The sequence below is a fragment of the Uloborus diversus genome, chromosome 3 (assembly GCF_026930045.1).
Source record: "Uloborus diversus isolate 005 chromosome 3, Udiv.v.3.1, whole genome shotgun sequence".
NCBI classification, from domain to species: Eukaryota; Metazoa; Arthropoda; class Arachnida; order Araneae; family Uloboridae; genus Uloborus; species Uloborus diversus.
In genome coordinates, this window is record NC_072733.1 from 80498960 (window position 1) to 80571048 (window position 72089).

A 72089-nucleotide genomic window follows, 5' to 3' on the forward strand; every position below is an offset into this window, starting at 1 on the left:
GATAAGAGAGGAAAGCATTCGCTCATGTGAACTTCGGCTATTTACTTTGGTCCCTGCTTAAGGTGGCAAAAAAAATAAAAAAAACTGTTTCCAAACGCTTTTTCCATGTAGAGTAAACAAATTACATGATTTTTTATATTTTTTATGACACTTTAAAGAATGTTAGGTACAAAATTAAATGTGTTAAGTTCAATAAAAAAGTTGTGTGAAGAAGCCCACTCAGTGGTTGGCCCAGTCGGGGATCCCCGACTAGCCGACCTGGCCAGTCCGCCCCTGATCACCCTACTATATTGTGATACCTTGCAGTATAAGTTCAGTTTGCTTCATGATTGAATGTTTTTATTACTTACCGATTTTATTAATGAATTTTTCTGTTTGAGCTAATCTCTATAAGAAAACTCATTAGTTAAACATGTAGACAGAGTGAACAAACAGCGCATGAGTTGGTAAAGTATTTTACAAGCTCAGCACTGGCTATTGGTCCCTTATGTGTGATTTGCTAATGTTGATTTTTTCATTTATATTTCAAAATGGAAAAAAAAAAAAAATCATTCAAACCTTAGTATCTATAAAAATGAATTAATTCACTCATACTGTAAGATTCCTCTGTAACTTTTATTTTTAATGTATCTAAAATCTTTGTGACTTTATTATATGTGTATAATCTGTTCCAGGAAGAAGCATATCTTTTCTGAAACAGTTTCTTCATTAAAGTTTCATGTTCTGTGAAAGAAAAATGTAGGTTTTGAATCCTCAAAACATAAAAGAAGAAATTTTAGGAGAAATAAATATTCATAAGTACTCAAAAAAAGAAATTCAAAGCATAAGCATAAAGTGAGTAAAGCATGGCAAGTAATACTTCCAAACTTGAATCTTCAAATTCTTCTGGAAGTTCAACATCTTCAGCTACCTCATCACCTTTAAAACCTTCCGGGGAGATTGAAAGATCTCAGAAGATACTATCTCCTAAAAGAGTTTCACAACTATCTCCGTTATTAAAGCGGAGACATGAGCCAATGGGTAGTGAACAGCAAATTTTAAAAAGCTCAATGGTAAAAAAATCATCCAATAATTCTTTTAACAAAGAAAACATAGACAGTTCATGTGACACTGCCTCAGAAGAAGTTGATGAGTTGTATCTGAGAGCGAAAGCTTTGTTGGAGTCTGAGGACATTCCTCCCCTTTCTGTGTCTAAATCTCGTCTATTAGCAAGTTTAAAATGTGATATTAATGTTGAAGCTATCATTACGCCACAAAATGTGGAAGCCAATATCACTGTTGATTCAAGCATTTCACAAAATATTTCAAAGGATAATGTTGCTGACAGGAGTCCTAAAATTATTTCACCTCCTGAATACTCAGATATGACAGTGTGTTCACCTTCTACTTCTAAGGCACATGATGATTCTATGTATCAGGTGTATGCAGGACCTACTGCTACTGAGTCTTCTTCAAATATTGATGAAACAGCTGGGTCTAAATTACCCACATTTTTAAATATTAAAAGTAAAACTTACAGTGAGAGTGAATGCATCCAAACATTGACAGAAGAAACAAAAGAAGCAATTAAAGAGCTTTGTGGTACTTATTCAATTGATACTAAAGAAAAAGATAAAAAAGTTGCTGAAATACAAATATCTGTTACAGACCATGAATTTAATATAAACTCGTTTTCTAGTCTAAGTGATTTTGATCAAGCTGATCGAGAAACTCCTCCGTTATCAGCATCGAGCATAGCTTCAAGTAAACGTTTGGAGTGGGATAATGGAGCTGATATAGGGTACGGTGCTGCTCAAAAAAATGTACATATCACAAAAGATGTATCTGAAATAATTAGAAGAGAGCCTGAAGGAATATCTTTAATTAGTGGAAGAGTTAATAAACCTATGTATTCTTTAGGAACTGGTACAATTTCTTCTCAAAGTAGTGTATCATCTGGAATGTCACGTATTACAAGCGTTGAACAAAGTACTATGTTGTCTGGACAAAGTTCATTCATTAGTGAAATAGAAGCTACAAATATCAGTACTCGTTTTGCAATTGCAAACGATAATGAATTGATGAATGTTAATACTCAAACAAATGTTGATTTCAGCAGCAACTTATTACAGAGATCTAGTTCAAATGACTGTGATGTGAACAATTTTATAACTGTAGAAAATGTAATTTCAAGTCCTGGTAATGAAGATGTGTCTGTAGAGCAGTGTGTTCATCTTTATGACTCATATGGGAGAATTGATTTTGATGATAATCAAAATACAGATAGTGATGTTATTCCAACAAACAGTTCAAGGCAAAATTTGGAGAATTATGATATCCCATTATCTGGATATTCCTTTCAATACCAGCATCAGGATTTATCCTCAAGACCCTTGTTTATCATTGATAAAAATATTTCTGGATTTCCGGAATATGTCGGTAACGTGTATTGTAACAAAAATGTTACAGAATTTTCATGTTCAGAAGATAATCCTCATATTCGATGGTATCCAGTTGTTTCAAATTCTGATGCTCAAGATATTAGAAATGTTTCAACTCAAACTGCCGAATCTTTTATGGCTGAGCAGGTTGAAAACTTCTCTTGTGATTCTTCAGAAGAAATCTTACAAACTTTTTCCTCCTCATCTGATTTTATTGAAGTTTTAGATGAAGAAAATAAAAGTGTTTCTTTTCAAGAGTGTAGTAAATCATGGACTAATTCTGAAACCTCTAGCATAATAACTCAGAAGGAAGATATTTCTGAAAGGAAGGCTAGTCATTTTTTTGTTTTTAGACATTACTCAGAATATTCTTCTGATTCAGATGATAATGAAAGTGATAGCAGACCAGTGAGGGCTGTTCCTCCTTTAATCAAGTCGTTTCGCAAAGAGAAAGTTGATGAAAAGTTTGCACAAGGTGCTAAACTAACTAAGTATGAAATAATTCTTGAAGAAAATCCCAATCCTTCCCTTGAATACACAAGAAAAGAAAGGGAATGGGACATTTTACAAGATGGCAAGAATATTTCTGTCATTGATCAACCTAATACCATCCCAGGACATATCACAGATAAAGGCAAAATGAAATATTTTAAAAATGCAAATGCACCAGAGGGTAGTAAATTGAGAGAAAGAGACATCACTTACAGTTCTGGGTTAGTAATTTTGATCCTCAATCATATATATACTTTTTTAATTCTATATTTTCCCTACAAATTGTATGTGTCATTCATTGTTATTTTATATTTTAGAAGACCTGTTGGCTTATCTTCTGTGAACAAGAAAATGGATAAGCAATCTGATTTTTCCAGCATGGAGCTTGAATGTGCTTCGACAACTCCAGTAAATGTTCAAACACACCTTAAAACTCACAGGAATGCAGAAACTAACAGATTACATTCATTTTCTCTGTATGAAGATAAAGCTGTTAAAGATTTTATAGCACCAGAGTTAAGTACAGTTGTGGCTGGTACAAAGAAACAAGATTTAAAGAAAGACTTTTCTTCTTCAAAGAATAAAACAAGAAAAAAGACCATGAAACACAAGACTAGGTTAGTAAGACTTCATTTTCATTCACTAGATTTTTTTTTTCTGTGATATTGAGTTTTGTTAAAAGTTTTTGCTTTTCATAAAATCAGGGCCGTTGCCAGGTACATTCGTTTGGGGGGGGGGGGTGTTGAAACTGATTTTGCCGACTGACTCCTAACATTTTGCCGACCCGACAGATACATACATACACACATTATATATACGTACACACACACACACACACACACACACACATATATATATATATATATATATATATATATATATATATATATATATATATATATATATATATATATATATATATATATATATAAATTCAGGGTCTCTGACCAGAATTCGTTACATGTTGCAGTCTGGAACATGCAATTGTAGACGTGCTTCAGTGCTACTAAGGGGATGCATTAATTTCGATTAAAGGCAAGATAGACTGCTGTCCCCCGAAAAATTTCTGAAATTGGCATACTAAAAACATGATTTTAGGCTTTGGTTTATATAAGAAGCAAGAGGACCGTGGATTCATTCTCATCTTTTTTTCGCTGGAGTCAATATGCTTTTTTCTAGAAAAGGTAGTTTTCGGGAGTTCTTCCTTAGAAATTTCTAAAAACAAAGATTTTATGCCATCTTTATTGACGCGAAGGAAAGAATAGAGGGTTCGGGGGCCCTCCCCGAAGGTTTTTCGAAATTAAAGTTTTAAAAACACAGTTTTAGGCTATTTAAGGATACTTTTGGGGAAAGGGTAGGCAGTGACGGATCTACATTTTTTTTCCGAGGCGGGGCAAATATCGAAACTGCCGCCTTTATCCATCTTTCAAGTTTTAAAATTGAGTTTCAACGAAAAAAACATAAAAATAGTGTGATTTTGCCGCCTCCTAAAAGTCGCCGCCCTTGGCAACCCCCGTCTACTTCTCCCCTTAAATCCGGCACTGAGGGTAGGTATTTACAGATGTCCAGTGGACAGTGGCAGATTAGCTAGAGAAAACGGAGTGAGGAATTACAAGGAATTTTGGAGGAGACATTCTGGGGAAATTCGAAAAAAAGAAAAAGAAAACGTACTTTATCCATATAAAATTTAACACATAAGAACATTTTCTACTCAAAAAGTTTTGTAGTATAATGGTGAATTAATTATGTTGTACATAATTTTTTTTTTGGGGGGGGGGGAGGGGGGACCCTCATGGTAATCATTCGTTTTGGTATCTCTGAGTACATTGATTCTGATTGAACATTTCCATGGCGCACAAATAGGGATTTTAAGTATACAAATCAGAGAAATTGCTTTGTGCGGGAGAAATAGTTTGCAAAATGAGTTATATCATGCTAGTAATGTTAAGCTAGAAAAAGTGGTGTTCGGAGATTTCTGCTCCTGAAGATTCTGACAAATGAAACTTTAGACAGTCTTTGACGATGTTTGGGGGAGTTTAGGCTCAGGAAATTTTTCGAAACTGAAGACTTAAACAGGTGATGGTAAGTCATGTTTGGTTCCGCTGGGGCTCAGGGTCACTCCCTAGGCGATTTCGTGAAATTAAAGTTCCAGAAAGACAATCATAGACCACTATTGGTGATATTAAGGAAAGGAGAGGGGAATGACATTTTTTGGTGTTGTGGGAAAAGAGTGGATTTCATAGACTCTCCCCGGAAATTTTCTGCGAATGATGTTCGAAAAATGTATTTTTACACGATCTGCAATGATGTTTGGTGGCTGCCCCCCCGGAAAAATTTTAAGGACTTAAGTCTTGAAAAAAAAAAATTCTCTAGACAACTTTGATGGATTTGGGTAGCTGCGTAGCCAGGGGAGGGGCCCAGGGAGAAGGACCGAGAGCATAACGCTTCTAAGAGAGCCTATAACCTTGTTTTTCGACTTTTAATTTCGGAAGATTTTCGGGGGCGAGCCCCCGATTCCCAAGCAGTTCCATAATGTTTTCAAAAATGGTTTTCGGGTCTCTAGTTTTAAACATTTTTAGGTAAGACCTTCCACTCCTGCCCCTCATCCAACTTAGCAAACCATAGCGTTTACAATGTTCTTAGCAGGTCAGCTCCCAAACACCATATTGAGAAATACTGAAGGAGAAAACATGTCAGCATTTCTATCCTCTAGTTAAGAATATAACTCATGCATAAGTTTTGAGGTTATTTATCACTTTTTAAAATACCCAGACTTCACAAATAGGAGTGTATTGGTGTTTTAAACAACTATTAATTAATAATTAGCAGATATAAATAATTAGCATTATCTATAATGAGATCAATTTAGCAATTTAATGAAAAATAATTAATGTGATAATCTCCTTGAGGTAAGAACCTAAGAACCTGGGCCTCTTCCGAAATAGAATCTTTGCTACACCACACGATTTAAGAAAGGAGTATCGGCTAGTGTAAGCGTTATTTGAATTGTAGTTCTAAACATATAGTTTTAAACGTTAAACGACTATTGGTGATGTTAGGAGAAGGTGATACAAAGTGATTTCGATCGAAATTTTTTTGAAAATTGAGATCTTTAAAGTGCCATTGTAGGCCATTTGTGGTAAACGAGGTTCAGAGGCTCTCTCTTTCTACAACTTTCTGAAATTGAATGGCAAAAAACGAAGTTTCAGACGATCTTCGTTGATTTCATAGGACCCTCCTGCAGTAAGTTTCTAAAAACGCAACTTAGATTACATTTCATTACCATAAGATAAAAGGAAATGGTTAGGTTCTGCGATTCCTCCGTCCTCCCTCCTAAGCTATTTCCCTAAATCATTTTATTTATTAAAAGAAAAAAGGTAGGAGATCCTAATCCAGATTTTCTCTTTAAAAAACATTTTAGCTGTTTTAGTTTTTCACGACGAAATTTTCAATTTTCACTCTAATGTTTTTAATTGTTTAAAGTACAAAATTATGCAACCTTAAAACAATCTGTTAACATTTTGAACTTACAGACTAAGATAATTTAAAGCTTTTATATTTTAACTTGAGGAAGGGTTAAACGTTTAACATTTTGAATACAGGTGGTATTGTTTAGAGATACCTAATAAGATACCTTTTTTTACTTTTTTTAAATATCAGAAATCCTGAATCTCTTGATAACGTTCATTTTACTTTAATTTTTTATAACTCATTTTTTAAACACTCATTAGAGTTACTGGTGTGACTTTTCTAGACAAGATTTTGAATTTTTTCCTCTATTTGAAACATATTTACCTTATTTTTGCACGGGTGTGCCTTAGGAAGCTATCATGTTTACTTACCTATCGTTTTTTTTTAAATTGAAACTTGTTATGCAATTCTATAACGCTCTGGCTATTCTTTTTCTCTATTGGTTGAAAAAATGTTTGAAACGTATTTCAGCTGTCTTTGGTTTGGTAAATGGTAATTTTAATGATGTTGTACATGTTTGAATGTTCCTAAATAATATTTTTAAATTGCATTTTCTTCTGAAATTTTAGAGCTAAAAAAAAAAAACATTCATTTGCCCTCCCCCCCCCTCTTCTTTTTCTTTTCTTTTTTGAAACTTTTCACAAAAAATTTTTCATCCCAGCAACTTACTTAGAACTCTTATTTTTCAATATTTAACGGAAGATATATATATATATTTATGAAAATGTGGAAAGATTAAAATAATGCTTTGAAAATATTAGTTAAAATAATCATACCTTTTCTGCTGCATTTCAATAAGCTTTTTTTTTTTTTTTCTCTCAAATTCAAGTAAAATGCTTTTTCAGATTTTTCCTTACTTGCCACAATGAGAATTATTGTTCATTCATCATGAGAATAAAGTTCAAAAACTTTAACTAGTCTTTTTTTTTTCTTTTGAAATTCATAATGAATAAAATAGCTATGCAGGATAGTCACTCAAATCTTCTGCCAAACTCGGGAGCCGGACAAACTCAATGCACTTGTATCTCTTCAAGGCTCCAACGCCAATAACCTTCTTTTTCCTTCTTCAGGCAGAAAGTTCACACAGCAGGGTGGGCCGGACAGACCGTCCTAAGCACACAACAACAGTTGATCCAACTCTTCTCTAATTTTCCCTCGAGCTCCTAGTTCCAGATTCCGGAGAAAGGTTTTTAACAGAAAAGACCCCTGAAGGTCTGATGTTTCTAATGTCACCCCTACACGCGATTACGCCACGCCGGCTCCACGACGGCATTTCTGAGTGTTACAATTGGCGGACAAATGTCTTGCTTTAGTTACACAATAAACTTGTGTGGTCGACAAATAGGCATAGGGCATAACCCCTGCGAGTAGCAGAGCCATAGAAGAACAAGGGCTGGGTCTTAGCGCCGCGAAAGTAGGAACGAGGGGAAAAGTGCCAGTGACGTCACCGGGTACACTCGCTCTGGGACATTTGTATAGTGCTTGCTTGCATAATTCTTCACTCTCTTTTCCTATTTTTATGTTTAAAAATTTCTTGAGGGTTAAGCTTCAAAAGAAAAAAAAAATGAAATACAAGGGTAAATGTTTTGAGTCCCATCGACAAGTTAATAAGCGATACTAAAAACAAAAACATAATTAAAATCTACAATAAACATAATTAAAATCTACAATACAAATTTTTAGTTTCTCTTGTGTAGTTTTGGATATTCTTTATCCAATATGCGTGTTTTAAAGGGGTAGAAAGCAGAAATTTCGCACAATAAAATTGAGCTTATAAAGAAATGAAAATAATTTACTGTGCTTGTCAAGTTTCCTCTTGTGTGTACATAATTTTGTCAGTTTAGACTTTAAAAAATAATTATAATATTGTTTTTTCCAACTTGTCTCAAAGAAAATGAAAGAGATACGATAGATATAAGGAATAACTAAAACATATTGGAATTTCGTGATACCCTATTTGAATCTAAATACTGCCGATGTTTTTTAGAGGAAGTTTTTTTTACGAAGTAACTATAACTCTGACCAAGAATCTTAACAAATGTTGTTTTTGAAAACTGAAGTAGAACCTCATTAACCTGGACTAATAGAGGATCCATGTCATCTAGATTGTTTAAAACGAATTAAGCAAAATAACCTATAAATTGAACCAATGTTCATAAGTAAAATATTTGAACACAGTAAAAATTGTATTTTGAATTCAAGAGAATGAAATATAAAGTTGCATTAGAAAAAGTTAAAAAAAATAAAAATACAGCCTTACAAAAATACGTTATTACGCTAACGCGTTCTTTATTTATAAAGCGAAGTTTAGATTAATAGGTGTTTACTGAAATTGTTAATCAGCATTTTAATCATTTCAATTTAAAAATAACATATTGAAATTTAGCAACGTAAACCAAATTTAAATCTTCAATGATTATCACCAAATTTATAAAGCTAACTTATTTGTAGACTGAAAAATTTCTTCACGTCTGAATTCTACAAATCATTACGTTACAGTAATAAATGAAATCTTTCCGAATATTCTACAAAGTTTTTTTCTGTGATAAAGTCCATTAAAAAAAATATTTTTGCCGGCTTACCTTTTGTCCTCAGAAAGTTTTTCATTCAAATATCGAATTCTTCCAAATGTTCTTACTCGAAAAAAAAAAGTTCAATAGCATTTTTATATGGGTCAGGAAATTGGTCTTTCAATACAGAAGAACAATTAAATGGCCTAGCTTTTGTACAATCATAAAAACTCTAATGTATCTGATTTGAAAGCTTTAAATGATCACAAAAAAAAAAAAGCTCCTATACAAAAATAGATACACGATTGAGATAATCAAGATATAGTGCTCATTTTCCATCTCCCCTCTCCCATCTTTAAGTCATTGTCGCATCAATGCGAATTATTATTTTAAGCATGGGGATACAGTGTTCAAGAAATTAAGTTAAATCTATTGAATAATATTTACAAAGAAATTTCATGCATTGCATCTAAATGCATTGTAATTTTACGGTTAAAGGAAATTTATTACGGTCTCACAGTGCCATTACTAAGCTAATTAAATATCATTATATATAATATTAAGTTGCATTGTGACAGGGTTGAACCAAATCCTACATTAAAAAACAACTTCGTACACCACATTTTATGAAATTTGTCTTGCTCTTTACCTTAACTTTTTAAAATTCTTCCCCCAATTATTTATTGAAGCAGCTTCAAAGTTAGTATTCCATAAAAAAAAGCATTAAAAAACAGAAAGGAAGGTTGCATTCCTAATTTTTTGGATGTGTTTTGAGCTCTTTGAAAATCTTGAAGGAAAGCTTAAGTTTCCAGAACTTTTTCAGTAACTAGGCCATCAGCACGTGAAGGCGTTTTCAATACTTTCAAATATAATTACACACAAATATTTTCGATTCTAAAAAATGTGACTTTCATGTCTACTTTAGCATAACATGAAGGAAAAATAACCTGCCAACAGATTTAGCGCAGGAGCAGGCGCTTATTTCTGAAGAAACCCTAGTCAAATGTTATGGGACATTTCCAAATTAAAATTAAACCTTGAAAACAATATTCATATCCTTATTCATAATGAGTGATTTTTAGCCTTGTCTGGGAGTGACCTCGGCCCCTTCAACTGCCTCTTAAACAACCCTTGTACAGAGTAAAAATTCTTAAATTGTATTTTAGCTAAGGCATACTACAGTTCTTTCGGCATACGCTGTGGATATTGTCCCACGGAGTGTACCCGATGACGTCAAAAACGAGTTTTCTCCTCTCGCTGTCCACTTCGGGGCGGATGAAAAGATCAAAGGAACGAGCTAGCCCTTGTATTCGGAAGCCCTGTGCGAGTAGAATACTATTTCGGTTTTTACCCGTAAGCCTAGAGAAAGGGGAAACGGTGCTGAATGTGTATTCAGAAGTTCGTTTCAAAATCAAACACTTAAAAATACATACCAATGGGACTTTGTGTTGTAATAAAATCCTTCTCTCTATTTTAATTTTTTTTTATTATTTCGGCACCCTATGCATATCTCCACTTTGCTGTGAATTTTTTATTGATGATTCAATTTTATAAATGTGTCCACTGTGCACTATCCAAAGCTATCATGTTTCTTAATGTAGTTGTGTTTTTAAACTGAGACTTTCCGTGGGTTTCTATACAGTTTATTGAATAACTATTTTTGAAAAAAATATTTGAATCTTACATCTCGGCTGCTCACAGGTAATCTTAATGTGTGATACAGCTTCACAGATATTTCTAAATAATATTTTAAGATTGAATTATCTTTTTAAAATTTACAATATAAACACTCATTAGAACTCATGATTTGCATTGTAAATTTGTTAAAATGAGAAAATGTAAAAGTGCACTTCCATTTATCCAAATGCACTTCCATTTAACTTTTATCAAAGATATAGTGAACTTTGAATTCACTCTAAAATAAAAATTGCTGATTGTAGCTGAAATTGCCGACTGAGTACAGGAAGGCGGCGCCCATTGGGAGGTCCCAGTGGCCTCCATAAAAGTCCTTATTCGGCCAAATTTGTCTGATTATTCGGCAAGTTTTAAGGCATTATTGCATTTTTTAAAATTCCTGAATGTCCCTTCTCATGTGTGCATTGCATATCCGTATTTTATCATTCGGAAAATTGAGGATTTTCCCCAAGAATTTAAGTTTGGGGTGTCCCTGGATATAGTGTCGGCAAAATAATACTTTGTTCAAGTAAATGTCGGTAAATTGAGAATACTGTGCAATTAGCAGTCGGCGAATTGATTATGTCTTTCAGGTGGGCTTTGAGATGAATACTCGTCAGTACGCAAAATATACATGTTTTATGGTTTTTCCTTTTTCAATAAAAGGTGAAAACGTGCACATGGTCAAACCACATACTACTTTACTCAAAGATTTAGAATACAGAATCAGCTGAAAAAGAAAAAATGCCGACTCTAGCTGAACTTTCTGAGTGGACGCTTATTGTGATGATAAAATGAGCAGTCGCAAACTAAGCAATCGGCATAGTGTGAGCAATGTAAAACTAAATGTAAACGGAGACACCATTCATTATTTTCTCTTGCGCAAAGTATGAAAAGGTAGATGTATAACTTTGTATGAATATGATAACTTTTTTTTTTTTAATTTCTGTCAATTAAAACTTTGAAATTCCGAAACATTGAAAATGCCGACTTATGAACTGATTTTGCCGACAGGATGAAATCACTGGGAGGGTGAGACACCCCCCTCACCCTCCCTATGGCGACGGTCCTGCATAAAATAATTCAAGCAATAATTTTATGTCTTCAAGAGCAGTCAAGGTAAACCTATGAGATGCATGATGCTTGCGACATATAAGAGGCCTGTGCTAAACCCTTACATTGTGGCTGTAGTAGAAACGTGATCATTGGTAGGCCATATTGGGTCAAAACACCAGCTGTCTGTATGTCTGCTATAAAGAAATACCAAGTTCTGCCCTTTTCTTGCAACTTCTTTTGTACCTCTTATGAATAAATATTTCTTGATCTTCAAAGATAACTTATTTATCTAGTATGTAGTACATATTTTTTTAAAAACCTTTAATAGAAATTAGTTTTTTTATTTAAACATTTTATTTAACTGAAGTGTTTCCAAAGTGATTCTCCATCTTTTTAAGATTTTTTAAAAATTCTATTAACTTCTTAATTGCATTATTTTAAATATGAGATTTATGTTTGGGAGATATGGATGTTATAGTTGTGGGTTGGTTAGCAAAGTTATATCAATTATCAACTGATATCGCATATTGCACTACCATCGACTAGCCGTTGGTTATTGTTGATGTACATAGTAACCAAAAAATTGATAAATAAATTTGGTATGAAAAATTAATGTTAATTTAATTTATGTATTACAAAAATTTATAACGTTATTTTTGTATTTTATCTAAATCCAACCATAACATTTTATGAAATTTCCAAAATGTTCACTTTGTCCATAATACCTATATAAATTTTTTTAAATTTAATTTTATTTTTCCATTATTAAAACAAAATGATAAATTTCTAATTAAAAACAAGTTTAGTAATTCAGAAATAGCCTCTATTGTATAATGTTAAAAGCATGAGTTGAACATTCAAGCTAGGTGCTGAGATAAATGTTTTTATCGCTTAAATCAATGTGACTTGTAACTTCAAATTAAAATCAAAAGCAGCACAAAGCGTCTGGATCAAAGTGTCACTAAACTTTGCATATAGTACTTAAGCATGTATATGACATGCAAATTATGTGAAAAGAAACTAAGATACATGCAGATTTGTAATAATAATATATTGTAAATATTTTTTACATAATATATAGTCAAGTTGTGAAAAAGCAGTCGAAAAGTTTGTACTATGGAATGAGTAAAAATGACAACAACGTGCATAAAGTACAAATAAATTAGTAAAATAGAGTTAAAAACTCAGCAAACAGCTGTTTCGGGGCTGTCATATGCAAGCCCCTTCATCAGTGCAAAAAAGAAGAAGCGTTCGGTCTACATTGTTTGGACTTTTCGTTCTTTTTTTTTTTGCACTGATGAAGGAGCTTGCATATGACAGCCCTGAGACAGCTGTTTGCTGAGTTTTTAACTCTATTTTACTACTTAATTTGTAATTTATGCACGTCATTGTCATTTTTACTCATGTAGTCAAGTGTGTACGGTACCATCTCTAGGGGGTCTGGTGCCCCTAGCGAGGTTGAGAAATTGCCCCCCTCCCCCCCCAACCGATGAGTGGTCATCAGAGGTCACTGTGACCTCCAAAACTTTTTTTGGGGTGTGCAATTGACTATAATTGATTTAACAAATTAGGGCACAGTATTGCAATGTTAATGTTCCTATTTTCTATTTTTAAATTGTTTTCAATGAAGCTCAATTTTCCTTTGCACTAGATGTTATGTATGTATATGTAACCATGCTCGAATTTATCATTCAGTAAAATTGAGATTTCATTTGGCAAATTGAAAATTTTCCGATTGCCAAACATTTTAGTTCTCCCCTTCACCATTTCACAAAAATTCAATAAAACCAATAATATTTGCAATTCGTTAAAAAATATAAATAATCTATGTTCTGGAAACAAATGAGAATAAACCTTTTTTTCGATTTCGTTTATAGCAATGTTTTTATTTATTTTTTAAAACAGCTTCAACTTTAAATAGAATTTGTTTCAAACCACTAGGAGAATGTACAATAAACATAATTTACACATTTACTAAAAGAAAGAAAAAAACAACAAAATAGATTTTTCAATAAAAATCAAAGCATTTAAAAAAGTCTATTATGATTAGGAAAGTTAAGCAAATGCAAAAAATATTGCTAATCTGAAATTGACTGAAAAACATGGTCTAAAAAATACAACCGTTTACATATGGGCAAAATAAAATTACTATATATTCGCTAATTAAAGCCTCCCAATATTTTGTTCAAATAAGACTTTTTATGCCCAGATTATTTATTATTATGAGAATAAATTCTTAGCATAAAAAACTATACACTTCAAACTATGCATGACAAAATGTCACCCCCTCCCAGAAAAAAAATTTAATCATCCGGCGTAGAAAGCCCTCCATCCCCGCTTCCTTGTATGCAAATTGTGTATATAAATCATTAGCAAACTGAATAAATCGGAATAGAATTTCACGCCACAGGTAAAATCCCCCCCCCTGCCCCCGCCCTTTTTTTTGAGGATTAAGGATTGTTTCATTTTTTCCTCTAAGCACTTTTCTTGTGAGACCTCTTTTTAGTTTTATTGTTATTTATAAAAGCATTTTTCTACTTATATGAACAATTTTTTTCAAAATTTCAAAAAAAAAAATCTTGTTTTTGAAATTAGTCGACATGCTGCCCCCCTAGCTGCTGTGCCCTTGGCGAGAGCCACTCCTGCTAACCCCTAGTTAAGATACTGAGTGTGTATATGGTGCATCTTGTCATCCTGGAATACCTAGAATGTCCTTGTTTTTCTTATTCCTACATGCCAAGCATGTGGAGTGATTAGTGTAGTAAAACTTGTAATGTCTATAGATGCTTCCTCAAAAACAAAGGGGGTTTTGCCAACGGGGGAAAAATCAAACAAAAACCTCCCTGGTAAAAAATCAAAGTGGCAAAATGAATATGTTTTCTTTATAGGGTACATATTACAACTTTGATATGCTTTTCAAGTTAATATGCTGGCTTAGAAGTATCAAATATATTTTTTTTTCTTTTACAAATACCGAACGTTAGCGTCTAAGCCATGCTCACAAGCTTAGCATTAGCTTTTTTTTTAATTAGCAAAATATTATTTTTTGTTGTTTTTTTATATCTTTACGCTCTTAAAAAAAATCCATTAAAATCCCGTTTGTTGTTTTTTCAGTGTATCATGTTCCTTAAATTTGTTGTTAATATTACAAACAGCAAATAATTTATAATTCACTTTTTGCACTAAGGATATACTTTATAAAAAATGGCTTCCATAAGTGGCTACCATTTTTTGTGTTTCTGGTTGCCATTGGCTACCATTCAGAAATCCTAGTCTAGAACTTTACAGGTTGAGCAACTTTACTTTCCAATTTTTTACTACATTTCATTTACATTCGTATGTTCAAAATCAAAAATAATCAGTCGAATTCCGATCACTCTGACCAGCCCATTAGCCAAAAAATGCCATCCATCAAGCTCTTTAAAGCACCTACTGTTTTCATGAAAAAAGCAGTGAGAGGGACAGAAATGTAAAAGTTTTATGCAAAAATTAATTTCTGCAGTTTATAATTCTTATTATACCCAGTTAAGTGAATCAAAACTCTTTTTTCATTCTTTGAGATGTTTTAACCCTTAACCTGTTCAGGGCTGGCGAATAACGGAAGAAGTGCTTTCCCAGGCCCACATGCTCCACATGTGTACCTACTCACAGGACCTGGCAATTTTCTTAATTAAGCCTAATTTCATTTCAAAATTCATAAAAATCATCGCTGTTATTAAATGCCCTGAAATTTACAGTTTACCATCATTAATAGTCCCTGAGTATGATACAACGAGATTTTCTTGATGTTATAAAACGTAATCGAGACTTTTAAAGAAAAAGTGTTCATCAATAAAATAAAGTTTTGTATGTTTGTAAATATTAAGAAGGTATAAATTTGCATAAAAGTATACTAAGTGTCAATCAAACTTTAAATATTAAAAATGGAAATACATAAAAAAGTGAGAAATATATCATACTAATTACTGCTTAATAATTTTGAAGCTTTGATGTCCGCTTGCCCTTGTCTTACATTTAAATTCCTCGTATATGAGCCCAATCCGCAGATTCATTGCTTCTATTATTTGAAAATAACTCCTTCATTTCCATATTTGATTTGTTCGTCAATTTAGACATCTTACCTTCGGGTAAAAATTATATTCTTATATCCATAGTAATAAAAATGAAACTGATCCTAACCAAACAAAATCTAGCAAATTCAAGAACAACATTTTTACTTCGACCCTTAACCAATAACATTTATCCTTTCCATTCCCCTAAAATGTAAACAAAAACACATCAAGCAAAAGCCATAAATTACAGCTCTTTACATGACTAATCCAGCTGAAAGACGCCAACATGTGTACTTTTGTTTTCAGGTCCCGGTTTAAAAAATAAAGAAAAAACACGGAACTAAAGGCATATATTGAAGGTCAACACTCAGAAATTGTAGCGGACTTCAACCACCATCTAGTGTCATTAAAAAATTCAAATAGAACTTTCCAAACTGAAATCACACAGGCGTAAGAAACGTGTGATCGCGTGTTCGTGATCATGGTCCCGAATGGGTTGAATGCATCATGTAGTATGTGTGTAGCATGTTAAAAAATTCGTTTTTAAGACGTTTTGTGGAGTTTCAATTATCTAATCTATGTTTAATGCCTGTTAGGATACATTTTTAGAAGGATTATTGTACATTTCCTTGGCATATGTAGGGGTATAAAGGGCAAAGTGAAATACTTAATGTAACTTGTCTTTTTGAAAATAACCACATTTGGAAATTTGTTTTAAACTTACGGTACACAGAGAAAGAACTATGTATATTTTGCAATAAAACTTGCATTAAAACATTTTTTTTTTTTGGCCGTAAATTTGTATCTTTAAAAAAAGTGGAAAATTTTTCACTTTTTTTGCCTATGGAGCAAAGTGAAATATTAAATATTTTCTACTTGATTATTATAAGTTTTTTTTTTTTTTTTTTAATCAAATGAATGATAATAAAATAATGAATGAATAAGTACATAGCTAATAAAACAATGAAACGATTAGTAAATAAATAAATTAATGAATATTATAAGAAAAATAAATGAGTGAATAAAATAGTGAATGAATAAGAAATAAGGGAACAAAAGAGTAAGTAAATGAAATTTTAAATGAAGGAATGTAAATGAATGAATTAATAAATGAATATGAAAGTGAATAATAAATCGCTGAATAAGTAATCGAAATGAACTATTATTTCCCTTTGCCTCCATGCATTTGACTAATTATACAAAGCATTATAACTGGATATATGCTTAATATTAAACAAATAAATTCTACACCAAGTTTTGGTAAGTCCAAACTAATATTTTATAATTGTAAAAAATAATTTTTGGCTTGAACAAAATATTACAACATGAGTATCAATTTTTGCTAATGCTTATATTATATGCTTTGATCTTAAGAGTTACTTTTTCTTAACTGACGTAGACTACTTGTATTACTACATAGTTCAAATGTTACTGGATAGTTGGGGCAAAGAGCAAAGTAAGTATTTTACCACTTCACTTTGCCCACGTTCACCTACTCAGGTAAAATTACTTTTAAAACTTTTATAAATGACAAACATTTTACTGGTTAATTCTGTACAGTGTTAAATTCTGTACGCATTGCAGCAGATATGCAACATACAGAAGGTGAAGAGTATCTTATTTTTACATAATAAACCTTCCTTAGTTTCATACATAGTTTTTTCAAAATGAAAGGGAGCCCAGCAGAAATTTTTAGCTGTGCTAGTGACACGTACAATGAATAGTTATACCTGTACCCTATCATATGAGGAATTATTCTTCTCTTTATAATTTAGAAAACCAGCTGATATTCAAGATGACAGTTACACCTTGCAAGTGATTGCTCCATTGAATCCTCAAGGTAAATATTTTTGATAATGGGATTAAACTTTTTATTTTGTACAACATAATAATGGATCTTGCTTTACATACAACTGGGGGATTTCACACCCACTGTTGCAAAACTAAAAACTAATTAAAATATATCTTTAAGAACTCGATAATCCTGTCATATTAAAGCTATGAAAATTATAACATGTTTTGCAAATCTTTTTTTTTTTTTTTGGACAATCTCCATAGTTTTTACTTGACAGTAGTTGATGTCCTTTGATTTTATTTTCCTACTCTTATAATGCAAATTTCTCTGGTGCGTAAGCTTCCACGAGTATATCCGTCCTCCTCGGTGGTGGCGTCTATATCCTCTAGTGCACTGGCCTCCACAAGTATGCCCTATCCTGGGGGGGGGGGAGGGGTACATGTGCCTCAGAATTGAATTATTATAAACAACTTTCTTGACTTTGCACAATCCTTTTTAATAAAAAACAGTATCCAGCACATAACACCCAGCCCCTGGCATTTCTTTGAGTTTTGATGTCTTAAATGCAAATTATGGTTGCAATAAAATCCATTAGTAGAAACAAGAAACCCAGCGAGTAATGTTCTAACGCAATTCATGATTGAAAAACTTAATTTGAATTCAAGATCTCAAAATTAAAAAAAAAAAAAAAAAAAAAAAAAAAAAACCTATTTTGTAAGTACTGTAAAATGATTAAATAATAGCTAAGTATATACAGTTGAGAACTAATTATCCGAGATGTTCAGGACCATCCCTATCCCAGACATCTGAGTTCCCGGTTTTCTGGATCGCTAAAAAGTGCTTTTTGTCAATTGCTAATGAAACCCAAATTACTGTATAAAAATAATAATGCATCTTAAAATATAAAAAAGAAATCAGTTGAAAATGCTTAAAAATTTTGAAATATTAAAATCTATCAAATGAAGGAACCATTTACGAGCCTAAAAATTTTAAACATTCACAAGACCCTTAAAAAAAGAAAAAAGAGAAAAACACTGTAGTAGTCGATAATGTTTTAACAAGAAAGAAAATGAAGGGTAAAAAATATGTTTATAAGCCTAAATGTGCAATTTTTTATGCTAGTGTACAAAAAGAGTTTGTTTTTGTGAATGCAAGGGTTTTTTTTTCCGTAGATGTTTTGTTTTGGCGATTACAATAGTTGTTAATTGTTGCTTTTACATTGAATAAATACTGTTTGAAATTGTTTTCTTGAGTTCGTGCAGCCTTATTATAGTCTTTTGTTTAACTGTCTACTGATTCCATGATATCAACGATCTGGAAAATTCACTCAGTTTTCGCGAAGTCACTTATGCTCTTAACAGCTTATTTTAACACCATTCAATAAAAAGATTGCACTAAAATGCATCTGCATTTATTTCTTTGGTTTTCAGTTAAAATAAAATAAGGAAAATGCCGGATTTTAAAGTGCCTTTTAAGTTTTGTTGGGGAAATGTTTTACCTCACATGGAAGATGATCCTTTAACTTTGAAGGGTTTTTTGTACTCATTTCATAAATTATAAGGGGAGTAATACAGCATTTATAAAGAAATTGTTTATATTGTTTTAGGTATTTGAAAAGAGTGCTCCGATTTCAAAGATGCATGTATTTTTTTAATGTCTGGAGACATGGAGTATAACTTCCCAGTTTTTTGCATCCTCCTCCCCCCACCCCCCGGCAAAAAAAAAACTACTGTAGTAGTATACAACATTACTATCTCTTCAGCACAAAGTGTAAAATTTATTGCTCTTTCATTTGACTGTTGAGCATTTGGAATTTTTAACTTGCTGTAAAATAAGAAAGGTCAAACTAGTACAAAGTGCTTTTTCTCTTTGTTGTAAAATGCTTTTAGGGCCACTCTAGCAATTTTTGTCTTTCCATTGTTTAATATATGCACTGCTGTGGGGTTTATGCATAAATTTAAGCAATTCAAGTTTGTTAGGCAGTTTGTAGCACTCCGAATATAAAATAACAGTGTAAAAATAAAACATTTTATTCAAACATTCTAAATTGCTAAACACTGATAAAAGGTTAAAACTGAAACTTGTAAAATCTAAAAGCGAGTCACAGCTTCACAATTTCATCGCAGCTGATAACTATCACATCTCGGCCAGGTCTCTTGGAAATCGTTTTCACCCGTGTTTAAACTTGGGTTTGCCTTATTTTCCCCGTCGCCAACTGGCGGCCGAATGGTAGCAGTTCGCTGAACTTGGCTTCTTCTCGCTGCGTCCGGCGGTTGGTTGCTGCACACTCCCCCCACAGTTCCATCGAATATACCGTATCTAGACGGTTGCCGAACTGTCCTTCCAAAGCGTGTAGTCACAAGCCCCTATTCTTAACCACAGGTAAACAGTCTGTAGACAAAAAAACTGATTTCAGCCTGTCGATAGATATCGTCTGTTTCCTTCCTTTAATTTCCAGATCAAAAGTTTTCTCTTTTTTTCGATATCACTCTATACGGTCCATCGTATGGTGCCTGCAGGGGCTTTCTTACTCCGTCGTGGCGAACAAAGGCATGAGAACAGTCTTTTAGGTGTGGATGTACAAACACGGACTTATGTCCGTGGCAACTCGTTGGGATAGGTCGCATGTTGTCAAAATGTGTCTTGAGTTCCTCCACCAGCTCCTTTGGGGTACCTTCAATACCCGTCTTTACGAAGAACTCTCCTGGCAGTCGGAGTGTCCTCCCATATACAAGCTCTGCTGTTGTTGCTCCCAAATCTTCCTTAAATGCAGCCTGGAATCCAAGAAGAACTGTGGGCAGTGCATTTGCCCACTCTTGAGTGTTATATGCCTTTAAAGAGGCCTTTAACGGTCTGTGAAATTCTTCCACTAAGCCATTTGCTTGTGGGTGGTATGGAGAGGATCGAATTCTCTTAACACCCAGAAAGCAAGAGAGAGCGTGAAACAGTGCACTTTCAAACTGTCTACCCTGGTCGGTAGTTATATGAGCAGGACATCCGAAACGAGCAATCCAGTTAACAAAAAAACACCTTGCTATTGTCTGTGCCGATATGTCAGGTATCGGCACAGCCTCTGGCCAACGCGTGCACCTATCTATCATAGTTAAACAATAATAGTTTCCCTGCGATGGGGGTAGAGGACCTACGAGGTCGAGATGCACATGTTCAAATCTCTGTGACTGGTCCGAAAATTTCCCTATTGGTGCTTTTGTATGTCGGGTTATCTTTGATCTCTGGCATGTTTGAGCAGCTCCACACAAACCAAAATTTAAAAAAAGAAACTCGAAAAGTCCGAACGGAGTGCAAATAGCAGTTTTTTGTATGTGCTCTGGGTGCACAGGTATATGAAAATAAGCTCGCACTATATCAAGCTTCGAAAAAATAGTACTACTGTAAAGTGCGTTAGAAAAGTCTTGTATATGCGGTATGGGATATCGATCTGGTATAGTTTGAGCATTTACCCAGGTAGCATCAACTCATCGGATTTTGCTCGGCCGATCATCGACTCCTCCTTAACTCATCGCGTATTTCACGCTGATATCGTTGCGATCAGAATCCGAGAACGGTTTTCGATGAGCTGTTTTTTATCGGAAAACTATATCCTTACGATCAAATTTCCCGATGAAAATTTGCCGAGCTGCATTTCATCGGAAAAAGAGATCGTAACGATCAAATTTCCCGATGAAAATTTGCCGAGCTGCATTTCATCGGAAAAAGAGATCGTAACGATCAAATTTTCCGATGAAAATTTGCCTAGCTACATTTCATCGGAAAAAGAGATCGTAACGATCAAATTTTCCGATGAAAGTTTGACTAGCTACATTTCATCGAAAAACGAGATCGTAACGATCAAATTTTCCGATGAAAATTTGCCGAGCTACATTTTATCGGAAAAAGAGATCGTAACGATCAAATTTTCCAATGAAAATTTGCCGAGCGAAATTTCATCCGAAAAAAAAGATCGTAACAATCAAATTTTCCGATGAAAATTTGCCGAGCTGCATTTCATCGGAAAAAGAGATCTTAACGATCAAATTTTCCGATGAAAATTTGCCGAGCTACATTTCATCGGAAAAAGAGATCGTAACGATCAAATTTTCCAATGAAAATTTGCCGAGTTACATTTCATCTTAAAAAAAGTAGGTCGTTTAAGTTTTCCGATAAAAGTTTTCCCAATCTAAAATTTTTGGAAATCTCCCAACTGTTAAAATAGGATAAGTTTTATTATTCGAATATCCGACTATTGATCAAACGTAAGGCTATACGGATCAACATTCAGGGTTGAGAATCGGAGGAAAAATGACTGAGACTTTGACTGCGAATCCGACTCCTGGATTTTGGAAGGGTTTACTTCGATTTGCTGCAAAATCAATTCAACTTTAACTCCACGATTCCAACCCCGATTACCTCACTGGAATTGCGAACAAAATGAAACTCCGACTCTTGAATGATTTCTCTCTATCTCCTAAACAATTCCATTCTGTTCAATTTGACTCCCAAAATTACCGACTCCGACTCGGTTTGCGGGCAAAATGATCGACTCCGACTCTTCACTAGCTGGCGCCACAAGTATATTCACTGAATAAAATTCTCACTTTCCGTTCAGAAATCTGTCATGGCCTTGCCCCCCGATAGATGGCGCCACAAATGATTTTCTATTTAATACATTATTTTCCTCCTTGGAGAGAGCATTGCTTGTCTAGTGGTTAGCATATGAATCTCGTGTTCCAGAGGTCTAGGGTTCGATTCCCGGTTAAAGTGAATTAGATTGAGCTCATGAATCACGTTCATCAAAAGTTGTTAAATTAGAAATTAATTAAACAAGTTATTAAAAAAATAACATATATTAAGTAATTGTACCAAATGACGTCATCCGAAAATACCCCTCCTGAAAGTTTTCTTCCCACTGTTAATTTTTTTTCCTCCTGCTTGTCCCTATATCATAGTTATTACTTTTCATCGTATTTTCATCCTAAATTCATCGCCTCGGAACAGCACTGCTCGTATATTACTCCAAATCTCATCGTATTTTCATCCTAAATTCATCGCCTTGGAACAGCACTGCTCGTATATTACTCCAAATCTCATCGTATTTTCATCCAAAATTCATCGCCTCGAAACAGCACTTCTCGTATATTACTCCAAATCTCATCGTATTTTCATCCAAAATTCATCGCCTCGGAAAATCACTGCTCGTATATTGCTCCAAATCTTATCGGTATAGGGAGCAAAATTCATCTGATACCGATGATCGGATTCTACTATTGCCGATGAGACATATTGGAGCAATTTCCGATGAAAACTCATTGGAATCCGATCATCGGCCGATCATCGACCGATCAAAGTTTGATCGGATTTCGATGAATGGCCGATGATCGGCCGATGAGTTGATGCTACTCGGGTAACCTCCTATAGTCTCCAACTGGTCGAATACCCCCTAAAGCCTTTGAAACAACATGAAGGGGTGATGACCAAGGAGATTTTGATGGCCGGCAGATGCCTTGATTAACCATAAGCTGAAACTCCTTTTTCACTGCCTCATGTAATTCTGGATTAAGTCTCCTAGGTTTGCTATGTATTGGCGGACCGGTAGTTTCAATATAATGTACCGTATCATGTTTAACCAACTTTGCCCCGGGGGCCAATTTCGTGAGTTCTGGAAATTCTGCTAGGATACGGTGATACATTGAATCGTTTGAAATAAGTTTTACTGAAAAATAGTTAGCTGATTTGTAAATTATACCTGCTTGCGTATAGTGCGAGCTTATTTTCATCACGTCCGGGTCACCAGTTTGTAGCACTCCGAATATAAAATAACAGTGTAAAAATAAAACATTTTATTCAAACATTCTAAATTGCTAAACACTGATAAAAGGTTAAAACTGAAACTTGTAAAATCTAAAAGCGAGTCACAGCTTCACAATTTCATCGCAGCTGATAACTATCACATCTCGGCCAGGTCTCTTGGAAATCGTTTTTCACCCGTGTTTAAACTTGGGTTTGCCTTATTTTCCCCGTCGCCAACTGGCGGCCGAATGGTAGCAGTTCGCTGGACTTGGCTTCTTCTCGCTGCGTCCGGCGGTTGGTCGCTGCAAGTTTAAATTTTTGAATCAAACACTTTCTATGACTTCCTCTAAGTCATTTTTAGATATTTAATTTTATTTACTTATTTGCAACTGTAAAATTTAAAGGTAAAATTGAAAGTTATATTTAAAAAAATACAAATATATGGGGATACTGGAGATACTTGATCCCTGGGGATACATGATCCCACAGCCAAAAATGTACCACAATCAGTAAGTAGAGATTTGAAACCTGACAACAATGTTAAAGTTGTACATAAAAACTGGGAGCACTGTTTTTTTTTTTTTTAGGTCAAGAAATGATTGTCTGAATCTGTCAATGAAAACTTTTTTTTAGGAAAGCATTCTGAAGTTTACATTATCCGATATATACCATTTTTAAAAAAATACCAAAGTGTAATGTTAAAGTATAGACAGTCTTTAATAATTGAGACATATTTTTAGTAAATTGCCACTGATTGTGGCAATGGAAGAGGTATGTTTATAAAATTCGCATATTAGGAATACTTGATCTCTTCGTTTAGAGGGATACATGATTCCAGGGATCAAGTATCCATATGACAATATAAACACAATGAAAACAGTATAACTGTTGTTTACTTATAGGCCAGTGCCAATAATGCTTGAGGCCAAAAAAATTTAGAACAGGATAAAACCAGTTCGAAAGGCAAGAAATCTAATAACATTAATAGGAAAAATAAATTACGGGCGAGCTGAGTTCGGGAAGGGGGGTGTAGGGGGGTTTAAGGGGGGGGAAAAGGTTTATCACGATTTCCGGAAAAACTAAGAGTCCAATCGAAAAAAACTAAATTGCAAAGTTGTTGGTAATAAAAAGATCTACAACTTTTTCATTTGCACTTTTTTTCTATAACCTCAAAATATATGCGAAATATTCAAAAAATCGACTTTTTGGTTTTTTATTTTTATCTCCCACAAAAAAATTTTTTTTTTTTCACTAAATTTAGTGAAAAGTTACCTTATTATGTCCCAAATACACTGTAATTTTTTGGATTTAAAATATTTATTTTTTCTCCTTATTTTGGTTCAGTAGTAAAAAAGCATCAGAATTTTCAATCAAAAATTCTCACGTCAAAATATCTGATTTTTTTTAAAAATCGGAGCAAGTTTTTTTCGTTGGAATCTCTACTTTTTGATGGTATAAAAAACAATATACAATACTATGGAAACTTTTTGCAAAAAATGAAGAAAATCAAAAAAACTCGAATTTGAAAATAAAAAAATCATCACTATGTAAAATTTTAAGTTATTTATTAAATTAACAGCAAATACAATAATTAACAGCAAACACAATTGGAAAACTGAATTTTTTTCATAATATTCAAGGTTACACAGTTCAAAATTGCGGAAATTACTCATTTATCCCATCCTACAGTGTAGCTTGCTATTCGTAACTCCAAAAAACTATAGGGGGCACTGCAGTCACCGTCTAATGATGGATGAGAAGGGTATAAAACAAATGCATGCTGTAGCTTGATTTTTAATTATTTGAATATAATTTTATTTTCAGTTTGTGACAATGTCACATAGAAAATTTCATTTTTCGAGTAATTAAAGTGTACATTTTAATAAGGAGCTTAAAATTTTTACATAGTTATGACTTTGTTTTTTTTTTTTTTTTCAAATTCGAGTTTTTTGATTTTTTTCATTTTTTGCGAAAAATTTCTATAGTATTGTATATTGTTTGTTATACCATCAAAAAGTAGAGATTCCAACGAAAAAAACTTGCTCCGATTTTTAAAAAAAATCAGATATTTTGACGTGAGAATTTTTGATTGAAAATTCTGATGATTTTTTACTACTGAATCAAAATAAGGAGAAAAAATAAATATTTTAAATCCAAAAAATTACAGTGTATTTGGGACATAATAAGGTAACTTTTCATTAAATTTAGTGAAAAAAAAATTTTTTTTTGTGGGAGATAAAAATAAAAAACCAAAAAGTCGGTTTTTTGAATTTTTCGCATATATTTTGAGGTTATAGAAAAAAAGTGCAAATACAAAAGTTGTAGATCTTTTTATTACCAACAACTTTGCAATTTTGTTTTTTTCGATAGGACTCTTAGTTTTTCCGGCAATCGTGATAAACCGTTCCCCCCCCCTAAACCCCCCTACACCCCCCTTCCCGAACTCAGCTCGCCCGTAATTTATTTTTCCTATTAATGTTATTAGATTTTCTTACCTTTCTAACTGGTTTTATCCTGTTCTAAATTTTTTCGACTTTTTACCATTTTCAAAGCTATTGGCACTGGTCTATTAGTTGACACAAACTTTAAACATTCAAAACCATGTTCACATAATAAAATTTATCATAGTATGAGTGATAGATGTAAACAATCACTGCAGTAAATATGCTAAACAATTAAAATATCAAGTTCGCACTTGTAACCCACATAACACCTCAAACATCTAACATAAACTAACTCTACTGATGATTTATGTTCTGAATGGCCAAATGAGCTTAAACAAGTTGAAATAGGTGTCAAATCCTTGTTTGAATTTAAAAAAGTGATTTTGCTACAGTTAGATTTACAACAAAAAAGTGAGTTGCCCATTATGTAGACAAATTAGCACATTAAATGCGAAGTTGGATTTCTAGATTTTGAAAGTTTCCTAAACCGAAAAGGTAATATGCTTAATCAATCTATTTTTCATTAAAAATTGACAAAAGTTTAGTAAATGAGAATGAATGTGTTAAGTTGCTTACATCCAGTTGGGTTGCGGAACTTTAAGAACTACAAGAAACAAATTATTTGCATTTGACTTTTCAGGTTTTAAAACATATGCTTGGTTTTCTTTTCCGTTTTATAAGTATACTGATACTTACATTTTTCATTTTTCTAAAATTATTCAATTGATAAAACTCATAGTTTTATTATTGCAAGACAAGAAGCAAATAAGTTGATTTTTGTGCTTGTCATCCTAATTTTTTTATTTGTTGTAAATTTAGCTTCATTACGCTACTTTAAAAAAATTGTTAGTTTTATTCATAAAATATATTGCTCACAACTGTATTGGAGAGTAACTAGCTGATCAAAAGCATAAGTTCATTAAGTTGTGTACATTTTTTTACATATACCCTAATGGAATTTAAAACAATGTTATTTTGTATTTACATTATTATAATCTAATAAAGAAAATTAGAAATAGTGATTTTTTAGAAACATTATGTAGAAAACTAAAAGTTGTAAATAAATTGCTGATCTATTGAAATGTCTATGTATTTTCTCAGTGGGATCAAGTATCCCCCATGAAGGGATCATGTATTCCTTGGTGTGGGGATACATGATCCCTTTATGAAATAATTGAAAAATATTATTTTACCAAAACTATGTTTAATATCAACTAAAAAAAATACTGTCATATGGGGGGGGGGGGTTACCTTTGTTCACGTACGTAAAAAAAAAAAACTGATAATTAAAAAAACAACAAAATTGAAAACCAAAGTGGGGATCAAGTATTCCCAGTCTCCCCTATATATATATATATATATATATATATATATATATATATATATATATATATATATATACACTCTATAACAAAAAAATCGACGCACCAAGGAGTGATCCCATTGAGACGAAAATTGGTTAATAGGAACACAATGCATAGAATAGTAAATGATTAAATTCTCAGAACAATTGAATAATTTATGTCAGAGTTACAGTAACAAGTTCAATAAGGTATTGACCCGCCTCTAGCCTGGATACAAGCTGAAGCACGGCGTGGAAAATACAATTAAAGCTCCCGAAGGGTGTCCTGCAGTATTTCTGGCAAATTTGGCTCCAAATGTCGGATGAGGTTATCAACATTCCTTGCTAGATGCAATCGCCATCCCATCATATCCCAGACATGCTCAATGGAAGAGAGATTTGGCGATCTGGCAGGCCACTGAAGAGTTTGACAAGCTTGCAGACAGTTCATAGCAACATGTGCCGTATGTTATCTGGCATTGTCCTGCTGAAAACCAGCTGAGGGTACTGCAAAAGGAACAGCAGCAAAACAGGTCTTAGGATGTCGTCAACGTACCACTGTGCAGTAAGTGTACTTCTAATTACGACCAAAGGGGTTATCAAAGGAAATGGCACCCCAGATTATAATGCCTTCTTGAGGGCCAGCGTGGCGTGCAAAAATGAAACCAGGATCCCCCCTCTGCCCTGGGTGTCTCCAAACATGTCTTTGATGATCATCATGACACAGTTGGAAGCGGGATTCGTCGCTAAAGACTATACGTCCCCAGTCGGCACCATTCCAACCTGATCGAGCCATGCACCACTATAATCTGGCTTGGCGGTGTGTAGGAATCAGTGGCAGGTGGCATTACGGTCGGCACAAGCATAGATTTCCTTGTCTCAACTGTCTTTAAATGGTCATAATGCACACTGGTGTGTGGGTTGAACGTCTGATGGTTCATAGAGATGAAGAAAGGGCTGTGACAGCTGATTGGACAATCACTCTGTCATCACGATCTGTTGTGACCCTAGGTCGACCGCTACCATCCTGATGCTGAACTCTGCCATTTTCCCCCCATCCTTGCCAGCATCTTCGAATCGCCATATCGCTTCGTCTCAAATGATGAGCGATTCTCCAATTTGATCAACCGTCCTCTTTCAATCCAATGATACGACCTCTTTTAAACTCTGACAGTTGCTCGTAATGAGCACGAACCATGCGGTGAGACATTTTTAAGTTGTTGAAAGGTAATCTGAGTGGCAATCAAATCGAAAGTTTTAACAACTGTTGAAGAACTGCTCTTTATATACATCTGCTGGATGCGCAGTTTCGATGCGCTGGTGATTAAACTATTCATTCATTGGACACCAAATTTTAATCATTTGCATATCTGGTCAAAACACTCATGCATACAAAATTTCAAAGCAAATGGTTGATTGCTTCTTGGTGCATCAATTTTTTTGTTATAGAGTGTTGTGTGTGTATATATATATATATATATATATATATATATATATATATATATATATATATATCGAAAACATATTAAAGAGGAAAAAATTAGAATACCCTAAACCACAAGCCCAAAGATACGCACAGCAGCCAAAAAAATAAGTTAGGTAAATATAAACATCAATAAAACAATAAGCAGACAAGGTTACAACATAGATAAATGACATTCATGAAGCCAGAACTCTTCATAGCCTTGGCTTCTAATGTCCAAGACCAAAAAAAACCCCAATGCTTAGTTTTAGGTCTTAGGTCTAAAAATCTGCATTCATTTTTCACATGTGGTGCTTTTAGCCCAATGTACTTCTGAATGCTAGCTTTTTCGGAACAAGACATCCTACTTTTAGTTTTAGTATAATTTTTTGGTCTTTTGACCATCAGGGATGAGATTTTGCCGGAATTCCGGCTTTTTCTGTTGACTTTTAGAACATTTCCTCCTTTTTTTTGTCTCTTTCAAGCCTCATTTTTCTCAAAAATCGAAAAAAAAAAAAAAAAAAAAACGATTTTTTCAAATTTTCGGTCCCCGATTTCTTATTTTTTCTATTTTCTCCCTCGAATCTTCCTCCTCCGCGATATCTGCCAAAAACGTATGTTTTGGAATCATGCCAACGATGTCAAACACGTGCTGCGTCGAAATATGCATGCCTCGTTTAAGATTTCAATCTTTTTGCATCCTGCAAGTATTTCAATTATTTTTAATTGTGGGTGGTTTTTCACTATATGATACCTTATATCTGCTTATTTTATTCATTATTTCAATAATATTTTTATTTCTTTATTAACCTCTATTTTGGAAAAAATGCAAAAGTCAATAAAAAAATGTGGCATAACACCCATAGTCTCGAATTTTATTGAAACTTGGCATGGTTACTTTTTTTGTGTGTAAAGAAAGTGCAAAAAATATTTTTGGTGAATCTCAAACCGTTTAGGCTTAACAACCTGTTAAAAGTTTTGAGATTTCATGATTAAATGAGGCGGCTGCAAGTTGTTCTTTTGATTCAGAAATCGTATTAGGAAGTTTTTAAAGACAAATTTTGGGTTCCAATGCAAGGAAAAAGATAACCAATCGTTTATATACATATATATATATATATATATATATATATATATATATATATATATTTATTTTCTATTCTTACTATGAAAAGTATGTTCTACCACATAAATAAATTTTAGATTTTTCTCTCCGGTGTAAATTTTTACTTTACAAACAAACCTAATTTTGAAATTTATTTTTTCACTTGTTTAGCACTATAAACTCAAATGTTTTTAATGAAAAAAATGAATTTTTTTCTAAAAAATATGAAAAGTTGACAATATTATGTGATGCAGCCAAGATTGACCTAGGACTCTCCCAACCCTTTGTTCAATCAGGGGTTAGAAATTGCCTTTTTTTCAAAATATAGATTTATTTATTAATAAACACTCTTACAAAAAATGGTACAATGCAACAAACTGTACAAAATTATTACTTATACTTAAACTAGAGGACCCGACAGACGCTGTTCTGTTTAAAATTTGTAAATTGAAAAGTTAAAAAATTTCAATAAACTATTAAATGTTTGAACCTCTTTCTTGAAAAAATAAGTAAAAAGAAAATGTTTTATGCTGCTTGATGTCAGAATGCGTATATGTATTATAATTTGATTTATCTAATGCCCACTGAGCAGTTGTTTTATTAACTATTTTTTCTCCCGTACTTGATGGTTTGTTCCTTCAGCTATACTCAAAGGATAAAAAGCGTCCTTAGATATTAAGTGTAAAAAACTAACTACCCATCTAGAACAAACGGGAAATCCCACTGCAACATTCGTCTTTAAATTCCATCATCTTTTCCTTTAATAATGTACTGATTAGTTACATAATCCTTTAAGTATTCTTGACATTAGTGCCAAAACTCAGATGGATTTCAGCCAAGAAACAAATGTTGCTAGGTACGCTACTTTCTAATCATTTTGTTAGGAAAACCTAAAGCACCGATCTGGTCACATGGTTCAACTATGACGACAGAACACACGTTTTGCGTGAACCTTCCAGTACTTTACTTTAAAATATATCTCGGGACCAAAAATCGTTGCTTTTAGGAAATGAAGGCTTCACTCTCTCTCTACGTTTTATCTATTCTCGATTGACATATCACAGTATCAAACTTCATTACAAAAAGCAGAGCTGGCTTTCTTATTGTCCTTTGGCAACGGGTTAAATATTTATTTCAGTTCTCGCTCAACAATAGGTTAAAATAAATATTAATCATTTGGGAGATATAACCATCCAATGTTTAAATTAATTAATTAATTAACAAAAACGTTTCCGATTCAATCCATCGCACTTCAAAACCATACTTGCCACAACTTAATTACACACAAAAAATTTGATCAAAATCGGCCCAGCCGTTCAAAAGCCTTATGGTGACAAACGTCCGCACAGAAGATTTTTATATATTAAGATGCCCATTACCTTTAAAACTTAAATTAACCTTTTTTTATTGAATTTTTGAATATTATGGCTTCGATGTTCTATTTTGATGCGGTTTTGGATATCATCCCTTTTAGGAATTTTTTTTGCATTTCCTCCTTTTTGCTCTCTGACCACTCTCATCCCTGGACCATAGGATAAAGTTTTCACTGCTGAAGAGTTCTGGCTTCATCTTTGTCATTTATCTATGTTGTAACCTCTGCTGCTAATTGTTTTATTGATGTTTATATATATATATATATATATATATATATATATATATATATATATATATATATATATATAAAATAAAAGTGAAAAAATATTGAAAAGGCCACACCAAAAGCCCATAGATGCGCAACACAGCAGAACCAAAAAGCCAAGTAAATATATAACAAGTTTTAAACAATTTATGGGAAATATAATGATGAGAAAAATTAAAAATACAAGCAGCAATTTAATAGGAAAAGACAAAGGATGAATCCAGAGCTCATCAGCCATGGAGGATTCAATAAATATGGTCAAAAGACCAAAAAATTTAACTGTGAACTAAAAGAGAGTGTTTGAGCTCCAGTATATGCAATACAGAGTAACTTTGGGCAAAACACACCACATGTTAAACTATAAACAATAAACAAGAACTTAAACCTAAAATTAAAATTAAAATCAGGGGATTTTGCCTCGACTAATTAGGAAAAACAAGTTCCTATAATTAGCCATCCACGGGACAGTACCTTCCAATAACTTAAATCATCTTACCTTAAGATCCGAATCAAGATTCAATCCAATTATCAACTTTGGATAATTGAATCGAATCTTGATTTGCTGATTAATGGATTGAATTTGTTTCTCCTCGGATCTTAAGGTAAGTGAATTTAAGTTATTGGCAGGTACTGTCCCGTGGATGGCTAATTATCGGAACTTATTTTTCTTAATTAGTCAAGGCGAAACCCCCTGCTTTTAATTTTAATTTTAGGTTTAATTTCTTGTTTATTGTTTATAGTTTAACATTGTGGTGCGTTTTGCCCAATGTTACTCTGTATTGCATATACTGGAGCTTAAACACTCTCTTTTAGTTCGTAGATAAATTTTTTGGTCTTTTGACCATTTTTATTGAATCCTCCATGGCTGATGAGCTCTGGATTCATCATTTGTCTGTTCCTATTAAATTGCTGCTTGTATTTTTCCTTTTTCTCATCATTATATTTCGTATAAATTGTTTAAAACTTGTTATTTGGCTTATATACTTTAACATTATCAACTAAAGCTCTGAAGACCAAAATTTATGGAAACATTTTCTTTAATGTCCATTGTTTCACCTTTAGTAAGCACTGAGTTTGTTACTGGTGTCAACATGAAATGTTATACTCAGTGTCCAGCTAAGATGCAAAAAAAAAAAAACTCTAAAGCAACGTTGTGTTTGGCAAGGATATTTTGAAACACAATTTTAATCATATTTTTACTTGATTATAATCATTTTAACTTTATTCAACTAATACTTTTGTTTATAAGTGCAAAAATTCTTATTTTAGATTAAAAACAAAAATTTTAAACTTATTTCTCATAAGTGTATATGCATGGGGTTCTGCTGTTGAAGTAATTTCATATATATTCTCAGGTAAAAAGCGGGCACCAAAAAAACCTGTAGATGACTCAGCGCTAAAAGGTGTGAAGCAAAGAGTGTCAAACATATTAAAAACATCACCAGTACCAAAAGTATCTGGATCAGATTTGCATAAAACAAAACATGATGTACCTCTGGCGGAAAAGTCAGACTTTGCAACTGCTGAAGCATTTAATGATTCATATAATGAGAAAAAGAAAATTGATGCCAACAAGCCCATTTTAGAACATGATAAATTTTTTCAGCATGGGATGCTTTCCTACTCAGAAAAAAATGCAAAAAAAGAAAAAACAGAAATCCTCACTTCTGCTGGTTCTCCACCTCTCAGTATTAAGACCAAGTCAACTGCTGAGGAGGCATTAAGCAATAAAATTCAATGTGAGTTCAACATAGAATTAGAAACATCTTCAACAAAGCCAAAAAAACCTGTTGATTGTCAATCCACCAGTCTTGTGACTCAGGTTGCATCTCATGAAGACACAACTGCTTCTGCTGAAACACCAGCATTTGATTTAATTTTGGCAAAAATAGGAACTCATTTAATGCATTTATACAATAGTAGAAAGACAAACAACTCAGTTGGCATTCAAGTAGATGATCCGAACGAACTGAATATTTGTGATACCTGTCATAAAAGGAAATATTCTGAATACTGTCATTGTGAATGTACAAAAAATGTTAAACACATTTTATTGCCGATGCATGAAGAATCACCTCCATCTGTTGAAGGACCATCGTATGTTGAAAGACCTTCATCTGTTGAAAGACCATCTTCTGTTGAAAGACTATCATCTGTTAAAAGACCACCTCCTGTTAAAAGACCACCACTTGTTAAAAAACCACCATCTGTTGAAGAACCAACATCTGTTGAAGGATCACCATCTGTTGAAAGACAACCATCTGTTGAAGGACCATCATCTGCTGAAGGAGCATCATCTGCTGAAGGAGCATCAAATGTAGCCTTTACTGTTCCACAAGCTAAGTGTAGCTGTTTTCAAAGTCATACTTTATACGTAAGTTTATCATTTTTATCTCTTAATACCATAGAGATCTTAAGAGTATTAGATGTTATTTCTTCATATTTTTCTCCAGTATGTTTTTTGAAATACGAAAAGCCATCTTCATTTGTCAACTTTTGTGTTTGTTACACTGAATTTACCATAGTTTAGCTTTGTAAAAGTATGCTTTGTAAAGAAATATAAGATAGATATGTGAGCTTAGCTACACTCTCAGATTTTTTTTTTTTTTAATCACTGACAGCTGAAATGCTGAAAGTTATTTCTGTTACAACAGATAAAACTGGTGCACTTAAAACGTAAGAAACCCTTTTAACATTTGTTCCAAGCAAACTTCATCATAATTGTAAACTCAGGTGCTGCAATTTTTCCCCTTGATCTTATTATGAACAACTCTTAAATGTCTTCAACTGATCAATGCCTAATTTCGCATGCCGTTGTCCTTCATGAATAAAATCCAAACCATGTAGTAGTTTTGCATGGTTCAGACTAGATCCTTGCATCATAGGATTAAAAACCTCTACTGCAAGATAAATTAGACCGATACAATTATTTTTCTTCTTGTAAGGTTACACAGAATTTCTTTCTCTGCAGAATTTTGTATAGAAAAACATTGGAGATTGTTCTGATGTTACATTTTCCAAGCTGTTAAATCATAATTTTGAGTTATCAAAGTATAGGACGTCAATTTAGTCTAACTTTAAATTCCGTTGCCAGCATGTCATTCTTGGTGTCAATTCTAGTTCCCTTCTGTGAGTTAAGATAGCTTTTAAGTGAAGTGTCATTGTGCTCTCTTTGTTGATGTAGTCTGCATCTTAAATTAGTCCTTTATATGTTTTTTAGTTCATTTTAAGCATCCTACTATTTAAATTTTATTGGAAAAGATTGCATAAAAAGCCTGATTATAATTGCTGTTTTTTTTTTTTTCATTTAGACATTTGCAAATAAAGAAGTAATATCTATCCCAGAACATTATACAAGTGATATGCTTTCTTGTGTGATGTATATGTATTTGAGCAAAGTTTGTTTTTATTTAACAAATTTAGTACCTCAGCTTTTTTTTTTAAAGTTTTGCATGGTAGATAAAATTTAACTTTTTGTAATCTCGCATAACCAGCTTTTTTTCAATCCTATGTGTTAAAAGCATGCAAGCTACACCATTTTAAGTTTTATCTCCAAAATTTTTGAATTCTTAACTGTATCTTCTCAGTGTACTTCAGTGACTTAAAGCATCAATTTTAAGTACTTGTTGTTTGTTGTATTCCTAGGATTCATTTGTAAAAACATTTTTAGTTACAAACATGTTACCAAACATGTTTAGAATCAGAGAGATAAAAAAAAGTACATAAAATCTTATTGCAAATTTCTCCTTCTATTATTTAGTAGTAGCTAAGAGCTTGTCATTTGTGTGCAGATGTTGGACAGAAAAATTGTTGGCACTATATAATTATTTTACCACTCGCAATTCTTTTAGGAATCCTTGACTATGCATCGCCCATTGTTCTTAAAACGATGTGCATTGCGACAAACGAAGATAAAAACAAGTGTGACACATTCTTCTGTGCCTTCTACTATTTCTGTAAAAAGCCCCCGATCCATTTTAAGTAAGTGCAAATATTTATTTTTTAAAAGAGATTAGATTGTTTCTAATAAAAGAGCGACAGTAATAAGAAAATAGCAAACCAAACAGGTTATATCTAAAGGAAAAGCTCCTTTGCAGTTTAGTGCTGTTCAACACCAATATTGAACGAATGAGGAGTTTACTTTCAAAACAGATTATATACAGTTTTATACCTTTTTGGCAAAACGAAAAAAAAGTTTTACGCTTAAACACTAACGGTTAGAATTTCAAATTTCTCACAATGTTTTGGTAGAATAACAAGTGACTATTGGCATAGGTTTAGTAATTTTTCCTCAATTTTACCAGACCTAAATTGCTAATTTTATTTTGAATATATTCCGTTTTGGTGTAAAACAGATATCATCCCTTTTGCAAAAAAAAAAAAAAACATGCATTTTCTTTAGAAATAAACTTCATTAGATTGAAACAAAATATTCAACATTTCTTAATATTATTTATTTTTTTACTCTACTTTATTCCTTCCTATTTACTTTATTCTTTTCGTTGAACATTTCAAAAAAAATATATATATCTATATATGTATAAATAAATAAATAAAGGACCTTTGATCCAATCATGTATGAACAATAAAACCACCCAACCCAATTCAAATAACAGTGTTTTATATACAGGGTTCGTACAGGTCATGGAAATCCTGGAAAGTCATGAAAAAAAAAAAACAAATTCCAGGCCTGGAAAAGTCATGGAAAATTAATATTTTCATTATAAGTCATGGAAATATAAGTTAAGTCATGGAAAAATGTCTTGGGCATAAATAAAGAACAGTAGATAAATAAAATTTTGAGTGATTCAACCGTATTGCACATAAAAGCTATTAATACTCGAAAATTGAACAATCTCAGAAACGAATCTGAGTTTAGGAATCCTATTGCATCATCCGCTTCTGTAACACTCGCCCGCCTTTTTTTGTATGTGATTTTACTGCTGAAACATCCCTAATTTTGAATTCACCATTATTTTTAGAACTTATATGTTATATTCTGTTGTAGTGGGCTTAGCATGTTCTTGATTTCACCACACCCACTCGAAAAGTAATTTAATTGCATCCGAGTTTATTTCAACCACTTGTAATTGTCAGAGTTTATCTTAATTTGTTGAAAGCTTTAGAAAATGAAGACTTGAGTCAGGCGATAGAACATACAAATAGGGGAATTCTAATAGTCAAACAGTAGTGCCCAACGTGCATCTCGCAAAATTGATCCATGTGGCCAGCTGCAATATCTGGTTTAGAAAAATGAATTTACTGATAAACATGACTTAACTTCAATGAATGAAAATACTGTCAAATTACATGGATGATTAGAAGCACTGTTGAGACCAAATGGCAATTTTTTTTTGAAGTAAATTTACGATCCGAAACTTAGTAATAACTCATTTCACTTTTGTCCCATTCATTACTATTTTGCCCTATATATTAAATAATTATTAGACATTTAAACATCAGCATATTGCATTCACTATATTTTTACTTAACTGAAGTTTATATGATAAAGACAAAGAAGAATAGTTTACTAGTTTCTGCAGTGTGCACTGATATTTTTTTAGCCAAGTAGGTGCTTTGATGAGGTAGTGGCATTCATGTAAAAGTCTTGCAAATGTCCACTTCCGAAAATTGGCAAGTTTGACATTAAATAGTACCATTCTCTTCGTTTAAAAAGGTCATGAAAATTTTTATGAAGTCATGAGAAAGTCTTGGAAAAGTCATGGAATTTTTTCATCTGAATTGAGTATGAACCCTGTATATAGGTATTAATAGATCACAATTTTTATCACAATTTAATCATTAATTAATCACAATTCATTAACATTATTAATATTAATTTAGTAATCACAATTTGAGGTCATACTTACCTTACTGATAACAGGCTTTCACAAGGCGCAAGGTGCTGCAATCTCTCAGGCAGGTATCACAGTTGATTGGAAATGCTCAGCTTGCTCCGCAATTTTATTTGTGAGCTACTTTTGAGTTGGAAGTGGCAAATTCAAATTCGGATATATGCTGTTTTTATATGAAAGTGAATGAGTGGGTACTGGCAAATAAGGGATACGTTTCACTTTGCTGAAAAAGACCTGGCGAGAAATAAGGGGATGGATATGCACCATTTTGGTGGTAGAACCAATGTTTACGCATTTTTTAACAGATGTAAACCACTTCGAGAAGAAAGAAATTCATTGGTAGATAGGGTTTATATTAGAGATTCTAAAAACGAAAAAAAAAATTGTTTTTTCCAAAAGGTGATATAATCTGTTTTGAAAGTAAACTCCTCAAATATGATTAATGGGTCATTCCATGCGAAATGAGCAAATCAGTTGTGGCTGACATGTCACAGATTTCAACAAAAGTTTTTATTTACGTAAACCATGCATATCTATGAGGAAATGCAAAGTATGGAAGGTTAAAAACTGTTTGTTGCTTTGTTATTGAAATTAAAAGTTGATGCTTGCGCTAAGCCTAAATTTTCTGAGTTCATTCCTGACAGTTTGTGGCTCAATAACTCCATAAGTTATAAACGTACACTTAAAAAATAAATATCTCCACATTCTATGAACAAATCTCTATTGGGAAAGAGCAAAGTAAAATTTATTTGGATCTTTTTTTGAATCTGAGATAGTAACAAATATTGAAATTTTGCCAATTTACTTCAGATTTCAAATCACTCCTCTAGCTCTTTTAATGAAAAAATAACAGTAAAAATGATTCAGGTTGAAAAACTATCTATGACTAACTATCTGCTCTAATTTAGTAATTGTTTATGAATTTCTTGATGACGAAATAGTACTTTAAAAAATCAAAAATTTCATTTTTTTCCTCTATTTCACATGTTTTTTTGAAGATGAGGGAATACTCTAAATTTACTCAAGTTTTTTTACGTAACATATTAAAGTGTCTTTTAGATGCTACTAAATTTTAATCATTGGTATCAGTATATTTTTGTTACTAGAGTAACTTGAACTAAGGTAAAATTTCATTAGTTACTTCTTTTTATTGTAAGTTTAGAAAAAATAATCATTTCTTTCGTGCGTCATTTTCTCAAAAGCATCTTTATGAAGTACTTGCTAAAATGTACATTTTTTAAAAATCGAAATAAATGTTAGATATACTTGCTTTTGTATCATTTATCTGGTTTTTTGAATTCTCGTAATTTCACATAAGGGTCAATCCATACAGGTTCCATACACTACAAACTACTCATTTATGTCCAAATATTTCTAAGTTATAAAATTACAATATGTTTTTTCAGTATAATGTATTATATAGAGCACAATATACGTAATTTAAGAAGGTGCAATGAAGTTTTCACACTTTTTATTTCTGTTTTAGTGTGTGAGTTGACTAGCAAAATTGCTCAATTTCAAAGACCTGTATCTTTTTTACAAACCAAATACAAAAAACAATGTGTATAACATGTATAGTACTTGAATGGAATATTCAATTGACCAAGAAATTTTATTTTTAATTCCATCCCCTTTTGGTTTACAGGGGTCTTAAAATGTCATTTTTGTCATTTTTCCGATTTTTGAGGGGCTGTAATCTATAAAGGGTGCACAAACACACAGTAACAGTTACATATCCTTTTTAGCATGGTTCCAGTGATTAGTTTTTGCCGTATTTCATTTTGTGTTTCCGTCCCCTACGCGAGTTATCCCCCTTTGAAATGAGTAAAATTTTTACAATTGATATTGAACTTTATTACTAAAATTTATTATTGAACTTGTCGTTATTTTAATTATTAACTTACAGCTACGTAACTCAGCATGTAAGACTATCAATTTATGCACTTTAACATCAAAGCATTAAATTTTCTGTCATAAATGCAATTCAAATAGATTTTGGCCAAAATGCAAAGGTCTAAAAGTCCCATTTTTGACTACGAAAACCACTTTTGATGACCTCTAAAAAAATTAAAGGTCCAGTTGAGAGAAAAAATAAAAGTGGTTTTAAACATCTTTCATATCCAGCTTTTAGGGACATGATTTTCAAAAAAATTAAAAATGGTCGAGTGCACCCATCCGTCGAACCTGTATGGATTGACCCATAAAACACAAAGAAAATGCTATTTTTCTGAATTTCATTTTACGTTTGGAAATCAAAAACCAATTTCGAGTTTCTTCAAGCAAATACTAGAAACACAGCTTTATATTCTCGTAAAATTTTAAAGTTGTCTGAATTTTCCCTCATTTGAATTTTTGTGTCTATGTGAAGGGGAAAATCATCATTTTACAAAATGTCACCAAGTTTAAAACTGATTTTGAAGACAAAGGAGTTAAAATACAACTTCAAAAGTAATGTATTTCCTTTATGATACTTAGCACATTATTGGGTATTAATTTCATCAAAGCTAATGCATTCCTTAAAGATTGAGATTAAAAAATAAAATGCTTAATTATGGGAAAATTGAAATATTTTCAGTTTATGAAATTCGGTTAAAAATTAACTATAATAACTTTGAAAATTTTACTGACATCAGATTAATTACCCTACTCCATACATATAACTTTTATGTTTTCATTAAATAGTCAATAAGATACAAGCCTTCAAAAATGCAACATTTAGCATTTATGAGAATGCTGTTTAATTTGACAAATTTTCAATCGCATGTAACTATTCAAATAAAAAATTTTAAGCAAAAATATTTTAGAAATTTTTATATAGGCATAAAAGGAACCTGTATACGAAATTTCATAAAAATCTGTTACTTTGCGGCCACCACTTTTTTGCGAATTTTGCTCATTTCCTATGGAATGAAATAATCTAATATTGTATCAGTGTTTCTTATGGTATTATTATTGCTAAATTGATGCTGCACTATCAATGTAGCAAAATATACTAGCTCTCATGCTGCATGAGCACCTAAAATTTAGATGCACATCTAAATTATTTGAATTTAGAGCAATTCAACTGTGAGGAAATTTTTGTAGCATCAATTATTTTTTGCATAACTACAAAAAATATGGAGAAGCTTGAATAACGCCCTATTTAATTCAGTTGAAATTGTATTACTCATTTAATATTGATTTGATTGCTCAGAAATTGAAAGTTCTGGTACTATTTTCAACTATAGAGGATCATCTTCATTCTGTTTTAAGAATATATGTTGAAAGTTTAGCACCGAATATTGAGAAATCGGTTTCTGAAAACTGATGCAAGCTTCACATTGAAGAAATAAGCACCAAATATGTATCAACTATTGGTTTGTCATTTATTTTCCATTTTCATGTTAGTGTATTTAATATATGAAATTCTTGTGAAAATCTGACCAACAGTATCAATTATATCAAATAATTTTTCTTAAGTACAAAATTAGCTCAAGAACGTTAAACAGAATGCATGAAAAGCTTTAGTAAAAAATCTTCATATAACAGTCTGAAGTTCCCAAAAGCCCAAACATGAGCAAAAAATTTGAAGAAAAATAAAATTAAAATTTTTCCCCCCATTGCTTGAAGAGATGCCTATTAGCTCAGTCAACTCTTGATAACTCAACGTCCTAAGGGATCTGCAAAAAACCTCCAAGTAATCAGTAGTTTGAGTTACAGGCAGTTCCTTTCCTAGCCTTCTAAAAAATAATTTTAATTTTCTTTTTCAGGAATAGTGCATAAGGGATAGACTATAACAGTTATAGTTTGGATAAAGCACAGCGATCAAGTATAAAATTAATTATTAGCTCTTCATAAAAATATCCTTACAGGGGATATGTTTTTGCCAAGATATTTCAAAAAAGGAATTTGTGTTTATTGCTTAAATTTTTTTATCATATCTCAAAACATCAGTAAACTTGCATGCATTCGGTCTTGATTCTTTTCTCTTGATTTAAGCTTATATTGCTTTTAAACTTTTTTTGGTACTAAAAGCTGATTATTTGAGTCATGCAGAAAATTAAAGCTACTTTTTTCGTTATTTGCCAAAATTTGAAGTTCCTCAAAGACTAGCCAGCAATAAAATTTTAGGTTGTCACCATGGCGAAAAGGAGCCCAATTGGCTACTTCTCATGTAATCTTGCAACAATGTGTGCATTAAGGAACAGTATCATTAATAAATTTTCCCCCTCACACAAGTTGATAAGGAAAGCAATGTGTTAAGAGGGGAGGAGGGGACTTTTTTTGTTTAGTTTGGCTACATTTCTATGCAAAATGAAACTGAAACTTTTGTGAAACCTTTGATTAAAAATGAGTAGATTCGAGATATAGGGACAACTTTGTATTGAAAACACTAAATCATTTTGGGAGCGAATGGAAACTTCGAGATAAAGGAACGTTTGAGTTATAAAAGTTTGAGTTATCCAGGAATGAGATTTTCCCGACTTTTGCCAGAATTCCAGCTTTTTCTGCTGGCTTTTAAAATCTTTCCTCCTTTTCCTACTTTTTTTGCCTCTTTCAGGCCTTTATTTTTTTATCAAAAATCGGAAAAAAAAAAACGATTTTCTTTAAAATTTTCGGTCTCCGATTTCTTATTCTTTCTATTTTTTACCCTCGAATCTTCATCCTCTGCGATATCTGCCAAAAACGTATGTTTTAGAATCATGCCAACGACGTCCAACACGTTCTGTGCCGAAAGTTGCATGCCTCGTTTCAGATTTCAATCTTTTTGCATCCTGCAAGTATTTCAATTATTTTTAATGTTGGGTGGTTTTTTACTATATACTACCTTATATCTGCTCATTTTATTCATTATTTCAATGATTATTTTTATTCATTTTAGAAAAAAATGCAAAAGTCAATCAAAAAATGTGGCTTAGCACCCACAGTCTCGAATTTTATTGAAACTTGGCATGGTTACTTTTTTTGTGCATTTAAGAAAGTGTAAAAAATATTTTTGGTGAATCTCAAACCGTTTAGGCTTTACAGCCTGTTAAAAGTTTTGAGATTTCATGATTAATTGAGGCGGCTGCAAGTTGTTCTTTTGATTCAGAAATCGTATTAGGAAGTTTTTAAAGACAAATTTTGGGTTCCAATGCAAGGAAAAAGATAACCAATCGTTTACATACATATATATTTCTTTATTTTCTATTCTTACTACAGGGCTCCCAAATGGTCCGCTTTTCCCGCCAAAGTCCGTTTTTTAGGGTAAAGTCCGCTTTAGACCGCTTTTTAACATTTTGGTCCGTTTAGTCCGCTTTTGTATTGTTTTTACTAAAAAATCAGATTTTAAAAATTTTCACTACATTAAAAGATACTGTGTGCTGACTTATGTTAAGCTCGAACACGCTGCCGCGGCGCCGGTTTTCTATTGAACTTGACTTTCTGATATTATTTCGCTTTTCGCTTCAGATTGACGTCATTACTCCTCCTCCCACCGCTGTAACATGGAAATCTAGCAAATGGAGAAGTTTGGGGGAAGAGTTATGATGTGAAATCAAAGCATTTTGCTACTGATATTTTTCACGGGTTCGTAAGCACTTGAAAAAAATCAAGAATGTTTCATCAGTGCAATTTTCTGAACTTGTGTTCGATATGTAGCATCGCGAAAAATTACTTCCTGTGTTTGCAAGTTCAATCTTTTTGCATCTTGTTAATATTTTGATGTTTTTGACAATCAGAAGTTACTTTAACATTCATTAACTTAGATTAGCTTATTTTATGTTTAATTACAATAGATAATAAACTTTTTTTCGGAACCATGATAACATCAAACTTTCTTGGACTTCGCCGAAAATTGCTTGCTGGGTTTTGAGATTTCAATCTCTTTGCATCTTGTAGATATTTTGATATTTTTGGCAATCAGAAGTTATTTTGACACACTCCACCATAGATTAGCTTATTTTTTGCTTAATTTAAACAGATAAGAGACTACTTTTTTTTCGAAACCATGGCAACATTGAACTTACTCGCACTTCGCGATCTTTTTGCATCTTGTTAATGTTATGGTATTTTTGACAATCGGAAGTTATTTTGACATAACACCTCCTTAGATTAGCTTATTTTTTGGTTAATTGTAATAGACAATTAATTTTCATATTTTTGGTACCGTAGCAACATTGAACTTTCTCGCACTTCGCGAAAAGTGCTTGTCGTGTTTGAGATTTCAATCTTTTTGCATCTTTTAAATAGTTTGATATTTTTGTCAATCAGAAGTTATTTTGACACACTCCACCATGGATTAGCTTATTTTTTGTTTAATTTTAATAGATAAGAGACTACTTTTTTTTTTCAAAACCATGGCAACATTGAACTTACTCGCACTTCGCGGAAAATTGCTTGTCGTGTTTGAGATTTCAATCTTTTTGCATCTTGTTAATGTTTTGATATTTTTGGCAATCGGGAGTTATTTTGGCATACGCCACCATAGATTAGCTTATTTTTTGTTTAATTTTGATAGGTAATAAACTACTTTTTTTTTTCGAAACCATGGCAACATTGAATTTACTCGCACTTCGCGATCTTTTTGCATCTTGTTAATGTTATGATATTTTTGGCAATCGGAAGTTATTTTGACATACGCCATCATAGAATAGCTTATTTTTTGTTTAATTTTAATAGATAATGAACTTTCTTATTTTTGGAACCATTGCAGCATTGCACTTACTCGAACTTCGCGAGGAATTGCTTCTTGTCTTTGAGATTTCAATCTTTTTGCATCTTGTACATATTTTGATATTTTGCGCAATCGAATGTTATTATCACATATGCTATCCTAGACTAGCATATTTTTGTTCAATTTTAGTCATGTTTAGTTTTAGAGAATATTCTTTTTTTTTTTTTTTTTGGAAATTATGCCAACAGTGAACATACTTCGCGAAAATTTGATTCTCTTGTGCAAGATTTCAATCCTTTTGCATCTTGTTATTATTTTAATATTTTTTAAAATTGGAAGCTGTTTTGACATGTGCTACCTCAATTTTTTTAATTTAATTTTATTTTTAAAAACTAAAAAACTTTGTATCCTTATTTTTTTAAGTACTCATAATGAGTATTTTCAATTTGAAAATATAGCTCTATGAATCTAAACTTACACATTTATTTATTACATTAAGTTATCCAGTAAAAGCAGGCTCAAATTTACATTCAGTGTATTTATTGCTTAAGCAGCATTTGTATATTTTTGGGTATGGTGACTTTAATAAAAAAATTTTCTTTCTCACTAATTTTTATATGTCCTTGAAGACAGTTACAATATTTTTTTGGTGCCCGAACAAATAATACATACATATGAAGAAATGATTTGGATACTTAGCATACTAATAAATGATTTGCAAACCTCTAATATTTTTGAACTTAGTCAGTTAGTAGCGTAGCCAGAAATTACCTCCTGCTTTGGTGTTTGGTCATAAACTCTCATATGTATATAAACTTACCATATTTTGGCTGGAAATATGTGTAAAAACCAAGGGCTGTGGAGGGGTGGGGGACCTCCTGGCCTCCAAACTATATCTTCTTGTCTTGTGGTACCTTATATCAAAATGAATTCTCTTTAAACTGGTTATGTGAAAAATTTTGTAAACTACTATGTACTAAGGTGTTTACTTTAATAACTGTATCTAAAAGGTCTTTATTAGGTATGCACTGATTGATCGATCACTTGGGTGATTATTTTTAACTAGCCAGTTTTTACCTGTTAAGTAGTAGAAAATTTATTTTACAATTAAAGTTACTCTGTAAGATGGTCAGTCACATGCTTGCTTGTCACTCCCCCCCCCCCCCATCCAAATGTTTGTGTGAATAATATAATTCAATGGATAAGAAGTTCAGATGTACAGAAGGTGATAAGGATTTATCATTAAAAATCATTTTGGTTAATTAACGAATTATCTTCACGTATTTATTGCCAGACAGCTAATTTGCCGTTTGGTGCTACCCTGGGTTTAACTATGAATGGTCCTCCCAAGGTCCTCTTTTTAATCCTAACTGGTCCTCTTTGGTCCCCTTTTTGATTCAAAGTGGTCCTCTTTTACCCTTTTCTATGGCTAAAATGTGTTGGGAGCCCTGTTACTATGAAAAGTATGTTCTACCACATAATGAAATTTTAGATTTTTCTCTCTGTTGTAAATTTTTACTTCACAAACAGAGCTAATTTTAAAATTTATGTTCTCACTCATTTAACACTATAAACTCAAATGTTTTTAATGAAAAAACATTTATTTTTCTCTAAAAAATATGAAAAGTTGACATTATTGTGTGATGCAACCAAGATTGACCTCTGGCTCCCCCAACACTTAGTTCAAGTACTCAGAGGTTAGAAATTGTTGCCTCTTTTTCAAAATTTAGATTTATTTAGGAATAAACACTTTTGCAAGAAATGGTACAATGTAGCAAATTGTCCAAAATTATTACTTATACTTAATTAAATATGTAATACCTTTAAAACTAGTAAATTAGCCATTTTTTGTTGAATTTTTCATTATCATGGCTTCCAGGTTCTATTTTGATGCGGTTTTGGATATCATCCCTTTCACGATTTTTTTTTTTGGATTTCCTCCTTTTTGCTCTCTGACCACTCTCATCCCTGGTTATCAAGAGAGGACTAACTCTATTTATATCTAAAATATTGAGCAGTGTTTAAAAAGTTAATAATCATTTTTGATTCATTTCGTGGCATCATTAATTTTAGATCCGACTGTAATTAATAAAAATACCAGAACTCAAAGTCTGGAATTAACTGCAATTTTTTCCTGGATAGCAGATAAAATCAGCAAACTTTATTTCTGAAGTTAAGTAGAAGATCTGATTTATTGCATCATAATTGGCTCGACAGCCCATTGTGGGCCTTTGCCTTCCTTGGGAGATCCTGCCACTCTGTCTTCCTCTTTGCCATTGACCTCTAGTTTCTGATTTTAATGATATCAAAATCAGCGTCCACACAGTCAACCCATCTCTTTTTTGGTCAACCTCTTGGTTGCTGTCCAAAAGGTACTACATTGAAGACCTTCAACACAGCTCTATCATTTTCCATTTTCAGAAGATGACCAGCCAATCACATTCTGTTTAGTGTGGTAAATTTCAAAATATTTTGCTTATATTTATTGCATATATTGCCTAAATCAATATGAAAAAAATAAGAATGAGCTCAAATTCTAATATGCAGGGTTTCCTGAAAAGTCCTTGACACATTTGTAAAATTCAGAGAAAAGTAACATATTGTAGTATCAATATGCAGTTTGCACCATAATACTTCACATGTTTAAGAATTTTTTATGACACTGTAAAAAAAGGAAAAAAGAAAACTGATTTGGGTAATCGCTGTATCGTTGCAGTAAGAAAAATAAACATCATTTGACGTGTTTAATCACCTTATTGAACAGAAAGCAATACCTTTCATTACCAAAGTTCAATGTCTGCACCGTATGTTGCGCGAGCCGCATCGAAAGGGTACTCAAATTTATCCCATGTCCACAAATGGCACACACAATAAAGGCTGTTAATGAAAGGTATTACTTTCTGTTTAGTAAAATGAGTAAACACCTCACATGATGTTTGTTTTTCTTAATGCAACAATACAGTTGTTACTTATTTTCAGTGTTTTTTTTTTTTTTTTCATTTTTTATTTCATTGATACGACAATTTGTGAATTTTTTTACAAATTTTTTTAATGTGTCAGGGACTTTTCAGAAATCCCGTACAGTAATTTCTGGAAGAAATGCCGCAGTGTTTACATTTTAAAAAGCCAAAGTGCAGTCTTTCTGATTTTTTTTTTTTTTTTTTAATATTCCTGATTTCAACCCAAAGCTTTTATCTAAACAATAATGAAACAGATACTGACACATTTTGAAACAATTATATATTATCTACCCACTACTTTAGAGCTTTAATTACAGTAAACCACCAGCTGTTCAAACTGTGCGAGAAAGGCGAAATTCCCTTAATTTTTTGTATTGTTCATTGCAAGTAAATTGGAGCTCATTTTTATAAAAGAATGTAATGTAAACCTTAAAATGAAAGCAAGGAAACAAAAAAGGAAAAACCTGTATTTTATTGATGTTAGTTCAGAATGAAAGCTACAGATAACAGAAATTTTATCCTCAAAAACGGTCCATTTAAAAAAATCGCAAACACAAGCTTGTTTCATATGGAAATATTATCATTGCTCATTCTGGATCATGAACTTCATCATAAAATTTCATTTTTTTTTCTTGAAGCGTTTATTAACATTTATTAAAATTCTTTGGAGTTTTCTTTTTAATATGTTTTCCAATGGTTATTTGCTGCCTTTATATACCATGATGGAGTTAATCATCGTTTTTAAGGGTGCCATTTCTGAGCATTTAAAATTTTTTTAACTCGCCTTTTTCGGGGCAAGGCAATTACGCCTACCAGAAATTACTGTAATTGGTTTTGTAAGATACAGTTCAAGCTCGACTATCCAAATACACGAAATTTTCAAATGGTTGAGTAAAATTTCAAGCTTGCTAAATTGCAAAGTTTAATTAAGCTGGCAAAAACTAAAAAGTCAAATTTCATGTTGTCCTAAAAATAAGCAATGATCAACAAAGGTTGCAGTAGAAAAAGGTTGCAACTCCCAAAAGCTTCGATCGCATAAACGACCATTTCTTAAATGTACTAGTAAGTATTAAAAATAGTATAAAATACTCATTTTCTTACATAATATAGTCTGTTGGTGATTGATTGTATCATTTTTAGTCTTTTTTTTTCTTTTGAAATAGTTAAAAGAATAGAGAGAAATACCATGTTTGTGTCTTTTTCATATTTTTTTTTTGGGGGGGGGGGGAGGAGGAGGAGTATGACTATTAGTGCAAATAGCTTTGGGGTTACTAGAGTGCTGGATAAACAAGTTATTACTATATTTCACTTTCATGCAACAAATTATATTGTCACTGGTTGTGTTATTGCATGCAATACCTATGATTGGGGTCCGACAAATCCTGGGTGCCAGATCATCTGGGTGATTAAAGCAATACCTCTCCACCTAGTTCTTTTAGAACAAGAATCTGTCAAAAGCCATGTTGTACTAAAATTTTTTATAAACTGGGGAAAAATTTGTCTAGCACCTAAAGTTTTTCCCTGCCCCTTAAGATTTTACAATTTTTGTTGGTCTCTTCTTATGATAATTGTATAAAACAACTTCTTGCACTTTTCATTCTTCTGAACATCTACTATTTTCAAAATCATCATGTATATTTACAGAGCATGAGTCCAAGTTAGAGCAAAAAAAGACGAGAATACCAATTAAGGTTGTAACTATCTCTGAGAAGATTCAAAAATCTGAGGTTGATGAAAGTGATGAATTAAAACCAATGAAGTAAGTCCTTTTTGCAGTTAAGTTTATGAATCTGGTCTGATTATTTTTCAATGAATGAAACGTTAAAAGAAAAAATCCCAGTACACTTACATAAATACTTTTAACAATTTCATTAAACCCTGTTTTAACAGTAATAATAATGGTAAACGAAGATTTTGGCTCATGAAACATTTATAGTAATCCTTAGGTAATTTTTGATGCTGATTTCAAATATCTAATCAAAATTTTTCTTTCACCCACAACTTTTGTGTAATCATAGATTTTATGTTAGTTATTTTATCCAGAGCTTTTCTTTACCACATAATATTAAAAACACATAATTTGCCATTAAAATCTTCTCATAGACACAAGAAATGTGATGTTAGATAATTTGGTCTCCTGTTACTGCAGACACGACATGATGGTCAGGCTGGTTGATACCAATTTTTGTGATATATGCTACTTAAATTAAATCATTTTCTATGTTTTGTACTGGTTTAAACAATTTTTTTTTTTTTTTTTTTGGAGGACAGGAAAGAAAACATAGGTGAGAACACATTATGCAGTGGTCGACCAAGTTGCCATTAAATACTATGAAATAGTTTGAAAAGAAGTAGATTCATAGGGTAAAAAACATATTTATTGTATTAAAATTCATTTCATACACGATCTGACAAAACCAAATACAGTCGAACCTCGTTATCACGACACCTCTGGGACTGTCAACAATGTGTCATCAGCCGGAGCAACATCATAACTGGAATAGTTTAAAAATTCATTATTAAACATTAGTTCACAATGAAATTAGATTTAATGAAAAAAACAATAGTCTTATACTTTCAAATAGATTCACCTGATGTAAATTTGAGTTATAGGTGAATATAACAAAAATTAACTTATTATTTTTTTTTCTTTTGAATTCTGCTATACTTTTCAATAAGCTTTAAAAAAATATCATATTGGGTTTTATTGTTTTTTGCAAAGAAATGGTGTTAAAAAGTCAGACATATAACGCTGGAATGGCCCGGTTCTGGTTTCATTAAATAGGTAGGAGTACATTCAGAAATTGATATCTTCTATGGAGGATCATTGCAAAGCTATCTTTGCAGCTCTTTGAATATCTACTAAACATTGAAGGGCTACTCATGGTTTTATACACTTCTAAATGAATGCAATATGGTTGTTATTATTTAAATTTCACATTAAATACAGAATTTGCTTTTTTTTGCTTTGTGCATGTTATCTTAAAAATTACATTTTTCACCTTTTTCAGTTTTAGGAATAATTAAGGGTAAATTATCAATCCTAACAAAATGTGATTGAGATTAATCCTACAACTTTGTTTTTTGGAAACAAAACCACTGTTGCTTGAAACATTAACAAGAAAAACATTTTTTTATCTATTTTTCACTCTTTCACAAGTGAAGCAGTTTTTATGTCCGCCACTGTATGTATTTATAAATTATAAAAACATTAGCATGTGTACCAGTATTCAGAATAAAGATAAGCTGTTATCAAACCAATATAGAAAAGTTAAATTGTTTGGAAACTTAAGCATAGGAAACTGAATAATGTTTAAAATTAGTTTGGGATACATCTCAAAACACCGCTCAGGGTACAACCCTACATTGCAAGTTTTTTGCATTTGTAGTATGTTAGCTTGTGTTATTTTTTCTTTCAAAGAACTTTTTTTACAAACTACCTACTGTATTGACTTTTTACCATTACTGTTTATCTGTGAGTTCACAAAATTAGGTCCAGATAATCGTAACAAATTGGCAACATGTGATGCAGTTTTGATTTAGTGGGGCTCACATCATTATGTCTTTTGACTATTTGCTAAACAACATTTCTTCGCAATTCCAACCATTAAATTTTCTTGTGTTTTTGTTTCCAAAATAGAATGCTTGTGTTCAGTGTTGTGCCATGTCCAAAAACCCCAAAACTAATTTTCTGTATCACTTTATGGTTTTATACAGTAATGCTCCTGTATCAACTCTACCCATATACTTACTGAGGTCCACAATACAGTGTGCTTTTTTTGTTTCTTTTCCTATTTTTCAGGTTTTTTTCTTGTGTAAAATTGTTTGTTTCTGTGCTATTTTTCTTTGGAAACTGCACATAAAACCTAATATTTCGATAAATGATAATTTTGTCTAATGCTTTTTATTTGTTTTTTTGCAGAAGAACTTATATTTCTGAAAAGAAAAAAAAGCAAGACAGGGAGGATGAGTATAAAAAGAATAGAGAAAAGGGGAAATTATTCTCTAAAGTATGTGGGCATTATTACTCCATTTTTTTGTAATAAATTTTTGATATTTTTTTTTACATAGAATGCAGTGAGTTGTAGTGTAGGTCCAAGGCATTTTTTTAATGTTCTTAACTACAATGAATTTTGAGTAAAATGATATTTATCTGCCATATTTCATTCATTCTTACGTGAAGGTCCAACAAGTTCCGAGTGCTCAGCTGCTTGGGGGATGACTAAAAAAGTACCTGGTTGATGAGTTTTTTCAGAATGCATGATGCACTGAATTTCTGAGAAAAAATTTATCTGAATCCCAAAAATGTTTCTGGCTCCAAGGATTAGATAATTTTTGTTTGCCTGTGCCCATTGTTATATAGTTATTGATGTAAAGTTACTTACAACTTTTAACCAATTTTTTTACCGGATTAGATTTATGTTACAAATTAAGTATTGCCTTAGTGCAAGGCAATACTTAATTTGTAATGAAAATGCTTCCATTTCACAAGATGTAACATTGCTGATCATCATGCTGAAGTTGATCAGTATTTTAAATTTGGTCAAAATTTTATAAATTTTTGTCAATAAAATCAGTTTTTTTGACCTTTCAAACAGTTTTACCCTTTGATAATGTTTTGTAAAAAGTATCACTGACTGTTTTGGGAACCATTTTTTCCATTAGACTGGTTTGGAGACTTTTTCATGTAAGAGGCTGTTAGAATGATTACTTTTGGTATCCTGACTCAGCGAAAGCTCTGCAAAAATTTGAAAGTAGGAACGTTTGTAAGTGAACAAGAACACCAGGTCTGTTGGGTTGATTTATCCAACATATACATCAACTTTTCCGAGCAAGAAAAAAGGATTGCTTCTTTTCATTTAGACTTGAGTTCATTTATTACTCAGACCACCAAAAATCCAAAATGTCTAGAAACAAAGTTCTTCCCTTCATGGAAGGGGTGCTCATTTCATGACTTGCTAGTGTCCATCAAGAATCAATAGTTAATGGAAAATCATTAGCAAAAACAAAAGAAAGTATATTACCTTCCATAGTGCCATGTAAAAATCAAGATTGGTACTTGAGGTTTTCTTAATTACAACAAGCTACTAAAACTAAAGAGTATCACCAAGAAGCTCAAAATCTTTTGACAAATCAGAAGTTAATATTTTTATGGTATGATTGTTGGCAGCAAAGTTTCTTATTACTGTTTAATCAATGTATAGTTACCATTCTGACATTGACGCCAAGTAAGTTTTTCATTGAAAATTGGTTTCCATTAAAAATTGGTTCAAAAATCAAAATCTTGTCAATGTCCTCCCAATCTGTACATTACTGAAAATCATGCTTTAAGCAAAATAAACTTTGATGTTAAATGTGGTAGGTTATTGTTTAGATCCTTTCAATTTCCTTGGTCACAGTTCTTAGAGAAAACACCCTTTTTTAATTCAAAAACATTAGTTAACTGTAATTGAAGTAGAAATTTTTATTTTTGACTTTCTGCACTATATTTTTCATACGTTTTTTAAAATGTGATGCACTTAAGTCATTGAAATTTTATTTCCATTTTCTTTCAGAAATTGGCAAAAGCTGCTGCACGCGGCAAAGTAAATTATCGGGTAAATGAGCGAGTCGTTCATTTTGACTGATTATACTATCATTAGTGAAAACTGGAGCTTATATTAAATATATATATACTTTTTAGACATTTTTACACTTTCTACACTTTCTTTTATATTATGACTTTTTTATCACTCGTCACTGAGTGTCTTAACCAGTGAAATTTTGTATACCAAGAGCTTTATGGTACAGTGTCAGTTTTGTAACATTGATTGTTCCTAATAAATGATTTTGTAAACATTTCACTGTTTCGTGTGTTTTCTGCAAAAAATATTGCTTTCAATAGCGTCTGTACAAAAAATATGTCTTCGGAAGATGTTTTTAATAAAAGTTAATGGCGAAACCTCTCAACATCAAAGTATGTCAGGAGTGATTGTATTTGAACTATACACCAGAGCTCCAGTTCTTTTTGGGTGTTAATACCGAAAACTTGGTATCGTTCATATGCTTACCCCCTTGATTTTTTTTCCTTACGCCAAATTTTCATCAACTACATCGGTGATTAAATAATATTCATTACATCAACCTGTAAAAATGCAATTCTAAAATTTTATCATTTTAATGAATTATTTGCTGTTTTCATGATTTTGATGCCTTCATTTTGTAAAACGTAATCTTTTTGCATCCGAAATAAGAATCAGATTTTCCCCATTTTTGATGCTTACTATGCTTTGTGAAGAGAAAAATAAATGAAATAATTTATTTTTATCTTTATTGAAATCAAGCTGAAGATTTCCAAGTTAAATTCTGTGCTTTTATGTGTGTTAAATGTCAGAGTTGAATGCTGAGTCCCGATATAATTTTTGCTTCAATCATTTCGGTAGTTACTAATAATATTTATCGTAGACCTCTTCTATATGACGGGTGTTTGTAATCCAAAATTTCTGACATTTGCAAAAATTTTGAGTTGCCTTTTCCCAAAAATTTTGCTCTGGCAACATTCTAAAACTGAAATATTATGTGTAAAAAGAAATTTTTTTTCTTCAACGATTTTTGTATGCATATTTGAAAAAGGTGTTACGGGGGGGGGGGGGAGCGTAATCGAGTTTACAAGAATTTTGCACTGCTTTCAGAAAATTTTACTTGAGTCCACTTGCACCCCTGCTATATGGGTCACTCCATTTGATAAGGGGAAGCTCGGCTGTGGCTGACATGCCAGATTTCAATGAAAATTTTTATTTGGGTAAATCATGCCAATCCAAGAGGGTATGCAAAGTATGAAACTTTAAAAACTCTGTTGCTTTGTTACTGAAATTAGAAGTTTATGCTAAGCCTAAATTTTCAGAGTTCATGGCTGCCAGTTTGTGACTCAAAAACTCTAAATAATAAACATAAATTAAAAAATAAATATTTCCACATACTATAAACAAATCATTGTTAGGAGAGAGGAAAGTAAAATTTATTCGAGCTTATTTTGAATTTGAAATATTAACAAAGATTGAAAACTTACCAATTTACTTCAGATTTCAAAGCCAGGTGGCATAATCGTAAGGCTTTGGCCTTCTACGCCCTGCTCCCAGGTTGACCTGGGCCTGGCCTGAGGTGGCCAGTCAGTGGATTTTTGAGAAGCAAAATCATCAGCGCCCATGTCATGATTGCGCAGCTTGTAAAAAATCCCTTGGGTATTGTTGGCTTGGCTTTGAACTCCCTTGGCAAAATTAAATTTCTACTGTAATTTCGCATCGAAGAGAGCCCAGTTGTCTCCATTTGGTGGAAACTGGGCATCTTTTGCCATGCATTAGTGCTTTATTGGTGGCACATGAAAGACTGATGTACTGTCGGAGAGTGCACTAGGTCTGGTAAATGCTAAATGGCCTCTTACACAGCCCCATTGGAAACAAAAAAGAAAAACTTTAGATTTCCAATTACTCTTCCAACTTTTTCAGTGGAAAAAAAACAGCAAAAACTATTTATAACTAACTATCTGATCTAATTTAGTAATTGTTTTTAAATTTCTTAATGACGAAATCGTACTTTAAAAAATCAAAAATTTCCGAAATTTTCATTTTTTCCACTATTTCAAATGTTTGTTTGAACATGAGAAAACTTAATCATTTTTCCAACATAACATATTGAAGTATAGATAATACTAAGTTTAAATTAATGCATTCAGCTTAGTTTTGTTACTGGAGAAACTAGAACTAAGGTAAAATTTCATTAGTTATGGCTATTTATTGTAAGTTCAGCAAGACTTAACCATTTCTTTCGTATTTCATTTTCCCAAAAGTGTGTTTATGAAGTACTTACTGAAATGTTTCCTTCATTATTGTGAAGTATATTATATTCCAGTATGCATAATTATATTTAATTGGGCTACTGTATGTTAAAGTTTCCTTTCCACCCTTGATGTAGGAAAAAATAACAAGGAAGTTTCTCCATAAAACCTCTCATGTCAGCAGGACTAAAAGAACATAATGAGTTTAAAGTGAGAACAGAGGACCATCTCATCTAATTCTCTATAGCATTTGAGATTGGTCCATGAATTTGAGGAAATTTGTTTTAACTATGAATAAGTATACTGCTGTGTGCAGGTAAATGGCAGTATCTGCAGAAATGAGTTTTCGAGATATTTGAAGAAACGCGTTTTGGATTCAATACTAACAATAGGGAAATACTGGAATAAGGCATCTTTCTCGCGCCTTTTTTCAGCGGAAACCAAAAAAGCGAGCTTGTACAAAAAAGATACCATACAATAGATGACAAAAATGCAAAAAAATGAAAAATGAAAAATTTGCAGTTACTGCCCTTTACCTGCACACTGCAGTATATTTGACAAAATCACCCATTTGTTTCAACCGTCCTGCTGTGATGTTCTTTAAAACAAAACGATTCCTTTGGTAGCGAATTCACCTATTTTAGTTATAGCTTTTCTTTCCAGAATAAAAATTACCAGTTAAACAACATTTGCTGCAATGAATCTAATTTTCATTGGAAAGCAGATTACTTTTCTTTCTACTATCTGCAAAAGTGCATATTATGGCATTGATGAAACTATCAAACTATTTTCAGTGAGAACAAGTTTGCATATGACATACAACCATCCACCTATGACTGCAAGATATTTTATCCTTCTGCCTGCAACAATCACAAATGTTAGGTATTTTTTGTCTCATCTGTAACACTTATCAATCTTGAAAGTTAGGTTCAGTAACAATTTAATGAAGTACAATAGCTATTTTGGAGATATGAAATTATCATCGTTTCATATCAATTAACAATTGAACACCTAAATTACTTGTCTCTTATTTATCTCAGTCATCAGTGAAAGGGGCATATGTTTGAAGAAAAAGAGTTTTAAAATAGGGCCTAAATTCAACATCAATAATTTCGTTTTTTTTGTTATACATATAGAAATTATTTGTGGCTAAGTAATGTTTTTCTACACATTGATTTTATGCATCTATATTTTTTTCAAATAAGTAGTTTTCTTATGAAGTTAGTGAATCCACATGGACCGTCACCGTAATAAACATGACCTATTAAAGATGATGCTTGTTTGAAGCTAATTGAAATACATAAATGAAAGTACTATTAGGGTGATTTTCAAATGCATTGACACATTAGGTTCGACACAATTTGAAAAATTTTGTTGTTATAAGCATTAAAACTTTCCCATGTATAAATTCCTTACAGTTTACAGCTTTCTAATGAGGCAATTATTTGTGAGTTAATTTATGTAGGTTTTAGATATCCAAAAAACGTCTCGGCAAGTCAACGTTTTTCTCATGACTGTTACCTTTATAAACCATTCTGTAATTTATTTTCTAAAAATAAATAATCTAACAAATCTTGATTAAGCTATCTTAAATACTCAGTTTTAAATCAAAATGGTATAAATATTTATTTATTTAAGAAATTTTAAGCGTTTGTGAAAATGTTTTTCTCTTGAGCATTACTTTGTCTCCTAAATAAAGGGTGAAGTTTATGATCAAAAAAAATAAATAAATAAAACATTAAATGTTTTTATAGCAATTACCATGAATAGCTAAAAAATCTCAATATTAAAACCAATTTTTAAAGATTCAAGAAAAAGTTTATTAATACAAATGCTAAATTTTAGCTACAGTAACACTTATGAGAGATGGACTCATTAAATTATTTATTGTAGAGTTTTGGCCATAATTCTTTTAAAATACGTAGTTATTTGAATACCATATTTTGAGAATTAGAGTATTTCCTAAACAACGCACATAAATTTCATTTTTGCAAAGATTAGCTTTGTGTCAGTGTTCACTCTTCAATTTTTAATAAAAGTGAGTTTATTATAAAGTGGGTGCGCTTTATATGAATCACATTTGTTCTAAACAGTTTCAATTCCATAAAGCCGCTGATTCAATAAAGCTGGATTTTGTTCTGTTTTTGACGATTTGGTTCATTAAAGCGGTTGATTCAATTAACCGGTGTCCACTGTATATAAATGTGTAAATAAATACATCTCTTTGATAAAAGCATGAGTTAAATGTAGTACAATATCTATAACTATGGATCTACTTATTATTTGGATCTCTTTTATCATGAATGTTACTCCCTTCTCATGAATGTTACTTGTTAAAAGTAACACTCATGAGATATATAGAAGAATTCTTTGCTGGAATAAATTCTATCAGTGTTTTTGAATAATTAATTAGGTCTCTTGTTTCCTTAACACAAAACACATTACTGCCCAATTGTATATTTTTATACTAAAAAAAATATATTACAAAATGAATGGGTAACACTCATGAGAGATGATTAAAATACTCTTCACATTGAATTGTACATTTCAATATACAACATATTAGGAATAAATATATCCATATTTAGACTTTTGTATTCTAACAAGAAACAAATATGGCTTCCTTAACACTATTGCTGACTACGATAAAAAAATATTTTTGCACATAAAAAGATTTTAATTCCGTGGGGTAACACTCATGAGTTGCACTTAGGGCAGGAACTGCATTGAAATTTTAAACAATTAGATGATCAGTTCAGTAAAATCTATGTCAGCTATGTGTAACTAACAAATATTACTTCCTTCTTTAATGCACAAAAAGTAGAAAAGCTGCTTGAAAGTGTACAAAAAAGATTTAGGAAATGTGAATTTTCTAGTCAGGACAAGGAAATTTCCATTACCAGTTAACTAAAATAATAGAAAATTATGAGAAAAAAGCACTGAATGCAATGAATTAAGTGTAGAACTATGCCTTACTACATGCTTTTGCATGTAGTAAGACAATGCCAAAAAAAAGAAAAAACGGTTTCCCAACATAAAAATGAATAGATCAAGTCGGGACTCCAAACTGTTAATCGTCTTGAAAATCACACATTAATTTCTTCAACTGTATTCTCCTACAGAAACTGAGCCACAAATTTTCAGCCAAATCAAGTTTTGTAGAGAGTGTTCAGTTTTTGTGGAGAGCAAAAATTTGTAATTTCACGTAAAACAAAGAAAATGCTACTGTTCTGAATTTTATTTTAAACTTGGAAATAGAAAACCAATTTCGAGTTTCTGCAAGCAAATAGTAGAAATACTGCTCTATATTCTTGCAAAATTTGAAAATTTTCTAAAGTTTCCCTCATTTAAATTTTTGTGCCTTTATGAAGGGCATCATTTTACAAAATGTCACTAAGTTTAAAACTGTTTTTCTTAAGCAAAGGAGTTAAAATACAGCTTCAAAAGTAAGGTATTTGATTTTCTGACACTTAGCACGTTATTGGGTTTTAATTTCAGCTACATTCCTAAAGCTTGAGGTAAAAAATAAAATGCTTAGTTATGAGAAAACTGAAATTTTTTAGTTTTTAAAACTTTGTTAAAAGTTAACTATAACAACTTTGAAAATTTTATTGAAATCAGATGAATTGTGTGTGTGTGTGCCCTACTCCACAGATTACAACAATATACACTCGATGACCAAAAGTCATAAGTATAAGTTTTTTTTTTGGTAATGTTAGTGGAAGAAAGTGAGCAGTGGTTTTCTCTCGTATTTATTTATTTATTTATTTATTTTTGAAAATTGTAGTCATTGGTGACATTATGGAGTCGGGGACTCCTGGGGAAAAAAATGGATTTGTTTTATCAAAAATGTACGATCTTTAATGATGTTAGGAAGGTAGGTTCTTTCTCTCCGGAAAACTTTCCATATTAAACGCTTAAAAACGCAGTTTTAGGCTATGTTTGAAAAAGGAAAGAGGTTCCTGATCGAAAATCTTTTTCGAGATTGAAGTCAATTTTAGGTTTTTTATTGAAAAAAGACTTTGGAGGTGAGACACGGAAAGGTCAAAAGATCAAATTTCAGGTTAATTTTGCTGACATTAAAGGAAAGTAGAAAGTACGGTGGCTCTCTCTCTCTCTCTTTCTCTGTGTGTGTTTCTTCAGAAATTTTCCGTCACTGAAGTCTTAAAACGGCAGTTTTAGGCTTTGATCACGTTAAGAAAATGGAGTATTAACAGGGAAGCTGGATCTCTCTTTCCCTGGAACATTTTCAACATTGAATTTCGAAAAGTAGGGAAGTTGCAACCTATTAAATGCTCATATTTTGGCCATTGGATATTGTTAATTGACCCTCAAAACTGAAAAATTCACCATTGCCGAATTTTAAAACACCGTGGTTGATTTTTAATGAATTTTTAAAAATCCACGCGCAAAAGTGCGCGCTTCTGAAACGTCACGAGCCTACGTCACAGGGCGCGAATGGGCAGCCTTCCGCCGAAGATCCCTTGTTTTCGCTAGGGACATTTTGAGCGCGCTGATATTTTTATTTTTTAGAAATTCAATAACCCTTTTGAACACACTATGGAGACCGGATTCGTTAAAGCACAATCTAAATAATCTTCCTCATGTAACATCAATGAGGATATTCGAATATTTCCGAGAGGATGAGAGGTTTAATGTTCCAGAAACGCGAGGAGTTAAATGCGAGGATATAAGCCTTTTACGTTTCGTCTTCGAAGTCGAATGCGTGACCTTCGGCTTCTCCCCTATCGGAAGAGGGCATGACGTCACTTCCTATGCCATTTGACGTCACAAGAGCTTGAACTTTAAAAATTAATTTAAAAAAAACTACTTATCGTATCGCAAAAATGTTTTCACCTATGATGTTCATACATGTTACTCTATCATATAAAAATAAAATTGAAAAATCGAAAACTTCCCTATTGTAGGCTACCACATAGGGAGATACCCCAAATTCACTCAAAGTAAAGTCAATGGCCTCTCCTTCAAAAATTCTCTGAAATTAGAGTTCTAAAACCGTTACTTTAGGTTTTATTTGGTAACAAAAGGAAAAAAAGGGGCAGAAGTTCAGGGTTTCTTTCCGAAAGAGGTTTTGAAATTGTACGAAGCCATTTCTGAGCTGAATTTAGGTAGGAAAGGTCCGGAGGCTTCCCACAATCCTCTTCCGGAAATTTTTCGAAAATTATACCTTAAAAATGCATTTTTAGGCCATCTCTGGAAACTTAGATAGGAGGGGGCATTTAGAGATCTTGGGAGAGTTTTCAAAACTGAAGTATAAAAGGCACAATTCCCAGGGTATAATATTAGGGTGCCGAGAAAATTGGACGCCCAGTTTTTATTTGGGGAGCGTAAAATTTTCGAAAATGATATCTTAACATCCCATTTTCAGGCGATCTTTGGAAAATGATGTATTTTGCAACTTCATTTTTAACATCAATAAAACTGAAAATAAATGAGCATCTTAATCTTTTTGCGGTCCTCCTAGCGGTGCTGTCGCAAGAGGCAAATGTCCCCTCGGGATCCCTCTTAATACAGCCTCTGCAATACTTCTTTTAAATTAATGTAATAAAAACTAAAATAATATGAAAAATGAAAAAGGATAATGTACGAATTTTTCATATAAATTTGCACCCTAAACGGGAAGTGCTATATCATTAAGCTGAAATTTCACGCTTTTTTTCATGTTTTTCGCCTAAGTAAGGGGTAACCCCCCCCCCCCCTTTAACATTATATGTCGTTGGAAAGGACTTTCCTTTCCGAACAAAATGATGTTTGTTCCATTTCTCTCAATTAAGTAGAACAGGAGATAAAAGCGATTCTAATCGAGCCAATTTTCAAGGCTAAGCTTAATTTATGTTTCTGCAGGGACGTTATCTTCGGCATACGGTTGGGTTCGAATAGTAAAAGCGGTGGATTCTTAATTTGGTTATTGCGCTGTTTTCATTTTTGTTTACGGATGTTTTACTGTTATTACACTGCTTGACAATTGCTAAGGAACAATTACGTTATTTGGAATAATTAAGAATCGATAATGATTAAAGAACCAGAACGAAATATATATAGTTAGTAGTAGGACTCGACCGATGCATCGGCCTGGCCGATGCATCGGCGCCGATGGTTCAACAATTTAGCCATCGGCATCGGCATCGGCGGCCGATGCAACTTGCAGGAAACATCGGCCCATCGGCCTTAAAAAACATTGTTTTTGGAAAAAAAAAGGACCTTTGTTGTTTTACTTTTTAAAGTACAAAGTAAAGTGAGTTATTGTTTTCACACAAAATTGTTTACTTAAATTTCAGTATGAATTTTTATTTTAATCACCCCTGAAAGAGTTTTTAATACTGCATTCAGGTACCAAACAAGTTAATTATTGCGTTGTTTCTTGCGGTTGGATGTACGTAAGTATCTCTCATAAGTCATAACTCAAAAATGGTAAGCTGTAGAAGGCTAAATTTTCGCGTGTGGGATGTGCATACGTTCCAGTTGTGCAATTCCCCTCTTGTTTTCAATCGAACGTTCTAAAAAGCCTATTTACTCATTTTTTTGTGGCTATTAATTACTTATTTCAAGGCAAAACTAATACAGCGCCTCAGACTGACAATCATTTGGTGATATATTGCCGAATTGGAGACTATGGAAAGAAACATGAGATGGCGACCAGGGGTGCCCATCCCCCCCAAGCTCAATGGCGCAAATTCCCCCCCAAAAATTTTCTCGCTTTCGAATTGGGTTAAACATAACAGTTTTTAGAGTGTATAATTTCCAGTCAAATTCACGGGGGGGGGGGGGGGGTAGCGCAAACAAATACCATTTGAATTGGAAGGTTGTTGGATTGCTGACCTGCCTTGCCTTCCCTAATTTTAAAACGTGGACCCTGACTAAACAAGTTTCGGGTACCCCTGAATTTAGCTACACCTTATTATTATTTTGTCAAACGTATTAATAATTACAGACACAACTTTCTGGCTTGGGATGGAGCCATTACTAGATGCATATACAATATGAACCGTGAAACGGAAATTTATTGTCCCTTAAACAGGGGGTGCGGGTAGTTTCTCCCCCGAAAAATTTTCGAAATTTTAATTTTAAAACCAGTTTTACACGATCTCTGGTGATGTTAGGGGAATAAAAGGTTTGGTGGTCCCTTCCCGGTAATTTTTCGATATTGAAACTTTAAAAGTGCAACTGTAAATAGTCTACCGTTGTGTTAAGGAGGACTTTCCTTTGTTTTCAAAATTGTAGTTCTAAAACCGCAGTTTTAGACTATCTGTGGTAAGGAAAGAAGAGATCATAGGGCTCGTCCCTGCAAAATTTTCAAAATTAAAGTCTTAAAAACGCTATCTATGGTTGGGGGACAAGCAGTTTTCTGAAACTGAAGTTCTAAAGTCGCAATTGTATCCGACCTTTGTGACGTTAAGAAAAAGAGTTTTCAGAAGCTCTCCCGGAAATTTCTCGATATTGAAGCCCTAAAAACCAAATTTAAGACGACTTTTTAATAATATTGACGAGAGTGGGGAGGAGGGAGAGGGACACGCTTCTCTTAAATTTCCGAGCTGTAGCTTTAGAAACGCAGTTTTGATATATCTTGATAATGTTAGCGGAAGGTGAATTTCGGTGGCATTCCCCCGGCAATTTTTTGAAATTGATACTCCAAAAACGCAATTCTAGGCTTGTCTTCGATCGTGTTAAGGAAAGAGGGGGGAATCAGGGGTTCTCTCCTATAAAGTTTTTAAAATTGCATTACTAGAAACGCTGTCTTAGATGACTCTTGATGATAAAGAGGGTACAGAATAGGGAACCCCGCTCTGCTATGCCATCTGGGGCTTCCAGAGAACGGACCTTTCGGCCGGGGCCCCCTATGATAAAGAGGGTGTCATTCTGGCGTTACAGTGGGGGCGCTCTCCTGGAAGTTTTCCAAAATTGAAGTCGCATAGCGAAAAAAGATGGATCACACACACCATGACAGATATTTTTCGGAAATCCTCAAAAATGAATTCAGCTCAACTATTCTGCACACATCGAAAATCAGAACTCAAGAATTTTAGCGAATCAAATATCCTTCTATACATATCAGCTATGGGAGAAAGTAAATATGATTTACGAAAAATAATTTAAACACCTTAAAACCAACATCACTGAAAGTTTTAATAAAAATCATCTAATGATAATTTGAAACGATCACACTGTCAAAAATGAAACGCTCAATTTTAACGATTCGGCAATCCTCGAGCACTATTTCGTTATTGTCTACGATCCTTTCGTCACCGAATCACGTGATATTTGACGAAACCAGAAATCTCAAATTTTCCACGAAATAATTTCGTCCCGATTTCGTCACATTGCAGTGCATTCTGGGAGTTTTCGTTTCAGTCGTGTACTTGCTCGTTAAAATATTTTACGGCAGTTATTCTAAAGGATTCATAAAGGTTAGTATTTATTAAAATTTGTATGTGCAATGTGCCTTCTTTTATGTATTGTTACATTTTTGTTTAGTGTTGTGTTTATTGTTGGATTTAAAACACATTAAAATTGGAAACGACCTGTTCGATTTGGTTTGGAATTCTGTATACACTAACTTTGAGTCACCTCCACGTTAGGCTTAACTAGCGTTATTTTTTATTTGCAAATGAAAATGTGTGTTTGTTGACATTTGTTTCCGAAAACGTACTTCCTTTATTTCCCCCCGTTAGACAATTGACAAAGATGATCAAAGCATTTTTACGAATTTAAACTTACATAAAAAATTCCACCGTCGCTACAGCAACGCAGATAATAAATACAGCGCCTTGATAAATAGCATAGAACTTTGAAACTTTTAATTTCAACGTTGAATATGTTTCATGGTTATGTGTTTTCATTCTTCTTCATGAATTTTACTAATAAAATTCTGGTGAACGAAGTGTTTTTGTTTAATAATTCAAAATTTTTTTCCTCTGCAATTTTTATTTTCTTAAACAAATATTCCGCCCCCCCACCCCCTCTCTAAGTATTGGTATTTTTTTCTTCTTCTACTCTACATGTAATATTTTATTCAATACAATAATAATTTATACAGTAGCTCTCTCACAAAAGTGTACGTAACACTTATCATTTTCAATGAAATATTGCTCTACCCATTAGGTAAGATTAATATTTTGAAATGGGTAAACAATAGATCTTTTATAGTTAGTTCTTAACAAAACTACATGAAATATTTTAATAGCAAAATGAAATATGATTTTGAAGAAATTAATTATCAGAAAGTATTAAGAACTTTATCTCACAAAAGTGTTCATAAAAATATTTTTTAATAATTGCTTAGCAACCTTTTAAAACAAGCCCACAAAAATCGAGGAAAAAAAGCGCTTAATGCAATTAAAAATAAATGCAAACTTGCTATCAGCTTACGGTTCGGAAATGATACCCCCCCCCCCTTTTTTTTTGTTAGGCTCGTTGACCGGACTTATTAAAGTCGCACCCCATGTTGTTTATGTAATGTCATCCACTTTTGCAGGTGTCTCTTGTTTATGTTGTATCAATACTTCACTATTTGTTGAGTCTGTTTCTTTTTTTCTTTTGAATGGTTTTACTTGCAAAATAAAACATGAAATAAAGTAAGTATTAATTTAAAACAAAGCATTTTAAGTTACAAAGAAAACATTAATTTCTATAAAGAACTATATCTTTGTGCTTTGCAGCTAAATATTTTCAATATTTTTTCAATTTATCCCAAATTTAAAATAAGTTATTGAAGGTAACCTTGATTTTTAAAAAAAAGTTAAGTTAGCAGCATTTTGGAAATAATAACAATTATAAAGCGTTCTTTGTTGTTTATTTTCGCATTTAGTACGCTAAATTCTATGTTAATTTGTGTTACCTGATTTGTGATAATTATGAATTTTTCCATTATACATAGTTTCTACAGCTGAAATAAATACAGCATTAATTATATTGCCATATTTGCTGCCTCAAGGAATTATCAGCAAAATAAAGGGAATTCTCTTCAGAAGCATTTCATAGATGAACTACTAGTAAGTCCAAATTTAAGTTAGAGTAATGGCTTTTGCTGCAGACAAAGTAAAATGTCTATGTAAAATTTCAATTGAAAAAATGAAAGGAAAATAAAAAGTATATGATAAAAACTGGTAAACTTTTCTCGATACGCTAGTCACTATTTTCATTACATACCTTTGAATCTCTTACTTGCAATTCTGTCTTGGCGTTGGCCATGGTTGCATTAATGCTTATGGAGCTATCTTAGTAAATCAGTAAAGTTCTAATCAATTATGTTATATAAAGGTACCTAATTTCCCTTCAAGTTCCAGACAGGTAAATATGAAGTATGTACCAAAGTACTTCAAAGTATAAAGTATGTACTGCATGCAATAATACACTTCCTGTATTAAACATAAATTTTGCCAAACAAGCATTCTACATAGAAGCAAAATTAATAAGACAAATAATCGATTGAAAAAAGAAAAAGGTAAGCTTTTTTTCAAGATTATCTAATTTCATTTTCTTGATCTACTTTTCGAACAAAGATATACAAACTTAAAGCTGTACATTTTATTGCACTATTTCTTTAAAATTTATGTTATTAGTTTTAAAAAAAAATCTTTTTTTTTTCTTTTTTTTCTGGAATTTTTTATACGATGCAATGAAGATGTAAATCCCCAGCAATTTTCTCTTGAGCAAATATTGATGTAACTCTGCATAAAAGTAACCTATGTCTTATTCTTCCAGAACCCAATGTCTGCTGAGGAAGTAGCACTTCTATATTTCCAATAGGACTGGACGATGTAGGAATTTTTACATCGTGATGCATCGCCAAACTTACATCGCGAGTAGTTGAAGCAGTTTGAATTATTCTTCCCGCTATAGGTGGCAAACCCCCGATTAGGGGAGTTTTCCTTGCAAAAATCGAAGCTTTTGTCAGAATTGTCCCAAATTTGGCACGAAAACTACCCTATGGGAATTCACAAATATCAAAGGACAAAATGTACCAAACTTGGAATAGATCCGATAAAAACCCACGCGGGGGATTCCCCATGCATAGCGGGACTAAAATGGGGGAACTCTCGAGCATCAAAGGAATTCTGTGCCAAATTGTTAAAAGATCTTATAAAAACTGGTTTTTGAAAAAAAAAAAATAGACCCCAATAGCTGGACAAAAACTAACCAATGAGAATTTTTGAGCATCAAAGAAGTTCTGTGCCAAATTCAGAAAAGATCCCACAAAAACTTGCTTTTTATAAGGAGAACCCCAATGGGGTTGCCCCCCCCCCCCCCCCCATAGAGGAAGGAAAACTAATCTGCTTGAATTCCCGAGCATCGAACGACCTCTGTGCCAAATTTAGAAGAAATCCGACAGAAATTGGTTTTTATAAGAACAACCCCATTGAGGGGTTGCCCCCCCCCTCCCATAGAAGAACGAAAATTACCCTGCTTGAATTCCCGAGCATTAAAAGACCTCTGTGTAAAATTTGGAAAAGATTCGACAAAAACGTGGTTTTTATAAGAAGCACCCCCAATGGGGTTCCCTCCCCCCCCCACAATAGAGGGACGATAACTACTTTTTGAATTCCCGAGCATCAAACGACCTCTGTGCCAAATTTAGAAGAAATCCGACAGAACTTGGTTTTTGTAAGGAGAAACCCCATGGGCGTTGCCCACCCCCCATGGAGGGACTAAAACCATTGTGTGTGCATTCCCGAGCATCAAAGGACCTCTGTGCCAAATTTGGAAAAATAAGACAAAAACTTGGCTTTTATAAGGAGATCCCCTATGAGGGTTGTTCCCCCCCCCCCCCATAGCGGGAAGGAAACTGCTCAATGAGTATTCCTGAGCAACAAGAATGAACCTCTGTGCCAAATATGGAAAAGATCCGGCAAAAAATAGATTTTTTGCAGGAAAATCCCCCTTATGGGGTTTTAGTTAGATACCATGGGGAGTATATGGGACCGGACTAACATGCGGGTTTCCGTTTTTTTTTTTGCTTGGATAAAAAAAAAAGCTTGGATGTAAGCAAACTTGTGGCGCACACTGATCTATCGGTTTAGAGGTTTTTATTTTAAACCGGTGTAATGATGTAGGGTGTACTGTACATCGGTATTTAACGATGCATCGATGCATTGTAAAGCCCTAATTCCCAGATATCATTTCACATTGTTCTTTAACTTGAATTTGCAATAATTATTTTTATATTTTAAAGAAATTGTCTGCTTGTATTTTTAGATTAATAAAAAAAATTTTAACATCTTTTATGTGTCTCTTTTTTCAACAAATACTTGCCTTTTGCTTTAGGCGAGGGGGGGGGGGGGAGTGCAGGCCAGTCATTTCGATTTTTTTTTCCAATTGTGGAAAAAGGTGTACACTCTTCAAAATTTTTATAGAGAACCAACTAAAAACACGGCCTTTTGTACGTAAAGAATAAAAGTTCAAAAATCAAAGGGGGGGGGGAATGTCAACCCCCCATAACTGACCCCCCTCCCCCCCGTAAATGACGGGCCTGTGAGTGTGACTATGCGCATCAAAGTGGGAAATTATTGTGGTAAGATTCTGAAGTAAAGATTTGACTAAATCTTATAAGATACAGTCGAACCTCGTTAAAACGAACTTTAATGGATCATTAAAAATGATTACTCTTAACAGAATTCGTCTTATCCGAAAAACAAAAAACAATGGGACAGAGAATACAAAAATGTCCGTTTTAGAAGTAATTCTTTTTAAGCGTGTTCGAATTAACGAGGTTCGTCAGTATCGTCAAAAAAAAAAAAAAAAAAAAAAAAAAGAAAGAAAGAAAGAAAACTAATCAGCTCAAAAAAGAAAAAAGAAAAATAAAAGAAATAAACTCAAAAAATTACGAAATTAACATGCTCAAATATGACAAAATTAATTTGACGAAACTAATTCTCTGAAAACTACGAAAATGATTGTCGATTTGACGAATCTAGAATGAAGAAATATTTCGTTACATTTGACGAAATTCGCATCTTCAAACCAGAGACGAAAACAGTTTCCTCAATTTGACGAAATGTTCGCTCGGAGCATATCCCTGGAAGCGATTTCGTCAAAAACGAAGAAAATTTCGTCGAATATGAAAGTCCATTTCTGAGAGTGCAGTTTAAAAATGGTAGAGAAGATGGGAGTAAAGTGAAATGAGAAAATTCTTTATAAGCTTAAGCTAGTTAATGAAGAAAATATATAAATTGTCAATTGGAGGGATAAAAATGTGTAATTCGCAAACTTCAAAACTAGTTCTTAACGATTGAATCAATGAAAGACTAGAGCATACTGGTCAGACTTATAACAATCAATAAAACATTTTTGATCTCCCTCCCTCGCATCAATGTCACACGTATTCATCAGGCAGAATAGTGCTACTTCCAGAAAATTTAACAGATACTGAAAAGAAATCAAATCGTCTGATCCAACTTTGAAACGGACACCAACTTTATGCGGTCTGTGATGCTCCTTTCATTGAAAAAGAGAAACGGTCATTAAATTTTGGAAAGGGGGGGGAGTACCAGGGCCCAGGCCCGGACTGGCCATAGACTTGACCGGGACATTTCCCGGTGCGCCCTCTCGAAAGGCGCCCTTCTGTTATTTTCTTATTTTCCAAAACAATGTTTTAGCATTATGGAAATAAATTATGTAGAATCAAGAAGTGATTTTGCATGTGAATATTTTCAGATGCAAAAGCAATGTTCTTCTTCTTTATATAAACGTTCCCTTTTATTACCCTCATAAAGGCAATTAGTCCCCCCTCGTTTCGTAAACGGTGGCTTATCTTTTGCTCCAAGGTTCAGTTCTGGGGACAAAAGCGGACTCATGGTGTTTCCTCAATAAAAAAGGGATGTGAGGGTGAAAGTGACAGCACACATCTATGGTCAAGAATGGTTTGATTTATTGACCGTACTTAAGTTGCTGTCAGAGCGGATAGCTGGCTGATAACGATCATGAGTGCAATAGAAGCAAGTAAGATTAAATAATGTTAATTTTTGAAATCGGCGCATTAAAAATAGTGTTGCGTCGAAATAAGTTGCATAAAATCAATATTTTAGTGGACGGATGAACACAATGACACATGTCGCATTTTTAGTCACTTCACAAAAAAAAAAAAAAAAAAAAAAAAAAAAGACGGTACTGTACGGTGATTTCTAGACTTTTGAGTCAAGGCGCCCTTTTCGGAACTTGGATTTTTGCATGGCGCCCTTCCCAAAATAAAAGTGTGACTCGTAACTGACAGACAAAAATAAATATGAGTCTTTTATCTGCATTGAATAACCCTTATTTATCCTGCAGAGGATCTGAAAAAAATGGAAAAAAGTTTCATAAATAATAATGTCTAAATTAGTTGAGAAAAAAATTGTAAAATTTCGAAGTGGTCCTAGGAGGATTGCAGGGCTTCCCGGGGCACATTTGGGGAATTACTGGACTAAACACAATAAAGATGCCGAAAAGTTTTAAAGATAAAGCATTTTTCGATTTTAAACTAAGTTTTGTCAATTAAAATCACAACAAAAGTTAAAGTTCTTTGCCGTCGGCAAGCTTTGTGTTCAAAACGTATTCCAGTTTTTGTAACTAAATTTAATCCCTTCACTGTATTAGTCTTTTTAGCCAGAGGTGTGCACAAAAAAGGGGGGTCATGGCATAACCTTTGGCATTGAAATTTTTAAGGGAACACATAGGATTTTTTAAATATCATGTTAAAGGTTACGTTTTCGGGGGAGGGGGGCGCGCTGCGTAGCATTTGGAGGGAGATCGTCATTGCCCTGGTGGGGGGGGGGGGGGTAACCCTTGTGTAAGCTACAGTACTACCTTAAAAATATTTATGTTTGAATTTCTGCATAAAATCGTTATATCATTGCATTTTATGCTGCCTTCCTTTAGCTATATCACTTTGGGAAGTTTTTTAATCTGTGTTATGGAATTAATACTACTATACTCAGAATTAGGTTCATATTGTCAATACTAAGGCATAATAGTGACCTCTTATACCACCAAACTGAAAATCCATTATCTTTCCCTGTGTGTGCGATACGTTTAAAGTAATTACGGGGCCAACAATTTCATATAGAAACCCTTACTTTTTAGACCACTCGACGCCCACACGCGTCTGGGGCAAGTTACATAAAAAGCAGTCATAGTTTTCTTTTCTTTTTTTTTCTTCTGTATATTATCCCACTAAAAACACTTTGTTTTTCACAAATGCAGTTGTTTCTGAAGATTTTCATATTTACATAGAATCTAAACTTTTTTTTTCATTTTAAAGGGGGGGGGGGGGAGATATCACAAATTACCGCTACGAGTGTCACCCATGCTAGGTAGGCTACTGGTATTACAAATATTAATAAGGGTCACTAAAAACTATATTAGAAATCTAATGCGAGAAATATCGAAAACTTTATTCGTTTTCTATCTGCACAGTTAATTATACACATATTAGGAGAGTATATTGCCTCCCCTTCCCTCCTTAGAAATGAAAACTTCCTTGCTTTTAGTGCCTTTTTCTTTGCAAAAATGTATAAAAATTTCTTTTCCAGCCATTAGTGACTTCGTTATTAAAAATGTCAAATTTTAACGTCTCTAATCTAAACTGAAATCGGTTTCCGTGGGGAAAAAGATTCCGCTTTCCATGGGGAAGATTATTGAGCCCCCCCCCCTCCCTTAAAATTTTGCATATGGTCGCCCTTGATTGCTTAAAAAATAAAGAGCACTTTTTCACGGAAAAAAAGCTTAAGATTCTAACCATTAAAGCGTTTTATAAGGGTCTTTCGCATCATTCTTGTACAAGAGCTTTTGACAAACTATCTTAATGATAAGTAGAAAAAAAGGAGCATACATGTAGACCACACATGTTGACTTTAATGGTTTTATGGCTTTAAATGACGCCTTTTAAGATGCGTTTTATGGATAAGGATTTGCGATGCTTGGGGATTTGTGGCAACGGATTTCTGCTGGACAAGGACGGACAACTATCATAAATTTTATCCAGTTAGACGACAGAGGTCCGATTGCTGTTATGAATCGACGAGTCATTTGGATCAGATTTTAGCGTTAGTAAACATGTGATTTTGAAGCTGCAACAAAATTGGGTACATCAAGTTAAGGATCCTTTCAACAGTAGGTTACTCGTTTCAGTTTTCATTTTCTTTTTATTGCGAAAATATTTTCCTTCATGTATAATCTTAAATTATAGAAATACAATCTATGATTCGTAAAAAAAACTGTAATATGATCTATGAGCTGCGAAATGACAAATAAATGATTGCAAAATTTTCCACAACACATAGTTAAAAAAAAAAAAAAAAAAAAAAAAAAAAAAAAAACAACGTACTTGGATAAGTTGAAAGATAAAATCTAAGTGATTGTGTTATCAAATGAAAACTATTATTTTAAATAGTAAAACAGATTAAGATCAAGCGTGTCCCTGAACTATTTTTTTCATTCTCCCTCTCTTTTTAATATCATTGGTTTATTTCATGACGACTCTTTCTAATTCGAGTCAGTTTTCTAGAACCAAATTTAACACTCAAAAAGTTTTCGAAATTTTAAGACAACAATCCCATAAAAATGAGTGGAAACGTTTTAAAAAATGTTCGTTTGCTATTATGTACTTTTAAAATATAACACTTTGGTTAGCGAGAATTTCTGAAACGAATTTTCAGAAATTAGATCCTGTTTTAAGAATGGGGGAAAAATATCATCACGAAACACCCTCCTGTTTTCTTTTCCTGCGGAACAAAAAAATTGTAATTTTAATTTTACTTCGAAAAAATTAAGGAATTCTTAAATGTAAAAAGGAGGCAAGGGGAAAATTAGACAAGATGGTCAAGAAATTTATTTGTTCTTTCAAATTGAAATCGTTGACTTTTCTTGCAAAAGTTTTATTAATTAATTTATTTTATTAATTCATTTATTCCTTATAATGGTTACAAACAATAATAGCAATTTTAAATGTATATCCATACATAAAATGATTTCTCAAATAATTTAATTTTCAAGCTTTTCCGAATAGGTGCAGTGTTATCAAAATATTATTTATTACGTACTGCAAAGAGGCAATCAGGTGCATTGGATGAGTTAAGAGCTTGATTGGTTGTATTTTCTTGTAACTTTGACCCAAGATATTTGCTATGACCTTATCATGTTAATAATCATAGGTCTAGCATAAATAAGTCTATTTCATTACAAAGGCATAATTCGTATTAAATTTGACGTTTGAGATGCAAAAAAAATAATATTATACTTTGAGTACAGAACAAATGAATAAACATAATTCGATTTTTTTTTTAAAGAGCTGAAATTAATTAACCACTAGTGTAATTTCTCATGTTATATCCGCACTAAATTCTTCTTCTTAATTACTCTTTATTAATTTTCATTTTTGATAGGTTTAGAGATGAAAACAATCGGAAAATACCGGAAAATTTCCGAAAAAACGGAAAAAACCGTTTTTTTTTCGAAGGGGTTTATTTCCACTGCGGAAAAATTGAAAAATGAATTTTTTAACTTTTCAGGAAGTTTTAATTGAAATTTTCAGCAAAAAGTGATTAGAAATTTCTCACACTGAAATTTTGACGCAATCCCCCCCCCC

General features: G+C 32.7%; 1 protein-coding gene across 2 annotated transcripts; it reads left to right on the plus strand.

Moving 5' to 3' along the window:
* Positions 1-33180: 33180 nt before the first annotated feature.
* On the plus strand, positions 33181-52458 carry LOC129218690 (uncharacterized). Of its 2 annotated transcripts, XR_008580362.1 has the most exons (6): positions 33181-33623; positions 35101-35230; positions 48343-48457; positions 48965-49062; positions 50621-50708; positions 52254-52458. XR_008580362.1 is itself a non-coding variant. In XM_054853012.1 (5 exons), exons 1-5 carry the CDS (start codon positions 33309-33311, stop codon positions 52323-52325), a joined length of 720 nt encoding a protein of 239 aa, XP_054708987.1. In that variant the 5' UTR covers positions 33181-33308; the 3' UTR covers positions 52326-52458. The 2 variants fall into 2 exon arrangements, 1 of the variants encoding a protein (XP_054708987.1); XM_054853012.1 differs by lacking the exon at positions 48965-49062.
* Positions 52459-72089: the final 19631 nt, after the last annotated feature.

What these genes read in the sequence shown, in the direction of transcription:
- LOC129218690 (XM_054853012.1), top strand. Translation starts at nt 33,309, where the DNA reads ATGCATGAAGAATCACCTCCATCTGTTGAAGGACCATCGTATGTTGAA. An exon ending in GATGAATTAAAACCAATGAA is followed by an intron (nt 48,458 to 50,620) that starts GTAAGTCCTTTT and finishes GTTTTTTTGCAG; the next exon opens with AAGAACTTATATTTCTGAAA. An exon ending in AGGGGAAATTATTCTCTAAA is followed by an intron (nt 50,709 to 52,253) that starts GTATGTGGGCAT and finishes ATTTTCTTTCAG; the next exon opens with AAATTGGCAAAAGCTGCTGC.